Genomic DNA, 54281 nt, shown 5'->3' with positions numbered 1-54281 from the left:
GCTAAAAATGATGCTTTATTCGGAATACAAATTCGATGTAGTTTTAATTTTATTTCTTGCAATTTTGACTGTATTCATTGGAAAGTATTTTAGTTTTTTTATACTATTAATTTTAATGCCCATATTTTGTTTGTTTGTTGTTGTACAAAGCTAAATGTTTTTTAAAAATTAGCTAAAAATTTTTTTAAATGATGCTTTAAAAAAATTATATATATATATTTACCTAATTAAGTAATAAATTAGTGTTATAGAACATTTAAAACATTTTTTTATAACTGCAGGCATGCTTTGATTTTGTTATTTGCTAGTATTTATAGTAGCAATAAAGCATTTATATTTTGTGGTCTAAAAATTGCAATAATAAAAATCTGTAATCTCTTGCAGTTTTGTCCATTCTTTTTTTTTTTTTTTTTTTAATGTTGATAATGTGCATGATGAACTCTATAAAATTTGTTTTCTAATTGAATAATTCATACTTGTAAAAATATGCATTGTAAAGATATATATATATATATAATTTTAGCTAAGTTTTTGATAAAATATGGCTTATTCTCTGCTAAGAAAGTATGATAACCAAAAATCCACAAAGGAATCATCAAAATATTCAATATTTTCTATTTAATAAAAACTCATTTTTGTTTTGTTAAAATAAGATTTATATTGAATTAAAAATTATATGCATAAGCTGATTAATATTACATGATTTTAAAAAGTACTTTTTCAATACATATACTTCTTATTCTAATTTATTAATTTTTTTCATAAATGCTTAATCCATTTATTTATGCATACAGCAATTTAATTCTTTTAATGCTAAAAATCAGAATTTTGATTGAAAGTACCCAAACTAAATTTGAAAAGGTAATAGAATCAATTATTTCTAATTATACGATTGGTGTAATAATATTTTAAAAGAAAATTTGTATTAAAAATTCTAATATCGTGTATAAATTTGTTCTAAATGTTGAATTTTCTACTTTTATAATAATGTACAGAAGTTAAAACTTTTAAAGAAAATTTGGAATGTAAATTTTAATTTCAAAAAATAAAAATTATTTTTAATTTAATATAAAAATATTAGTGTATTCTAAATTAGTCAATAGAATTTTCAATTAAATTGTAAAATGTCATTTGTTAATTTTTGCATAATATTTAAGTCATATTTTATTCAACACTTACATTTTCTCAAGAAATTTTTCTTTTTCTTAGTTTTTGAAGCTTAATTTCTTCTCATTTTGATTTTCAATAATAATTCATGAAATAAAAATTATTTGCTTCACAAGCATTCATTATTGTAATATACAAATGTATATTAGTTAACCAAACCATTAACAAAATAAACATTTACACCACCTTAAAAAATGCTATACTAATATTGTTTTAACTGATTCAAATGAGTCGATAAATACCAAGTGATGAATAGTTCTGAGATATTGTGTAAAAAAAATTATAAAGGATGATGAAAATCCTTAAAACTTATATAGTTTATATACCTACTTTCTCTTTTAGAATTAAGGTTTTGACTAAATTATTAAAAAAGACAATTTCTATGAGGATAGAGAAAAAAAAATGTTTTGGGAAAATAATTTTTTTTGTTTTAAAGTAATGAATAATTACAATGGAATAATGAATTTTAACACTGTTTATGTTAAATTGAAAAAAAATAATTTACAATTTAGAATCAATATTAAAAATAATCATAATCTCTGAATCAAATTATCTGCAAATTCATTTGTTCAATAGGAATTTAATAACTTGGAGAATATGACTTTAGTCACTTGGAGACTTTAAATCAACTTCCATTGTCCCCATTACAAAAACGTAAAGAAAGGCTAATTTCCAAAAATAATTTAGTATTGATTCAATTCACCTTCAGTAAAAATTTTAAACTACTGACACAAGTAGGTTAAAACTGTCTGAGTGGTTTAACTTACATATATCAATTGGATCAATAAAAGAAAATAGATGGCAATCAACTGAAGACAGATTTTATTCATTACAGAAAAAAGGATGGACAGAGAATGAATAATATCAGAAGGATCACAAAATATGTTCTGATCATTGTTTTGATGAAGGAGTTTGTATGAAACCAGTATTTTAAAAATCAAAGTAGTTTTGTACATATTAAATGCAACTGAAAGGACTTCCTGGGCCATTGTATTCACAAAAGAAGAAAAAAGAAATCTTTTAGCATATGAAAGAGTAGTTGAACTTGGATATGTATCATATAATTGGGAACTTCTAAAGAGAAGACAGGAAAAAAAAAAAAAACTTAATGAACAAAGAGAAAGCACAATCATTTACAATTGGAATATATGATATAATATATTCTCAAGATATTGTATCAAAGCTGATAATCTATGCAACTCCTCTCAAAATGCAAATTCTACCTCTAAAACATGATTCTTATTAATGCTTAAACCACAGCCTGAAAATTGGAAGGAAAAAAACTGTAAACAGTATCTCTCACTTTTGTTTCCAATGTCATTTTAAATAAAAAAAATTAAAAATCTTTCTTTTTTATTTAGTTAAAATTATTTTTTTAAAAATCGTCTACCTCATTATTATTCATTGTAACTAAAAAGAATTTAAATTAAGTATGTTAAATGTATGATTTTTATTCTTTGTTTTTTTATTAATTTTTTAAAAATTTTATGAAATAAAAAAAATTATATGCTTCCCTCCCTTTCTCTCTTTTATCTTTATACTTTTTCTGCCTCTTTATAACATTAGCATATAAGATCATACAGTTTTTTTTTATATGAATACAATTAATTGAAAAATAAATAACCATTGTGGATATTTATCCTTAAAATTAGATACCTGAATGCCATCACTAATCAACTCGCACTAAAAGAAAATTTTACTTTTGAAGAAAAATAATTATTTTGCGAATAAAAGAAACCTTGGTTAATGCTTCAGAAGAAAATTTCATGATTTCCAAATGTATTTTTTGAAGTTTTAAATACTAAATCTGAATGATAAAATGGTATTTTAACAAAATTTCGAATATGGCTGTGTTAATTTAGCTCAGCATTTTTATTAAACAAATAAAATATCTTGAAGGGTACGAGAAATTGTGTTGTTTCAAGATGTCATAAGGAATTGTTTACCTCGTTTGTAGATTTTTCAGCTACTACTGCAAACATAATATTCCATTTTTTTCAAAGATTATTGTTATCAAATAATATTATTGATGTCATACTTTTTTTTTTATATAATCACTATATTGCATACAAACAAACGCGTAATGTTGAGTGACAGAAAAAACAAGTTTAAATTAATGACAAAAGAACAAATTCATCTTTACTTGATTAGTTAAATTTTGATAGTCTTGGGAATGAAATGAATTTTATTACAATAATCAAAATTATTGTAGAAATACATTCTAAAATATTTTTTAGTTAATTTATATTAAAAAGACAATTGTATGATAATGAAATTGATATCAATAAAAGGATTTTGATATTAAGTTTGGAAAATGGTGTTAGTATCATTTTTGTACAATAATATATTTGGGAATTATAAGAGGAAAACATCAACATTTTGTTTAGTTAAAATTATAACTGGAAATTTTGATGCATTGCATCAAAGCACACGCTTTCATCTTTTAAAGCATGTTTGATAGATTTTCAGTTTCTGGAGTCGGCAGACTGTCTTATAGTTCATTTTAAAGTATAGATAAATATATGAACAACTATATATTTCTTCAGTAAGATTGAAATTACAATTGCATATCTGTATATTGACCTAATGTTATTCTTTGATTTGATATCCACCGGAATGCAGCATCTTGTAAAATTTTTATTCATCTACTATTCTATTTAAAAGTGAAGGGTTTTTTTTATCAATTAATTTTAATAAACATTATTTTGATATTTTTCTCTTTTTTCTTCAGCATTTTAATCATCAAAATAAAATTGCTTAAATGTAGTTTCTCAAAGAAAGCTTATTTCCAGAAAAGTATTTCTTAGATAGCGCAGTAACCGATGCTTTTATGAGCATAAAGAAAGAAAAATAGATACTTATGACAGTTCTGTAATTGATTTTTCCACTTCCATCTACTTATCTATCTCTGCTGCTTTTGAAAAGCTACCCCAATTTGCTTACGGCAACAAAACCACCGGGTGGTGGTGGTAAGCAGATGCGCTCTTATCTAGTATCATATGTGCTAAAGTTGTAGGATTAACGGAATTTAACTACCTTTTAGAGAAAACTTGGTAAACAGTTAGAAAAGCTGTAGGGAATGCATATTTCTCATTCTTATAATGTGAGTGATTGATGGATAATGATTCTTTTTTATGGGATAATCAACACTTTTCCCACGAGAAACTTGATAATTACACTTTAACCCATGCCTGGAGATGGGAAAATTCATTGAACTCATGATCTAATTTCCTTCAAACAAATGCATCCATTTTATGAAGGCAAATGAATAAATTTTTATTGAATTAAAAAAAGACAAATTAAGGAATAATTAAACCTACAGTTATTTGTTTACACAAATGATATAACAAAGTATTTGACATTCGCATTGGTCTGTGAATATCCATTTTGAACGGATGATTTTTAAGTAAAGGTGATTAAACTGAATCCATTTTTCTCTTGTAGCATATAAATATTACAAACACTTGATAAAGAATATTGGAATCATTATTACGATTTATTTCTTATTTAATACTTTTTTTATCGATGTATTTTAGTCAGTTTTTGAGTTCGCTGTTTTGAGCTGCATTTTAATATAGTTAATGTTTTGATAGCAATAATGGACAAAACCATTTTTTATACAACCATGTCGAATGAGTTTTATTTCAATATATAGTATGTATAAATATATATATATATATATATATATATATATATATATATATATATATATATAGAGAGAGAGAGAGAGAGAGAGAGAGAGAGAGATTAATTAAAATTATAGTTGTAAATTTTGATAAATTGCCTAAAAGTACACATTTTTATCCTCTAAATCACGTTTGCTGAATGTTAAGCTTTGGGGCGGCAGTCTGTCTTGTAACTCATGTTAACATATAGATAAACACATTAATAATTATATTATTCTTCAGTAAGACTGAAATTACGAACGGGTATCAGCATCTTACTCTAACGTTATTCTGTTGATTTAATATTCATTAAAAAGGACCGAGAAGAGCTATTTGGAAGGCAGCATATAGCAAAATTTTTATTATTTTTATTAATCTGCTTAATGATGAAGATTTTTAACCAAAAAATTTTAATAACATGAGTTTTATATTTTCCCCTTTCTTGTTTGGTATTGTATTCATCAAAGAAAGAAATCTCTTAAAAGTAGCTTCTCAAATAAAGGCAATCGTTTGCAAAAATAAATTCAAGTTAAAATATCGATTTTTATTTATTATTTTTTTTTATTGGGCTCAATTTTTCATTCGGTTGATATGTCTAATTTTTCTGAAAAGGATGTTGCATTATTTACAAAAATTTTAACATGATTAAATTTATAGATTGGATGTTGTCTCTGAATTAAGTTAGAACATTTATAAGGCAAAAACATATTCAAGATTTCTGAAGGCTAGACCGTTCGACCGAAAGTTGGTTCGTAATTTGAATAATAAATGTTCACTAAGAAAAGTTTTTAAAATTGCAAATAGGTTTTTTTCTTCAAAAATTTATTGACGTTTTAACCCTTCCGTTTAGGAGCATACGCCGGAAAACAAACCTCATTCCTTCCTTCGGAGCGTATTGTTGCATAGAAATCATTCTTATGCCATTTTAAAATTCAAAATATTAATTATTCAGTGATATCAATTTTATTTCTGTGTAATTTCTTTTCATATTTTAATTAAATATTTTAAAGAATATTTTATAATAATACTTTCTAGTACCTTTGTTACAGGGTTGGTCTTAGAAAACGCGAGGCCCAATCTGAAACTATTTTCTATAATACTTATTTCTAGACAATTTTTACCAGTTATATAAAATAACTTTTGTAAAAAAAAAAAAAAAACCACTTTTTAAAAGATATTCTAATTAGTGAATTAAAAGTAGATTTAAAAAAATTTTAATTGATTTTTTTAAAATTTTTAAATCATTGTTACTATTCCCCTTTGGCAACTAGCTGGTTTGCCTAGAATTAACATTTGCTTTTCAATTAAATATTTTATGTAACTTTCTCTCTTAATAGATTTTCAAGCAAAATGTTTTTAAGCTTCAAATTTTTATAAACATATCACCGATACTATTATAGAAGCCTTTCCTTATTCTGATCGTTCTTCGATGCCTTTCTCTAATTTTCTATGAGCTCCCGTAAAATGAAAACTTGAAATTGAAGCCGTAATTGATAAAACTTTAATAAATACATTTTTTAAAAACCAAACACGTCTTTAAAAAATATATGAGTTCAGAATTAATATCTAATTTGTATTACAGAATATTTACATATTTTATGAATTAAATAAAAACATAATTTAATAATATTTTCTTTGGCCTCGTCATAAAATTTTATTTTTAATTTTGCTTTCTAAAAGATTTAAATGACGTAATATTTTATTTTATTTCAATTAAAAAAGTAATTCTGTAAACGATTATGAAGTCTAAATTTTATACGATCTTTCAGACCTAGGAATCCTATTCAGTAAAATAATCTTGACCATCTAACGTTTCCATCTTTGCGGCAAATCTGACCGAGTTATAAAGCCTTGAATATCCTTATTTTAGGACAATCAAAAATGTAATTATTTTAGATTGATCAATCTTGGGGAAACTCAGGGCACTGATTTTGTATCTTCGAGGCAGTCAATGGAGTTCCGCGTTTTTATAAAACAGTGACATTCAAATTGTCATAATTCACTCAGTTTTGGTCACAAAAGGGCGAACTTTTTTTTAATATAATATAACAAAATATATATAGAAAAATTATTAAAAGCATGCCCCATATTGAAGTCAACTCAACATGGGAAAATAAACCAAACCTTCATATCTTGGTCATATCAGTAGGAAAAGGCTAATTTGAGGTATTAGGAGCAACAATGTAAATGGTTTCAGTTTCTCTTCAGTAATAAAATACAATGTTGTAAAATAAACTTAAAAACTTTTAAAAAATAAAAAAAAAATTATATGGCAAAAATTTTTTCATCATTAAAAAGATAATGTTTTGAATTTTAAGATGCTGTACAAATTGTTTTTCTGCTATAATATTTTCAGAAATCATTGCAAAAACACCAAAATTTCACAAATTTTAATTAACTAAAAATTCAAAAAATCCCACCGAAATTTCAAATTTCCGCACTGAATATATGTGCAAAATTTGGTTGTTATAGATCAAACGATTTTCCCTGTACAGTACCAATACAAACACACACAAATTTATCTTTATAATTAGTGCAGATTATATGCATTATGTAATTTAAAAATAAATTGTTTTTTTTTTCTCATATTCAGTACCGGATGACACTACTCATGTGAAATTAAAAATTAAGTAAATTGACAAGTTAATTTCTAGCAAAATTAAGTATAATACATAGAGAATACAAACGTGTAGTGCAATTTTGAACTGTGTCACTTGAGAGGGTGAATAAAAATTCCATAACAAAACTTCATCTTTACAAACATGAAATGCATTATCTACTAATAATAAAGCGTATTATTAGTAGAGCGATCTCTACTAATAATAAAGATGAATATGTGTTTGCGCGTCTGTATATCTGGGTGTTGACGCTCTATTAATCAAACCGTAAGACATATAGGTATCAAACTTAGTACGCACTTACTATGTTGGACGGATAAAATGTGCACTTCGGAGCAATTTTTTAAAATTTCATATAGAATTTTAATTAATTAAAAATTAAGCAAGTTCTTGATGTTTTTTCCCCTCGATAAAATATTACAGTATAAATGTTATTTTTATATATTCAGAAAAAAAAATTTCCAATGATTGTAATTTTTTGCAGTATAAATATTTTTTTCATATTTAATCAATTTTCTAAAAATATTTTAGGCACATTTTCCAGCAAAAATCTTAAGAATTCTGAGCAAATATTAAGCGTATCAAGAATAATTATACAAAAGCATAAGAATTCTTGATGGACACCAAAGTTATTATTAAATTTGCCAAAAAAAATTTCAGTTTTCGTTTTATTGTGCAAATTATTATTCTGTCCTTTAAAAAAATTATGACTGGCAAAGCTGATCTCAGGAAAGTAAGCAATATAATTATCTAATTCTGCAAAAAAAAAAAAAAAAAAAAAAAAAAAAACCTGAAAAATTTACATTTAAAATATTTTTAATATGAAGAAAAATGCCAATTTTTGTTTTGCTCTAGGTTAGAAATTAGATTGTATTGTTAAAAGACTAAAAATATCAAAACGCATCCAAATGGTTAGTGGCGTTGGCAGAAAATAAGAAAAATGCATAGTAAAATGAATAGAATCATAGAAGTCTTCTAATATAATATTTATTATAGACTATCTATCAAAATTTGAAGCTTATTAATAATTTGCTTAAGAAGCTATTAAGACCCAGTTACGTAAAGTATTTAATTGAAAATTTTAGCGGCCATTAACGTTGGCTAGCCAGTTATTCGGTGACTAGTATTAAATAAAATGTTGCTATAGATATAACTCAGCAATAGAATGGAAATCACAAATAGAAATTAACGCTAAATAGAAAATGATTAAAACGTGTTTTTCACACTGATTAATAAACCAAACATACTCGTAAATTTATATATACTTTAAAACATATGCTTTAATTTTTAATTCATGAATGCACATAAGCTAGCTAACAAATGGACAAAAATTTGTATACTATTTGTAATAAGTAAATAGGTCACCATACTATTTATTTCAGTGACTTAACAAAGATTTATGAAAATTCTTTATTTGGTACAAAAAGAAAATTGAAATGCAAGAACATTGTCAAAAATAAATAATTTTTAGGACTTACATAAAAAATAATTGAAAATTCATAGATCATTATTGTCGTTTATTATTAGGGAGCAATTTTTCTTGTTTTTATTTCTTTTTGCGAACTTTTTATATAAATCTGAAATCCGGCTGATTTCAGATCCAATCGATATAACTGCCCAACAATTTAAGCGTCCTTGCTGAATTAATGATCGTAAGTTTTATAATTAATGATTTAATGATCGTATGTTTTATAATTAATGATTTAATGATCGTAATTAATTTCAAGTTGGAAAACTTTCTTTCTACAGATGCTAAAGAAACTGAAACTGTCAAGAGAATCCGTAAATGAATATATAAATTTGAAATGCGTTTTATCTGTTTATCACAAGCCAGAAATTCAAAATTTTCATGGTTTTATTTTTATTTTTAATTTTATTTTATTTCCAAAGGCATTTTTCAATTTCCTCACAAAGCATTCAACTATCATATTTTCATTCAAAAAAGAAATCGGAATGGGATTTTCCCCCCCTTCTGCAAATTATTTCACGAAAAAAACTATATTATTCCAAATGTTCCCATTAATGACATATGGATAAATGTGTCTTGTTAAAATGGTGATTAATAAATAAAAATGTTGATAGAATATCCATATCTACCATAATGGAAAAAAGTTTTAAAAATTAAACAAAAAAAAAAAAAAAAAAACTTATTTTTGTGAGCATTTGAGCTCGCAAAAGTTAAAATAAAATTCTTAAAAATAACCTTTCAGGATTACAGGAGAATTCGAATTAAGAACAAATATCTTGTTTTTGAATAAATTCAGAGCAGAATAATAATTTCATAAATTCACATTTCCTAGTTAAAAGGCTTTTATTTAAAAAATCCTTTATTCAAATTTTATAGAAAACATCACTTTTATAATGAACCAGAATCCAATGCATAAAATGCTAATTATTTTTTAAAGAAGAAATGCCTTGAAATTTTTATTTTCTGCTCATGAAAAGTTTCGCCACAGATCCATTAGTAGATAGCATGTTAAGTGGACTAGAAGTTAATAATTTCCGTTGCTAAAGAGTTTTAACTTTCCGAATTCTTCTAAATTGTAAATTCTAAAAAAAGATAGAAACAATGATAGACAAAAAACTGGTAACAATAATTGAAACAGAAAAAAAAAAAAAAAAAAAAAGGGAAAAAAAAGCTGATACAAAATTAGTAGTAACATTGAAAATGGCTTTGAGCTTTTTTTTTCAACAGTGAAATATATATTGTTGCAAAATACGTTTAAAATATATTTCAAAAAATTTATTAAATATTGTAAGAAAAATTGTATGATAAACAAATTTGGTATCATTAAAAGGATATATATATATATTTTAATTTTATAATGCTATAAAAACTATTTTTCTACTGTAAACTTTTAAAAAGTTATCCCGAATAAAACCCAATATTTCGCTTAATTTTTAATTAATTAAAAAAAATTTTATCACTCTGAAAAGCACATTTTTACCCACCAAACTAAATATTTGCCAAATTTGATTGATACATGTCAAAAAGGCTGGTTTGTAAAGTCAGCACATGTACAAACAGACAGAAGCTTTTTCCTTATGTTTAAATATCAAAATTTAGTCAAAATACCAATACATTTTCTCACTAAACATTCTTGCCACCAGGCTTATGCGTTTTTAGCAAAGACTAATCACTCCCTAGCCCCTTTTTTCAATGAGCTAAGAATGATTTATTGGACGTTTGACTCGTACGGAAATGTCTGGTCCCAATACCCTTCTCGTGCCCCCCCCCCCTTTTCCCCCTACTAAATAGACAAACTAGCTGTAAATTTTATGTTACGAACATACAATACCCTTCGTAAAAAGACTACTAGGATTCTTTTATGTTTGTTAAGGTCCATGGCAAGGCGGAAGAAAAATTAACCCTGTATGCAGGAAATATGAAAGAGACCTTATGAACGTCGCCCAATTGGAAGCAATCGACTAAAGACCGATCCTGCTTAATTCTTGGTCTTATACTCAAGAATGTGTTTGATATTGTCGATATTAAACACCATTTTTATTTACTTTATTGCTGTTGTAATTAAGGAAAAAGAACAATATAAAGATAGATTAAAATGAAACCTAAAATATTATTATACTACGATATTTCGAATTAAAGGTTCGAATCACCTTAATATTTATTTTTTGTATAATTTCTGTGATAAACTTGAAAAGAGAATATAAGTAGTCTATAGAAAATATAAGGATCTTTTTGATCTACCGTCAAAGACATTTATTTCCTTAATCTGTTCTCTCCTAGCAGATAACAAATGGTCAAGATCAATTACATGATGTTATTGATACCGGATAAGATTAATGTATTAATCACTGGAAGGAATAATAGGATTTAACTGAACAAAATTAAAACACAATGCCTGAAAATTTGCCATTGTAGGATGTCCCCTTTCCGAAAACTAAGAGAACTGCTCCACTTCGGGCTCCTTCATGGTTTTTTTCTATCATTTTTCCTGATAGGTTTTCCAATATCCTTCTATTGATAACAATAGTCATAACAATAGTTTTTGATGAATATTTAATTGAATTTTTTATTTCTTAAGATTTGAAGTCTGATTGGAAGAATTTACTTGATAAAATCAAATATCATAAATCCCATTATGGGTTTGAAGGGGTTTATGCATTCCAGCTTATTTTCATCAAATAATCTACAAACAAGTTCATTACATTTTCAGAGAATAAATGTAGATTATTCAAGGAATAGTAGTTGATTAGAAAAGATATGTAGAAATTTATAGAACAATTAAAGGTCCATGCTACACATTCAACATTAATATAACAATATAAGCGCATACCCGGCAGCTGAACATAAATGCTAAATAGAGAATCAGTCAATAAATATTAATTTTGGATTTTAAGAGGAGTCGGTGCATAACTAAACAGGTATTCCATGTATGACATGGCTAGAGCCGAAGAAGAAATATGAGCTCTAATGTTAGCTAACTATTTAAAAATTAACACCGCGTTCCCCAATGATATAAGTAGACGGTTTTGTTTCACATTGAAAACACATTTACATTATAAGGATGATTATTGCTAGATGTATACTTTGGAAACGAAATCGAAATAATTAGGGATGTACCAGCTGCTTTCGGTGACCAGCTGGTCTGTCCATCATTCATTTAGTATTACTTTAATTATGTCAATTAAAGTATTTGCAATAAATTTAATTTTAGTTAAATTAATGCATGAATTGCAAAAAATAACAAGTTACATATAATTGTAAATTATTATAAAAAATACTGTTTATGAGAATTTTTTTTAATACTTAATTTTAGTTTAATTCTTTTTTAATTCTTAGTTTTTTATGTGAATTACTGTTTTAAGCAAACTATAATATATAAATAATTAACATAACCTTCGAAAAGAATTATCTTGCAGTTGATAGAGGACTTATTTAATGATTGACCTAAGAAGTAAATATATTAAAACTAATAGAAAGTTAATTTTTAAAATTGCTTTTTATTAAATGATAGAAAAAAGCCATAAAAAGCTGGTCAAATAAAAAAATCAACTGTATTTTATTAGGAAAAAAAAAAAAAAAAAAAAAAAAAGATGATAATCCAGTTATATCTAATTTTTAATTTTATGTTAACCTAAAATAAATGAAATAAAATAAATAAAAAATAAATAATAAAAATGAAAATAATAAAGTAGATTTGAATCTTCATCCAAAATATTATAGAAATCCAAGATTGTAGATTTTAGCTGTTTAGTTTTATATTATCTTTAAAAAATTAAAATGACAATAATATGCGCATAAAATTGTATTGAATATCACTGCAATGTGCTCATATAGAAGTATAGTTTACTAAACCAATGAAAAATATTTTTGAAAAATACGTTTAAAAGTATTTTGAAAAATACTAAGATCAAAGAAGAAAAATATTGAATGGAATTAAAAAAAAAAAAAAAAAGATAACTGAAAAATTAATTTTTTTAAAATTTAAAATGTTTTTGGTCAATGATATATTTCGAAGTTATAAAGAAAATGCTGGAATTTTGTTAATTTTTTATTAAAATTTTAATTTAATTTTTGAAATAAGATTTCTTAATATTACTATTTAAGAAATAGCTAATTGCCAGCCAAATTTGGAAGCTCTAAGTCCAACAACCTGCCTCGAAAGATGCAATTTATTGATAGCATGCCAGCCTATAAATTTTATTATATTAAAAGTATGAATAATTTTATCTCATATTTTTTAACAAAGAAAAATCATTCAGCTTTGATTGAAAAATGAAAATGATTTGTCTTTCATTTACAATATTGCTGAAAATCAAAATTTAAAAATTTGTTAAAATAAAGAATATTATAAGATTTTATAATTAAAAAGATATATGTCTAAATATACTTTTATTTTAAAGATGAATTAAAATCTTTTTTTAATTTGGAAACATTTTCGAAAGTTATTGCAGAAAAACTTCAAATTTTTTCGCTGTTTTTAAATAATAAAAATTAAAAAATTGCTCTACCAAACATTACACTTTCCTACAAATTTATTCTTCTCTGCATACACACGCGCACGTTCTCCTTTATTAAAAAAAAAATTTGTATTTAGTAAAAAATTTATATATATATTATATGGAGAGTCCTTGCAGCCAAATGTTATTTCGAATCGCAATAACATAAAAGCATTTATTTATTCAAATTTCGCATGAAAATATTTCTATTATTATCGACTGTTGGAGACGTTTTCTTTCAAATGAAAAATAATTATACAATAATAAAATAAATAATAAATAGATACATTTATATTTTCAATAAGTTATTTAATAAATAATAATTTTTAACAAATGACTTAAAAAATTCTTAATAAATAAATACATTTTAATAATAATAAAGAATTTATTTACATCAAAATCAATTTAAAATAAAAAAATTATCAGATGAATTTCTGAAAGAGTGTAAAAGAAACGAGTGAAGTGTCAGAAAGAGTAAAAGAAACGAATCAGTTTGACGATTCCAAGTTTTGGCGGAATAAAATAAAAAACAAAATCGCGTAATAGGAAATGAAAAAGATTGGCATAATTCGCCACAAATGTGCTTATTTGCCAAATCTTATAACCCCTGTTATAGCTAATCCTGCAATTGGGATAGTTCTTGTTAGCGCCTATAGATGGCCGTAGACTGCTGGCGCCATCTACAGGCACTAATTGGAACCTAGCTTGATCCTCCAATACGTCCTCCGGTTAACTCTACCCCAGAATGTGTACTCTTTTCAATTGTTCCAATGGCGGCAAACTTTTGCATGATTGATTGATTGATTGCACAGTTGAACGAGGTCTATCGAACAGAACAGAAATTTCATTGTACGATTTACCATTATTATGAAGCTTTAAAATTTCTTTACTTTAACAATCCATTACGGGATTTCTAATTTCTTTTTGCATTAAAAATTCCACCGAAGTGCTTTTAATAATTCGCAAGATGATGTCAGTTAAGATAAAAATTAAACCAATCACAAAGCCCCTAAAAGAATTTGCATTTCTTTTACACTATGTTTTCATAATTGGTTTGAGTGTTATTATATGGTTATTTTATGTTATTTTTTGTTACTGTATTTTTGCTTATTAGTGGTCGTATATAGGACCGTATTATAGGACCAGACCACCCAACAAGATATACCAAAAAAAGTGAAACAATAATAGACTTTGCAATAGCCAGAAACGTAAACTACCTTTCTGAAATTAAATCCATAACAGAAATATCTGGTGACCACCTTCCAATCCATCTATACATTAATATTACAGAAATCAACAAGAAAGAAACTTATAAAATAAGCCACATCGGAAGCAATTTAGCAGGAATCAACTTTTTACTCTAACTTCTGGTAGCATGAGCCAAACTGGTTGTTAAAAAATGAATGTAAATGGCCTAAATTAGGTAAAAAAAATAATGAGATAAATATCAAAGAAGACGCAGACAAGAATTGAAAAAGAACGTTCTAATAAATTCAACAATAGGAAAAGTAAATCCATTGGATGATGATTTGATTAAAAGGTATTCTTCTTTCAGCAAATTAATTAGAGTAACTGCATGGTGTTCAAGAATCTTGCATAGTTGTAAATCAATTCTGCAAAACAGAAAGAAATAATTTAAATGTAACAGAATTACAAAATGCTACAAAATCTTTAATAAAAATTATACAAATGAGAGAATTTGAATTTGAAATAAATTATCTAAAAAAAAAATAAAGCTCTTCCAAAGAATAATCTCCTTCTGAATTTAAATGTATTCTTAGATAATGATGAGCTTTTAAGAGTAAGCGGAAGACTAAAATTTTCTGATCTTCTAGATTCACAAAAATTTTCCCTACTCTTACCTAAGAAACACCATTTCACAGATATACTGATAGAATACTGTCATAAAAAAGCACTCCACTCCGGTGTTCAAACTACTCTGTATTTAATTAGACAGCAATACTGGATACCAGATGGACAAGCCACAGTTAAAAGTGTAATTAAAAAATGCTTAACTTGTTTCAGAGTAAAAAATAAAACTATTCAACAGATGATGAGCGATTTACCAAGAGATCGGGTCATTCCATCCAGACATTTTGACAAGGTGGGAATCGATTTTGCAGGCCCAATCATAACGAAACCTAATTTGAAAAGATCTAGAGTAACCATCAAATCTTACATCGCCATATTTATATGTTTTAGCTCTAAGGCTACTCATCTAGAAGAAGTATCTGATTTAACAACTGAAGCCTTCTTGGCATGCTTTAAAAGATTCATCGCAAAGCGATCGAGACCTTCAGTAATTTGGAGTGACAATGCAACTAATTTTAAATTAGCACATGCTCTTCTGAACCCTCTATTTAAATTATGCAAATCCAATTCGATTCAAAGGTTCAGTGCCGAGGAAGGCATCAACTGGAATTTAATACCCCCAACTTTGGTGGTCTCTGGGAGGCAAATATAAAATCTATGAAAAAAAAAATCTTAGTGAAAGTCACCAAGATCAAAATTCTGAACTTTGAGGAACTTAGCACATTGGTTGTCGAAATTGAAGCGATATTGAATTCAAGACCCCATCAGTCCCCCTTGTCCGTCGATCCAACCGATCTACAACCTCTAACAACGGGGCATTTTTTGGTTAGGTCATCGTTACTATCTTTAACTGAACAAAATACTACTGTCAGTTTATCTTCCAGGTGGAGCCATGTCCAGGACCTTAAATCCAAGTTTTGGGACCGCTGGAGTCGGGAGTATCTGCAACAACTATAGCAGAGGCAGAAATGGAAGAATCCACAGTCCAACCTGAAATAAGGTGACCCAGTCATATTGAAGGACGACCACAAGCCATTATATTGGAAGTTGGCGAGAATAAAGAAAACAATACCTGGACCCGATGGACTTGTTCGAGTAGTTAAGGTACAAACCTCCAACGGATTATTCCAACGAGCCATGAACCGCATAATTCCCCTACCAATTCAGGATGTTAGACCGATGTTCAACGGGGGCGGGATGTTGCAGAGCCAGCGCAAGAACTTAAATCTTGATCTGGCAACAACTTTTTCCGCCAGAGTACTTTGGTTTTACTGCGCTAGAAAGATGTGACTACTTTTGCTCTCTGTGTGTGTACTTTTGTGATGTCTGTGCATGTTATGTTAGTATTGTACCTCTGCTTTAGATGTCTTCATCAGTAGTTGCTTTACGTGTAATAAATGAAAAAAAAAAAAAAGACAGATCAGGTCCCTTTTGTTTGATTACCCATGAATACTGTATACTGATAATACAGTATATTGTACTTCCGAAGTTTTAAATTCGAGCCATTGAGTTCCTGAGATGTTTGAATTGAAATTGGTATATTATAATATTGGAATCAAACGTTTTCTAAAATAGGGGCAATATCAATGTCAGACATACCATTAGACATTCCATGACAGGTTTGCTCTCCCTATATGATATAGATTTTGTTAGCATTAATAAAACAGTGAACAATTTAAAAAAGAAAATCATTTTGAGGTATCATATATTTACTATCAAGATAATAATATTGCTAAATAACAAACACTAAAGTAGCCATCTGCGCAGATATCAAGATACGAAAGAGTTTCTCTTCTGGATATTGCTGCTAAAACATTTAACGTTGAATCCCTTGTGCAAACTTGTTTCCCAATTAGAATAGCATTAAAAGAAATTGTCGAAGTAGCACCAAATGAATGGGAAAAGAAAATTTCTGTAAGGAAAACAATCCTTATAGTTCGAAATCATCATCAGCAACGATGTCAAGAAAATAAGCAAAACAGGTGTGTGATAAAATAAAGTCTTAAAATTATCTAGCGCTTTTTGTTGTTTTCTGAATGCTATTTTCGCATAGAATACTATACAGTATTCTATGCTATTTAAAGAAAAAAAAACTTACATAATGTAAATTTGATAATTAATTACTATCTAACTTTATACCTATAAGCAACAAAGTTATTTGAATGAACTTATTAAACATTTGTAGATTTAAATTCCAATTTTAACTACATAAATCTTTCCAATGAAAGGATTTCTTATTATTTTAGATTTTATTGTAAATTGGTAATTGTCTTATTAAATAAAGTTAAGAAAAATTAAATAAAGTTAAGATCAATAGCCTGTTAATGCATGCCTGTCTATTCCACTTTTCTTTATAATTTTTTCAAGCGTTGATATGGTTTTCAGTTACAATAAGAAATACGTTTAACTTTTAGTTTGTGGCTGTGGTAGAGGATAAATGGCTTTCAAATTTCCTAATGTTCACACACTACATTATTTTTGCTGTACTCCGGGCCACTGTACAATAAAAAAAAAAAATAATGGTTTTAAGACTTTTTGGATGAAATTGTTTATTACTTATTTTGGTATAAAACTGGAAGATCAAGACAAGCCTTGGCCCGTACAGAAAATTCGTGCCTGTTTGTTTAGAAGATTAAATTCACGGGCTTGATGGTAAAAGAATTTTTAAGCCGATGCGTAGGACAGAACCCCAAATTTCTATTAATGACTGTTTTGTATTCGTGCTTTAAAACATATCAATATTAATAACAAAAAGGACACGCATGATCCTTACTTTATGTGATATAGAACCTGCCCCTCATGGGCCACATGCACAGTTCTATATTCTATGGATATATTAGAAAATATGAACATTTCGACATACTATGCCCATATAGAAGTATTGATGATATATATGGCCTTAGAGATAATCTTAAAATTTTTGATCCATATAAATTAAATGATTCTGATAAAGAACTTAATTCGTCCTTAAAAATCGTTTCCAAAATAATGAAAAATTATTCTTCAAATCTTTAATTGAATAATCTTCTTTCAAATCTTTAATTTGGTTTCGGCCCAAGGAAGATAGTATATCTTTTTCCTTTCAAAAAAAAATGGTCTGTTTATTTCTGTGGAGTAGCAATGTATTCTCGGAGAAACATTCAAAACTAAACATAAATTTAATTGATTCACCAGAATTGATTGATTGAATTCAATTGATTTAATTGGCAATTTTATTGATTCACCAGAAAGAAGGCTGAAAGCATTATCATTCCATTGTGTTTTATTCATTATAACGTTAAATTCTATTTGCAGGCAAATTTTTCATTCGAATCCTTTGTTGTGATCTAACAATTGAAATAGATGCAGAATATATTCATTACATAAAATGTTTAAATTTTTTTTAATGACTTATATACTTTCAGCATTTTATAACAGGTACTTTCAATTAATGAAAATTTGTTATTTCCAAGAAAGAAGAATTCCTTGGTAAAGTGTCTGTCAGAATATTAGATCTGATGCTATTTTCGAGATAAAATGTGAAAATTTTATTTTAGAGCATTTTTATAAAAGAAATTAATTTACAGAAGTCATGCTTTTTGTACAAAAAAAAAAAAAAAATCATCTGACGCTTCCAAAAAAACTTAAAAACTTACAAATCGAATATTTAGAATAAATTTAATTTCAAAAAGCGAAGTACAGTGGAGAAATATATTTTTCACAAGTAAAGTGAAAGCAGTCTATTCCTTTTTATCTTATTTCGATGCATTACAAACTCTGCAATATATATATATATATATATATATATATATATGACAAAGAAGTTTATTTAATATATCTTTAAAAAATACATTTTTTTTTTAACATTGTGTTTTATTAAAATATGGCACAGATTATTAGAGATAAATCACTTGTAAACTCGTGTACATGACACTGCCAGCTTAAAATCCCTTTTGAATATTAAATAAATGCCCAAATCAGAAACCTTAAAATTTTTTGAATTACCACTTTTTCTAAAAATTTTTTAAACATAAATGTCTAGGGTTTACATGAGGGATTAAAGTATCTGATAGGTATCTCTTTATTGAAAAGAGTAGTGGTAATTACTCTTGGTTTTCATAACGAAAGTTTGATACAATGTAACATGGGACAGCGGGCTAGTAAAAGCAGTTGGCGCGCGTTGCATATGTGTCGTATATGCATCTATTTCTATCAAATTTTTCACGAAATCCATTGAGAGGAAATCTGCTTGTAAGGCAATACAAAAATAAGTATACATGATACGAACAATACAAACCGAACAGAGATGGATATGTAAAATTTGGTGCACAACTTTAGCATCTAAATTGTAGATAATCAAATTTGGATAATTACATTTGGATCCGGATGACGATATGGAGCAGCGAATAGATCTTTAAGAAGCCTGTTCTAATTCGTCGAAAAGATAATTGTAAATGGCATATTTGATAGTTAATGTCTAACTAATACTCTCCTAATTTTAACTTTTATTCTAAAAATTTTCATATTTCTAGACTAATTTTATATGCTTTTATTCCCTTCAGAGAAGAATATTTAAAGCTGTAACAATAATGACGTCAGGATAAGAAAGAAATGCAAGAGGTGTATATTCATATAATTTTTTTAGAGCTTTCTTTGAATATTTGCATATTTTGAAATGTTTCTTTCTTATAAACTGCCTCGTTTGTTTAAATATTTACAAATAAAGATTCAGCTTTAAGAATCACTTATGAGGTTTACTCTAAATATATTATTAAAGAGATTCAAAAAGGCAAAAATCATAAATTGTTATTTATTTTATGCCTGTGTAATCGTCAATTTTTCATCTATAGATATTGTTAGTAGCATATTTATTATAGTTTAAATTTTCAATGTAAACATTTTATACCATAGAATTTTAAAAGTCTGGAGTTCAAGAAATATTTTTATCAAGAATAAACGCCGAAACTTCAAAAAATTCTCTTTTCGACTCTAGGTGGCGCGCGATTTTGCGCCACCTTTGAATGCTTAGATATAATAGTATTGCTCAACACTATTAATAAATCAAAATATTAAAATATTCGATTTTTTACAACCAGAATATACCATTTCGCTAGAATATTAGGATGGAAACAAGTTTTTTTGAAAAATATTTATGTGTACGGCTCGAAACTGAATCACTAGTTCTTAATCTTCGATAACTAAACGTTCATCTAATAGACTACCCGCGTCTGCAAATTCGAGATGTTCTTTGTAGTGTTTAAATTATTTCAATCCTACTAACTTCATATAAAGTAAAATTTCTATTTTTTAATTGAAATATTATAACTTCTCTACACTTTACTCTAGTTTGTTTGAAAGAAATAAGGGCAAAACTAAAAATACACCAGTTTGAAATTCATTGTCTGTGAGTCAAAAGCTTATTTGCAAAGTAACAATGATTTCAATTTAGTTATCTAGGATTAATCTATTCATCTGTGTAATTCGCAGTGACATCTGATAGAAGTATTGACAAAGAAGTGAGTGGTCGAATATTTCCCATCGTCTGACATTGTTTAAAATATTCAATAGAGTATTAACTTCTATATTAAGAAGGATTTTTTTCCTGTATAATGAAGTTGATCATACATTCCGATTATAAAATGATCTGAAATTATATTATAGTTTAGGCATTTTAAAAGCAAATGCTGAGAATAAAATATGATGTTTGAATATACGTATGTATCACCAGTTTTGTACGTATTCTTAGTGATTGTCTTTTCTTTTTCTTTTTTTGTCTTATCAAATTAAAATTTGTCTTCGTAAATGAAAAATCTAGAAACTCTTTCAAGAGATAATATAAAAGCGATTAATGGAATCGAATTTTTACTGAATTAAACTCTGAAAATAAGAAAAGAAACAACTGATACCTTTGTCGAAAAATAAAGATGTAAATATAAAAATATCCATAGATTTTTTTTTATATAATAAAGATATTCCATGTAATGATAATGCAGTAAATTAAATTTTTGAAAAATATAATATAATCAAGTAAAGAAAAAATACATTTTTTGGATGAGGCATAGATGGATGACGAAACGATATTAGTTGAAGGGTAAATGTGGTAAATAATGTCAAACTAAATACAAAAAGCAAAAATGCCTCGAAATAGAAGAAAAAATAACAGCAGCTCTATACTCAACCCTTAACAACATTATTAAACAGACAATGGTGTTAAGTAATTGTTCAAGTTATGAAATTTAACAAAGTTTTAAATAAACTTCATAACACAATGTTAAACAATTTTGAATCATTTTGCTTTAGAAATCAAACAACAATCTTTGTACTTTTAAAAGCTGTTTGTGCTCCCTTTAAAATTCTTAAATATGATACAACATATATTCTGTTTTCCCAAAAGGGCTGAAGCATTTTTTTGAAAAAAATCTAATTCACATAGAGGAAGAAATAGAAAAATAAACATAATTACCGAAACAATTATAGCACTGAAGAACTAAGTTCCATTTATGCCAGTACCATTCATTAAAGAAATAAGTTGAAAAGTATTTAGAATCTAGAAGAATAAAAAGAATTCTAAAGAGAAATTTACAGAAAATACTTTGAAAATAGATCTGTCATGGTTTTGGATATTAAAAAGGATTATTTAGCAATATGAATTTCATCAGTTATTTAACTATGCAGAAACAATACAATAATATTGTTCCTCATACTCATCAAAACTTCTTCATGCAATAGTATTATTATGTCCAAAAATAAAATAATATTTGTCCTAAGAAATCACATTTTTTGCTGAATCTTTACACATATTTTATATCTTTTAATAAGCAACTTTATTTGAAACATTGAATTGAAATACTAATTTATATTATGCTGCATATATACGGTTTTGCAGAAAATTATGCTGCCTCAAAATTAATCATAATATTGTGTAATTTAAAATAATTTGTATGAAGAAAAGAAATTTTATGAATGAAATTTTGAAAAAAAAAGGAAAGACCTTTTTTAAAACCAATTAAGTCGCAAATATAGTTTTCAAAATAAATTTCTCCATCGAAAAGAATTATTACACTTACTAGAAAAAAAATACTTATAAAATTACTGATTGTAGCTAGGAAGGGTATGGATGTTACGTAATGCTTACACAAGATTACACGACAAAATATAAACAAAGTAAGGGTGGAAGATAATAATGACAAACCCATTCTGATTGGCGATGCTGTTCCATCTTTTCAAAGATAATTTTCAGTATTTCCTCGGGAAAAGTCTCTATAATGAGATAAAAATATTTTTTACACACATTTAAAATTTCATAATCTTTTCCTCTCCTTAAATAAATTTGGCTTTTTTTGTATGAAAATTTTCCTTGTTTGAAATATTCTTTGCATATTATTCTGCAGTAACCTTGTCTAAAATTATGTGGAAATAAATCGCCAATACTATTCAAAAGATATTATAACCTTTATCATTGGAAATTCCTCCAAAATAAATTATGCGAATGACGATGTTCGTCAAATCCAAAGGTCTCTTCTTGTATTGGATGGTCTCCAAACCTTTAACCAGGAGGCTTTGTTGATTCATGTGTTTTCAATGATACTTTTCAAGGAAACAAAAAACTTAAATTTGAATGTAGATAAAAAGCTGTAAAATTTTGAGATAAAAAGAAAATACATTTTGAAATTAAAGATGACTCAAGACAAAAATTTGATATTATTTCTGCTACAGGAAGCTTTGTGAGAATGGACATTGTCTACAGAACAGATGAGTCTTGCTTTCATAAAGTTACAAAAAGAGTATTCTGAAACTTTTGTATTTAGACAACATAAGTCCCTATTTTATTAACACAAGGTATCGAACATCGCCATGGTGTTGACTGAAATTCTATATGCCAGATAATAACGCGAAATCATCGTCACAATATTTTAGGACATTTTGTACTTAGTGTTGCAAATCCTGGAACAATCTGCCGTCATAGTAAATTCAATATTAGAAGGAAAGACAATTCCTTAACAGAAAACTATTGAACCCCTAAAGGTTCTTGTCTCTATTGTAAGATTATATATAATTTTTGCTTCAATTTGGTCAACTGATTTCAAATTAATTCCAGCCAAATGCATTAGAATATTAGAAATGCATTTTTTAGATACCCTAACGTTTTAAAAGTGTGTGGCATTGAATATTCTCCAGTGAGTCAAAGGTTTGCCATCTTATTATATACGATATTGATTTTGCTAATAAGGTGTGCAAAAAAGAGTCTACTTTTAGCTATATATACAAACTCAACAATGGCGCAGTCATTTGAGGTAACAAGATACAATGGTGTCTATAACTGCGGGTGAATATATTGTAGCTTCAACAGCAGTGAAATTAATATTGAGGTTTCGCTATCTCTTTCAAAACGCGAGAGAAAGTGAAACGAGTGAAGAGGAATTTATTCTCTACTTTCCGAATATAATATGCATGAAACAAATAAATTAGAAGGTATTATTGAGGTGGAAACATTTAATTGATTATATTATTGCAGAGATTTTGACAAAGATATTGGCGTGCAAAAATCTTTTCAAAATTGTAGTTAAGAATTGGCTCTTTTACAAAATTATTTATATATTTCATATGTCCGATACATATACATGCTTTATATTTATATCTTAATCTTTTTATATCCGGCAGTTTTATTCTTTATAAAATTTTAAATTTAGAAAGGGTATGAAGAAATCGATGTTTCTGCATTTTGTTTCTGACAACAGCTTACATAACACTTGAAATAAAACGTCGTTAACTGAACTTCAGGCATAATCTAAAATATACTAATACATAGTATGATGGTCTCAATCATGCTTCTAGAGAGACATTTTGCTCGTAGTTTGTAACATGTGCTATAATGGAAATTGCATTGTTTATCAGTTTATATTTTGTGAACAGACTCTGCTATGTAAGAAGTAGTCAACAAATTTAAAATGGGAAGAAAATGGCATATACTAATTAAAAATAATATTACAAATAGGCAATGATTATCTTTAACTGAATGATTTATTGAAATAATAAATGAAAAAGTATTTAATCAGGTGGCAAAGAAAAAAATATTTAACTTATCCAATAAAAATTATCAATATAAAATGAACGAAATAATTCTACTTGCATATAGGTTGGATATTATTTCTCCTTTATTCCATTTTCCCATTATTTTTAATTTTTTTAAAAAACTCTTAGTGCAATTCGCTGTTGAGTTAGTTTTTTTTTATAACGTATAATTTTGGCCTATCATCTAATATTTTCATACAATGAATGCATGTCTATCTAATATTTGATTAAGATAACTTTTGAAGTAATCAATAGGGGAATATTACGATTTGTCTATGCGATAGGGCTCTTAATTTAGGAGCTAATAGGTGGTGAGTACAGATATTTTATCTCCTACTTTATAATTTAACACAGAAAAAAAAATGGTTGAATTTGAAAAAAAAAATAATATGAAATTTTTATTGTCAGTCACTCTACTTAACTGCAATCCCTTCAGATTGTGTAAGAAAATTTAGCACCTATAAAAATTTCCTAACAAGTTTTCGTTAAACTCGTTCATTATATTTTGTAGTTATTAGTAAGAAATTTCATATCAGGTTTTGAATAATAAATTTTGAAAACTGATTCTATGAGTCATTCTACTGCGTATTCAATTCTTTCTACAAGGCGAAAGCATGTTAGCCATTTGCGGTTCATTGATTTTATTAGAATACTGGTAAATGAGTTGAAAATTCACTTAAGATTATTAATAGGTTAAAATGGAATTTAACAAAAATTAGAAAAAACCCATTTAATAATGTCAATAAAATATATCCAGTTTCAAGTGACTGTAGACCTGATGAACTGAAATGCGATGTTCGGTGATACTAGACATCGGACCGATAAGGTTTAAGAAATGCATATAAAACCTACACAAATAGGCAGACATCAGTAATCACTTCGAAGCAAGTAATTTCTAATGTTCGAACTCAATTGTGTTATTATGGTCTTGGGATTATTATCGTACAAAGAATATTTACTGGCTTTTATAGTTAGTAACATAAGTATTGCACTCCTGAAAATGCTTTTCGTGTCAAGTTAAAAATACTGTTACGATATTTCAGGGTTCGTTTGGATAGTGGGAGTTATATGGTGCGGAGAACACTCAATCAGCTGGCGGCAGTAGAAAATGAAACAACGACGTTTATTTACACGAAGACACACAGAACAGCACAAAGACGACAACTATATACAGCACAGAAGACGATTATCTTCAGCCGAGACGTGCAGCATACAACAGCATACACAGCAGCATACAACAAGACTCTACTGCAGACAGTAGCGCACAGCTTAGTTCAGCACTAGCTTGACTCCGTCGCTGCTCTGCTAATCCCTGGAAGACCAGTTCTTCACCGTCGATTCCGACTACTCTTCTCTGTCGCTTTCAACTACGACTATGATCTGGTTCACGACGACCCCGGCAGCTGCAGGCTGCTCCTTTTATAGGTCTCAGGAGGCGGGGATAGAAGCCTCTCAACCAATCAGGACGTTCGAGGCGTATCTCGGTTTCTACTGGACGGATCGGGAAAATTCTCGATGTTTCGGGTATAATCTATTTTGGCCCCAAAGTCGCCAAATTCGTCGCCAAGTCGCTAAATGGTCGCCAAGCTCTGGAACCTCCGACGCGACACCGGACTCCGTCCAATACAGATGACTGTAAAACATTCTTTAAGATGGTGGAACCAACTATGCTGGGAAGCAGCATTACAGATTCGTAACAATATACTTAGCTTTCAGCCCACTAAAAGATTGACTTATTTAAGACGACTTAATATATGCATTTCCATTTCAGTTATTGAATATAAAATGACTATATAAAGTATTACAAAATGATATTTAGACACAATATCCAATTTTTTGACAATGTGAGGCAAGGCTAAAAGTGATAAATACTTAAAGAGTGTAAAGCGAGTATTTTGGTAAATCACAAGACACCTTTTCGATCGGACCGTAAGAAAGTCCCGCAAACGAATACTTTGCACTTTCTTTTGAGATAGAGGACTGCATTGTTCCAAAATTGTATAGCATAGTTCATTTTAGACTTCCATGTTAAAAAACAGTATATCAATATTTTTTACACATCATTTATCCCTTATAAGCTAAAAATGTCCTGTGACTTTAGAATAAAAATTACATTTAAAATTTCAAAGTAAAAGCAGATATTTAATAATGTCTCCAAAATTTTAAATAAAATTAATTTTTCAATAATACTGATGTTTCCTTTCTGAGTGTGGGTTTTTAAATATAATGTTCTACCGAATAATTTTAATTCAGTGCCACTTAGGCAGATTTATGAAGAAAAAAGTCAAATATTTCAAGAAATAAAAGGTCCAATTAGTTGAATTCTCTTCAATTTTATTCCAAGTGTTTCAACATCCCAAAAGTTGAGTCAGCTTTTTTGAGTAAAACATTTCTTTGGGCACAAATTTACTACCTACGAGTAAATGTTGAACCATTGTACTAAACGCATAGCATTTTAATACATAAATTATTTAATATGAGGATAAAACACCACCCATCCTTATTAAAATAGATTAAGTATTAAGATTCTACAGAAGTAACAATTTACTACAAGTAACACAGAAATAATCCTTATCAATGCATCTGCTGTATATAATTTCTGATTAGATAAAAGACAAAAATTTAATGCAGTCAGTAAATAGGCCTTTACAAAGTTTAGAATTGCACTAGTAATAATCCATAGCATAATAAAATCATTCATAAGAAGGATTTAATTTCATATATGATTAAGCTTATGGATAATTTATCTGCTTAAATATAATTGAAGATCAGACAAGATTTAATAACAGCATATTTCGAAATTTGAATCGATTTCTCAAACAACGCCAGATATCTCATTTTTCCTTCAAGCTTAACATTATTTAATTGGCTATTATTTCTGTTACACGCACACACACATTTAAACAGACAAGATGGAAATATATTCTTTATATTACACAGATAATTAGAAATTAAATAAGGCGTTTAGGCTCGTTCTTTAAAAAAAAATAAGCTCCTTAACTGCCTAATTTTTTACACATATTCTGCAGTACACGTTGCTTCAATTACAGAAGGAAAAATATGTATGCGAGCACAAAATGCACAACCATATTGTTACAATATTGTAATGGTATTGTGTGGCATTCCAAAATTCAAATAGAATCGTGGAAATATCTTAAAATATCTTCACTAATATAAATAGTTCATGCTTTCGGCGACAACGATATAAGTTTTGTTGCGCAATTAATATTTTTCATTTTTTTAAATTACGGTAAAAAACATTTCTGAGAAAATGTGAAGTTGACACACTGCGGATAGCCGATGGCCATTATCCACTTATCGGCCAAAATATAAACTATTATTTTCCTCCTAAATTAAAACCACACACTCAAGAGAGTATGTTTAAAATATTTTGTTACGATTTGATCTATATTTTATAAATGGGAAGATCGTCAACACCTTCTGCATAATTTAGATTACCCTGTAAATATAAAATACAAAACACATCTTCAAACAACACATAGATAAAAATGACTACATTGTATGATACAAAAATATTATTTGCAGAAAAAAAATCTCATATGCGCGTACATCATTAAGAAATGAATTTGGAATTTTGCAATGCATTGAATTTTTAGCATCCTTTAAAGAAATCAAAACTTACTTGTCACTTTCAGATTTCGACAAGGAATACCACCGTTAAACTCATTTCCATCAAACTTCCACTGAATACTACTATAGCTAATGACCGTAATAATTTGTAATCTGGATGCTGAAAAAAATAACCATTTAAATCAAATTGTAAGATGAATGCATTATTAATTTGCAGGGTAAACTTCGTTATAAGCTATGTATAATAAAATAAATTCTTATTTATATAATTTCAACAAAAAATATCAGTGAAATCCATGAGTATGACCCATGATTTTTCGTTGGATTATATATTCAACGAAAGAGACTTAAAAATATTCATTCAAATAATACTAAAAGGTGGATTCTTTTATCTTAATTATTGTCTACTTTTCTGTTTTCAATTTATAATTCATTATTAGAAATCCAATGGTAACTAAAAATTAGTATTTTTACCACTTCACTACCATGTGGCGTTTTTACATGCTAATAATTATAGCTATATGTGATCTTGCTTCTGAAAGAAAAATAACATTTTAGATAAGCACTGGGGAAGAAAAATGGAAATTTTTGTTTTTATCATTCATTACTAATTAGCAAGCAACCTGTGTTATACGGTATGTAATAAAATAAATTCTCTTTTGCATAACGAACAAAAATATCTATCGACCTCCTTAAAGATAGATAGCTTTAATTCTTTGGATAATAAATTCATCAAAAGAGGTTGTAAAATGGATCATTAAAATAGTAGTAAAAATAAATCTTTTATATTAAATATTTTCCACTTGTCTATTTTTAATTTATAATACTTTAAAAGAAATGCCATAGAATCTTGAAATTCGTATATTTTACATATTCACTACCAGGTGGCGCTGCAGTGCAGAATCAGGTCTCTCCTATATGAATTGATTAACTGTTCGATGAATTCACATTATATTTAAATAGTGTATTTTTATTCAGTACAAACATGTGTTAAAAATTCAGTACTTTAGCAAGTCAAGAAGTAAATGAAAAATCGATAGCAAAATTCAATATATATAAATAAGAAAAACGAGTTACATAAAAGTGTTTGAAGTGAACTCAAGCTATGCACTCACATCCTACCGCTAACAACTTATGAAGCTTACATTAAAAGAAAACACGGTTTAAGAACAAAGAATATATTCAAATATGACTGGAATTTCCCACGTTATAGTATTAGATAATATTTTAACTTCATCTATTGAAATATAGCCCATTTTCCAAGTAAGTGATATGAAAGACAAATAGAAGAGCATAAATAAGCCTTCTATCATTAAGTATTTAATTATAAAATAAATTACTTCTAATTTTTCTTTTTCATGTTCCCTAAAATTTATCTCAAATAAAACGACTTTTACTAAATTTATGATGAATGTTTGCTTATATGGAACTGCCATCTTCGTTGAAAAAATATGAAACTCAAAATCAATAAAAACCCATGTAAGTTTTTTCCTTTTTATTATTATTATTATTATTCAGACTATTATGATGCAGTTCCCGATATACACTGGAAAGTCAAAAAGATCTTGCAGTTCAAAGTTAATTTAACCATATATATATCTATCGCATTGCGAAACCACCGAATTCATGAGAGGTTTGAATTGCAACGAATATGATAAAATATTGGACTCAAACGTTTTCTGAAATAGGAACAGTCGCAGTGTCAGACAGACTATACATTAGACATTTTCCCATGAATGGATGGTAATATAATATGACACCTAATCAGTTTGCTCTCAATATAAAATAAGGGTTTTGGTAGCAATTATAAAATTTTGATGAAATTAAATTGGAGAATCATTTTGTGGCACCATATATTTACAATCTATTGAATAAAATTGTTAATTAAAGATCAATAAAATAGATAATATCAATCTTCATAGATGTCCAGATACGAAAGTATTCCTGTTGTAGATACTACTGGCAAAGCATTTAAAGTTGGTTTCCTTATGTTACTTTGTTTTCCCAGGTAGAATAGCATTAAAATAAATGAATGTAGAAATAGCATCAACTGTATAGGAAACGAGATTTTCTGTAAGGAAAACTATCTCTATAGTTCAAAATCGCCATGACAACGAAGTCAGAAAAATAATGAACACAGGCAGATGAAGAAATAGTCTTAAAATTAATTCATACTTTCAGCAGTTTTCTGAATGATAATTACTGTAAACGTAAAAAATTCCATTTAGTAAATTTGCATCCCAAATTACTGTCTATCTTTATACCTAAGAGCAATATAAATTATTTAAATGATATTATTAAACATTTTTGGATTTTAAATACTATATAGGAAATTTTTTTCCAAATAACACCTTTTTTTTAAATTTTGTTGTATATTGGCAAACTATCCGCAATAAGTAAGCACAGCAAGAAATCTAGGAACTAAAGTTAGGAACAACAGCCTGTTAATGCATGTCTGTTTACTTCAATTTCCTTTATCATTTTCTCAAACGTTTATATGATTTTCAGTTACAATAATAAATGTTTTTAATTTTTAGTTTGTGGCAGCGATTGAGATAAATGACTTTAAAATATCCTAATGTTTACTCATGAGATTGCTTTTGCTATATTCCTGGCCACTATATAATAAAAAAAGAAGGAAGCGTTTTAGGATTTCAGGATGAAATTGTTTATTGCATATTTTGGTATAAGAGCAAGACAAGCCTTAGCTAATACAGAATACTTGTGTCTATTTGTATAGAAGAAATTAATTAACTGGCTTGAATATATAAGATGTGGAATACCAATAGCTTTGAAAGAACCTTAAATATCTACTGATGGATGCTATTTTTGTACGCTCAATTTAAAGGATTTCAACATTAATTTAAAAAAAAGGAAACGTATGATCTTAACTTTATGTGATATAGCGCCTGTCCGTAATAGGCATCGTGTTTAATTCCATATCCTGTGGATATATTATAATATGTATCAAGATTTTGACACACAATGCCCACATGAGAATAATAATGATATATATGGCAAATGAGATCTTAAACATTTTACCAGATCTAAATTAAATGGTTTGACGGAGACTCTCTTCGTCCCTAAGAATCGTTTCCAGACAAATGAAAAATTATAAGCTCCTGGCAAATCTTTTATTTGGTTTTGGCATTAGGAAGAGCGAGTATCCTTTTTCTACCCAGACAATGACTCCTTAATTTCAGTGAAGTCCATATCTTCACTACAATTTCAAAATTCAATACAAATATGGAAAACGGAAATTTTATTGATTCACGAGAGAATAGTCTGAAAGCAATATCATTGCAAAATGTTTTATTCGTTATATTACTACATTATGTCATTACATAAATTTTCGTTTCGGATCATTTGTTGTGATATAGTAATTAAAATAGATGGAAGATATATTCATTAGTTAAGACGCTTAAATGATATGATTTATTCTCTTTTAGCATTTTTATAACAAGTAACAATTTAGAAGGAAGGATTCCTTGGTAAAGACCCGATCAGAATATCAGATCTGAAGTTATTTTCGAAATAACATGTGAAAACTTTATTGTTTAGAGCATTTTTTGAAAGAAATTAATTCACTGAAGTCGTACTTTCTGAACAAAAGAAAAATTTCCATCAAACGCTTCCAAAAAAAAAACAAAAAAACTGCAAAACTTGCAAATCGAATCTTCAGAATAAATTTTATTTTAAAAAGCGAAGAATAGTAGAGAAAAATAATTTTCAAAAGTAAAGTGAAAGCCTTCTACTGCTTGTTTACCTTATTCCGTTACATTACAAGCTCCAGGAAAAAATTTATTACAAAGAATTTTACTTCATATATCTTGAAAAAAAATTTTTTTTTTTCATTTTTCAATTTTATTAAAATATTGTATGTTTATTAGACATAAATCACTTATAAACCCGTGTACGTGACACCGCAAGCTTAAAATCTCTTTTGAATACTGAATAAAAGTCAAAATCAGAACACTTACAAATTTTAAGATTACCACTTTTTCTAAAAATTTCTTATTTATAAATGTCTAAAGTTTGAGGGATTAAAGTATCTGATAGGTATCTCTTTATTGAAAAGAGTAATGTTAATTACTCTTGGTTTTAATAACAAAAGTTTTATATTATGCAACATGGTAAATTTTTAATATAAAACTTTTTATACCATTCGATTTTAAAAGACTAGAGTTGTAGAAGTATTTTGAATAAATGAAGAAACTTGTTTTTGAAAATTCTCCTTTCGACACCAGGTGGCGCACGATCTTATGCCAGCTTCGAATGCTTAGATTTTATAGCAAAGCTGAAAAGTATTAACAAATCAAAATATTAAAACATTCTGCCTTTTCCAAACAAAAACGTACAGTTTTACTAAATTATTAGGATGGAAAAAAGTTTTTCTTTAATATTTATATGCAAGATCCGAAACTAAATCATTAGTTTTTATGATGGAAGCAATGTTCCTACCTTCGATAACTCACGTCTAATAGACTAAACACTTCTGCAAATTTGAAATATTCCTGTTGCGCTCATAAATTTTTTCAATCACATTAACTTCATACAAAGTAAAATTTCAATTTTTTACTTGAAATAATATAACTTCTTATACTTAACTTTAATTTGTTTGAAAGAAATAAAGGAAAAATAAAAATGCACCAACTTGTAATTTATAGACTGAGTCGAATGCTCAGTTGCAAAGTAACACCGACTTAATTTTAGTTATCTAAGATAAATCTATTGGTCACACCTGTGTAATGGATGTACTAAAAAGGAACGTGCGTATGCGCATATTTCACATCGTATGGCATATTTCTAAATAGGCAATGGAATATTTACTTTCAAATTAAGAAGGATTTAGATTTTCCGTATAATGGAGTTAAACATACATTCCGGTTGTAAAATGATCTGAAATCATTACATGGTTCCATCATTTTGAAAGCAAGTGATGAGAAAATTTGATGTCTGAATATATACGTATAGCCTGTTGATACGTATGCTCGGTGATTGCCTTTTTTCTATTTTGTCTTATCAAATTGTAATTTGTCTTCGTATATGAAAATGCTAAAGATTGCTTCAAGAAAAAATATAAAAAAACGTAGGCAAAAAATTTAAGAATTTTTTTTATATATAATGATGATATTCCATGTAAAAGAAAATGCGGTTAATTAAATTTTTGAAAAAAATCAAGTAGAGAAAGACATTTTTTCGATGATGCACAGTTGGATGAAGGAACGATATTAGTATAAGTGTAAATGTGGTAACGAATGTCAAACTAAATGCAAAAAGAAAAAATGCTGCGAAATCGAAGAAAAATTATATCAGCCCTATAACCAAATCTAATACCCTGTTTAATCAGAAAATAGTGTTAAGTAATTGTTCAAGTTATGAAATTCAACAGCGTTTTAAATAAATTTCATAAATTAATGTTAAATAATTTTCAATTATTTTGCTTTAGAAATCAAACAAGTATATTCAACATTTTAAAAGCTGTTTATGCTCCATTTAAAATGCTAAAATAAATACGACACAGGATATATTTTGTTTTCACTAAAGGGCTAAAGCAATCATTTTCAAAAATGCTAATTCACTTAAAAGAAACAGAAAAATAAACATTATTATCGAAATTATTATTGCACAAAAGTACTAAGTTCCATTTATGATACTACCATGAGATGACTATTATTATAGAAATATGTTGGAAAGAATTAAAAATCTAGAAGAATAAAAAGAATTCTAAAGAGAAATTCACAGAAAATGCTTATCGAAATAGATCTATCACGGTTTTGAATATTAAAAAGGATTATTTACTAATATGAATTTCACCAGTTACTTAAACATGCAAACGATAAAATAAATCTTCCTTATACAACATTATTTTTAGGACAAATATTGTTTTATTTTTGGAAATAAGAAATCACATTTATTTTTATTTATTTTGCAGAATCATTACACGTACTTTAGATATTTTCAAAGCAACATCATTTAAAACATTGAATTTATATACAAATTCATATTATATTGCAGATATATGTTGCTGTAGGAATTTTATGCTGCCTCATAATTAATCATGATATATTGTTATCTAAAATATTTTCTATGAAATAAGTTTCATGGGAGAAATTATTTTCAGAAAAAGGAAAGAGCTATTTAAGTTGCAATTAAGTCGTAAGCATTTTTTTTTTTAATAAATTGCTTCAACCAAAAGCATTTTTACATTTACAATAAAAAAAAAATACATATAAATTTAATTATTACAGCTCGGAAGGGTATGAAAGTTACGTGTTGCCTACACAAGACTACACGACTGAATATAAACAAAGTAACAATAGAAGACATTAACGACAGACCTATTCTCAGTGGCGATATCTATTCCATCTTTCCAAATTTCAGCGTTTCCTCGAGAAAAGTCACTATATTGAATGAAAAGAATTTATATGCATATTTAAATTTTTTTATCTTTTTCTCTTCTTAATGGTAAATTTGCTTTCTTTCCTAAGAATATTTTCAATGTTTGAAAAACTTCTTTGTATATTGTTATACAATAGCAATCTTGACAATAGTTATTTAGAAATAAACAGCCAGTACGATTCAAAAGATATTAAAACCTATCACTTGGAAATTCCTCCCAGTTAAATTATATTAATGACCTAGTGAATCAAAGACAAAAGTTTCTACTTGGAGTGGATCCTCTCTGAACCTTTAACCAGTTTTGCATTTGATGGAAGTTTATTGCCTCATGTGATTTCAATGACAATTTCCAAGGAAAGAGTATTCGAATGTGATAAATCTCTAATATTTTATGACGAAAATAAAATAAAAAATGAAATTATAGATGACGCAAGACAAATATTCCTATAAATGGCAAATACAACCTCTAAAAATAATTGTTTTCGCAAGATAAATATCAATCAGAATAATAAATACCCTCTTGGAGTAATAAAAGAAAGTTGAAACTTGAAAGAACTTTTCCACTTAGATAATCTAGAGGCCCAAGAAACTAAATATATAAAAAGAACTGTTATAAAGCTGAACTACATATTCTGAGATATTTCCTAGGATTTACGAAAGTGTGAAATTAAATTATTTATTGGATAACTTCTTAATTAGCACTAATGTCTCCTTTATGAAGAAGTAAAATATAAAATTGAATTCATTCCAGTCTTATTCTAAAGGTTTTAATTTCGTAAACGTTTTAAAGCATTTTTAAGTAAAATATTTATTTGCATTCATATTTAGTAGCTGCGAATAAATATTGAATCTTAATTTTGAACTCAAAACATTTTAATGCACAAATAATTTATTTTGTGGCCGAAACACTGCCCATCCTTATTAGAATAGATTTAGTGTTGAGAAGATACAAAGGAAACACTATTTACTACCAGTGACACAAAAGTAACCATTATTAATGCATCTGCCATATACAATTTCTTGTTAGAAAAAATGCAAAAATTTAAAGCTGTCAGTAAATAGTCTTAAAACATGTGCACTAGCGATAATCCACAGCATAGTAGAATTATTCATAAGAAGGATTTAATTTCATATATGATTAAGCGTAGGGGTAGTTTATCTGCTTAAATGTAATTCTGGTTCAGAGGAGATTTAATAACAGCAAGTTCCAAACGAAATTGGGATCGATTTCTCAAATAACGCTAGATATATCTGCTTTCCATCATGTCTAACTTTATAATTTGGCTAATATTTCTGCTACACGCACATGAATATTTAGACAGTCATGTTGCAAATATATTCATTATATTATACAAATTAATCCAAATTAACTAAGGTGTTTAGTCACCTTCTGCCAAATAATAAACGCTGGTTCACTACAGAATTTTGTATACATATTCTTCCCACTACACGATTTCGATTTCAGAAGAAAGTTCCGGAGAGGACAAAATGGACAACAATATTGTTTCAATATTGTAATGGTAACGCACTGTATATAGAATATAAAACAGAATCGTAGAGTTATCCTACAGTAGATATAGTTCATATTTCCGAGGACAAGGACAAGTACTGAATTTCTATAATTTTTATTTTTATAAAGTTTCTTCAAAGAATATTCTTTTAGTAGAAAAATGTGAAGTTACTTAATTGCATGTGTATTATTATTGTGCAATTGCAGTTTTATTAATGAATTGCATGTGCAAGTTTTTCAGGACTCTCACTGCCAGTTGATTTAAATTCCTACACAAATTAAACTGTTTTCAAAAAATATAATGTAACAAGCACAGTCATTCCATGGGATAGTTTTAGAATGAAGGTGTCAGTCAGAACAAGTCAGTTGTCAGAAGAATTTATTTGTTGAAATGCTTTGAGCGCGGCAGGTACAAAGTTATTTTTCTGTAAAAGTTTCACGAGTAAATTCGGTCTAAGAACAATTAGTGTCATATTCACTAAAATCTTTGTCTATGAGAAAACGTTGCCTCTATTTTTTATACAGGGAAAAGAAGTCAAATACTTTTTTGTTTCAGTAAATTACTTACAGGTCACAGCCATGATCCTAGTATCGAACAAAATATTACCTACTTTTTCCTCCGAAATCCATACAACACACTCAGAAAAATATAAGTGAGGTATTTTATTGGGATCTAGCCTACATTTTTTGTATGGGGAGAGACTGAACACTTATTTAACTTACATCACCCTGTAAACATAAAATACAAAGCATATCTTCAAACAAACACAGAAATAAAATTGACTCCATTACATGTTATTCCAACCTTATTTGCTGAAAAATGTTATCATTTACATGTGCATTAAAAACAAGTGAATTTAGAAATTGGAATATATTGAGTATTTAATATTCGTTTAAGAAATAAGTACTTACATATCACTTTCAGTTTCAGTGAAGGAATACCACTCTTAAACTGAGTTCCATGAAACTTTCTCAGAGTACTTCTACAGCTAACGACTGTAGTTTTATGTTGTCTTGCTGCTGAAAGAAATAACCTTTGAAATCATAGAAGGAAAGGTAAAATGCCTTTTCTTCTTCACTTTAATTACCAGGATAGTCTTGTTATACGGTATATAATAAAATAAATTCTTATTTATATAACATGAACAAAAAATATCAGTCAAACAACTAAATATGCCCCTTGTTTTATTTCGCTGGATAATAATTTCATCGAAATAGACTTAAAAATATTCATTCAAGTAAAAAGGTAGATTCTTTTATCTTTAATATTTTCTATTATTCTGTTTTCGATTTACAATTTATTAATAGAAAAGACATGGAAACTCAAAATTTCTATTTTTAAATTCATTACCAGGTGGCGCTGATGGGCACCAATGACAGTAGCTATATATAATCTAGCTGCTGAAAGAAAAATATTATTTTAAATCAGCATTGGGAAAAAAATATTCCAATGTTTATTTTTTCAATTATTACTAATTAGCAAACAACGCTTGTTATAATTTATGTAATGAAATAAATTTTTATTTGCAGAATTTGAACAAAAAAAAAAAAAATACCTATCGACCTACAAAATATTACGATTGTTTCAATTCGTTAGATAATAATTTCGACGAAAGAGGGTGTTAAATTATTCATTAAAACACTATTCCAAAGTAGATTCTTTTATATCAATTACTTTCTACTTTTCTGTTTTTAATCTATAATTCAGTAAAAGAAATGCCACGGAATCTTATAATTAGTACTTTTTTTCCTTCAAATTCACTGCCATATGGCGCTGACTGTGCAGAATCAAAACTCAGTTATATGAATTAATTGTTAGATGAATTCTCAAAACATTAAAATAGTATATTTTTATTCAGAACACACATGTGTTAAAAATTCAGTATTTTAGCACATAGAGAAGTTAATTAAAAATCGATAGAGAAATTCAATATATATAAATAAGAAACACTAGTTACATAAATACATTTGAAATGAACTCAAACTATACATGAACATTCAAGAGCTAACTACTAATTAAGCTTACGTTAAAACAAAACAAGCTTCGCAAACAAAGTATATATTCAAATATGACTGGGATTTCCAAATTCAACCATCATAGCACTAGATAATATTTTAACTTCATCTATCAAATTTTTTTGTCCATCATCTTCCAACTAAGCGATATTAAAGACAAAAAGAAGTACATAAATAAAATTTATGTCATTGGCTATTTAATAATGTTAAATTACAACTTATTTTTCGTTTTTACGTTCCCTAAAAATGCATGTCAGATAAAAAGATTTTCATTACACTTCTGATAAAAATTTCATTATATGAAACTAATCTTCGTTGAAAGAAAGAAAAATGTAAGTTTAAAATCAATAGAGACCCATGCAAGTTTTTCTCCTATTTTTTTTTAGTCAGATTATATTGTAATATGTGCAGTTCCCGAGATACACTGTAAAGTTAAAAAGGTCTTGCAGTTAAAAATTTCTTTTTTCTAACAATTCTAATATTTCTCGAGACCATACATTGCATTGCCGAAATTTTGGATTCGAACCACTGAATTCACAAGATGTCTGAACTGAAATGGAAATGATATAATATTATATTCAAACGTATTCTGAAATAGCCACAATGAGACTGACTACACATTAAACGCTTTCTCTTGAATGGATGGTAATGTAATATACTACCTGATGAGTTCGCTCTCCCTATAAAAGAGGGTTTATGTTAGCTTTAATAAAATTTTGATAAATTTAAATTGGAGAATCAATCTGCGGTATCCTATATTTTTAATCAATTTAGAAAAACTGCTAAGTAAGGAAAAATAAAGTAGAAGTAACAATCATCATACATATCAAGTACGAAAGTGTTCCTCTTGTACATATGACTGAGAAAACATTTACCATTGGATTCCTTCTGTTATCTCTTTTCTCAAACAGAATAGCATGAAAATATGCGATTGCCGTATTAGCCTCAACTGTATAAGAAACGGGAATTTCTTTAAGGAAAACAAAATCTATAGCTCAGAATCATCGTAGCAACGAAGACAGGAAAATTAATAACAAAAGTCGCTGTTGAAATAAAGTCTTAAAATTAATTCACACTATTTGTGACACTATATTTAATTAGCTATTATTTCTGTTACAAGCACACACACATTTAAATAGACAAGATGGAAATATTTTCTTTATATTACATAGATTAATAGAAATTAAATAAGGTGTTTAGGCTCGATCTCTCAAAATAAATAAGCTCTTTAACTGCCAAATATTTTACACATATTCCTCGGAGTACGCTGCTTCAATTACAAAAAGAAAAAAATCCATGCTAGCACAAAATACACAACAATATTGTAATGCCATTGTGTTGCATTCCAAATATCAAATAGAATCTTGGAAATATCGTAAAATATCTTAGCTAAAAAGAAACAGTTCATGCTTTGGACGACAACGAGATAAGTTACGTCGCACAATTAGTATATTTCAATTTTGTAAATTACGGTTGAAAATATTTGTGAGAAAATGTGAAGTTGACACACTGCACATAGCCGATGGCCCTTATCCACTTATCGGCTAAAATATAAGCTATTATTTTCCTCCTAAATTCGAACCACACACTGCAGAGAGTATGTTTAAAATATTTTGTTGCGAGCTAACCTATATTTTATAAATGGGAAGATCCTTTACACCTTCTTCATAATTTATATTACCCTGTAAATATAAAATACAAAACACATCTTCAAACAACACAAAAATAAAAATGACTACATTGTATGACACTCCAATATAATTTGCAGAAAAAAAAATATCATACGTGTACATCATTAAGAAATGAATTTGGAAATTTGCAATGCATTGAATTTTTAACATCCTCTAACCAAATGAGTACTTGTCGTTCTCAGATTTCGAGAAGTAATACCACTGTTAAACTCATTTCCATCAAACTTCCACTGAATACTATTATATCTAATGACCATAACTGTATGTAATCTGGCTGCTTAAAAAATTTATCTTTTAATTTAACAATTTTAAGGTAAAATGCCTTTTCTTGTTCACTTTAATTAGCAGGCTAATCTTGTTATACAGTATATAATAAAATAAATTCTTATTTATATAATTTCAAAAAAAAAAATCAGTCAAACCAATGAATATGACGCTTGTTATTTCGTTGGATTATATATTCAACGAAAGAGACTTAAAAATATTCATTCAAATAATACTAAAACGTGGATTCTTTTATCATAATTATTATCTACTTTTCTGTTTTCAATTTATAATTCATTATTAGAAAACCTATGGTAAATAAAAATTAGTATTTTTTCCACTTCACTACCATGTGGCATTTTTGGATGCTCATAATTATAGATATATGTGATCTTGCTTCTGAAAGAAAAATAACATTTTAGATAAGCACTGGGGAAGAAAAAATGATTTTTTTTTGTTTTTATCATTCATTACTAATTAGCAAACAACCTGTGTTATATGGTATGTAATAAAATAAATTCTCATTTGCATAACGAACAAAAATATCTATCGACCTCCTTAAATGTAGATAGCTTTAATTCTTTGGATAATAAATTCATCGAAAGAGGCTGTAAAATGGATCATCAAAATAGTATTAAAAATAAATTCTTTTATATTAAATACTTTCCACTTATCTATTTTTAATTTATAATACTTTAAAAGAAATGCCATAAAATCTTGAAATTCGTATATTTTACATATTCACTACCAGGTGGCGCTGCAGTGCAGAATCATTTCTCACCTGTATGAATTGATTAACTGTTCGATGAATTTTCATTATATTTAAATAGTGTATTTTTATTCAGTACAAACATGTGTTAAAAATTCAGTATTTTAGCAAGTCAAGAAGTAAATGAAGAATCGATAGCAAAATTCAATATATATAAAAAGAAAAACGAGTTACATAAAAGTGTTTGAAGTGAACTCAAGCTATGCATTAACATCCTACCGCTAACAACTTATGAAGCTTACATTAAAAGAAAACACGGTTTATGAACAAAGAATATATTCAAATATTACTGTAATTTCCCACGTTATAATATTAGATAATATTGAAACCTCATCTATTGAAATATAGCCCATTTTCTAAGTAAGTGATATGAAAGACAAATAGAAGAGCATAAATAAGCCTTCTATCAATAAAAATTTAATTATAAAATAAAATACTTCTAATTTTTCTTTTTCATGTTCCCTAAAAATTTATCTCAGATAAAACGGCTTTTATTAAATTTATGATGAATGTTTCCTTATATGGAACTGCCATCTTCGTTGAAAAAATATGAAACTTAAAATCAATAAAAACCCATGTAAGTTTTTTCCTTTTTATTATTATTATTATTATTCAGACTATTATGATGCAGTTCCCGATATACACTGGAAAGTCAAAAACATCTTGCAGTTCAAAGTTAATTTAACCATAAATATATATCGCATTGCGAAACCACCGAATTCATCAGAGGTTTGAATTGCAACGGATATGATAAAATATTTGACTCAAAAGTTTCCTGACATAGGAACAGTCTCAGTGTCAGACAGACTACACATTAGACATTTTTCCTTGAATGGATGGTAATATAATATGACACCTAATCACTTTGCTCTCCCTATAAAATAAAGGTTTTGGTAGCATTTATAAAATTTTGATGAAATTAAATTGGAGAATCATTTTGTGGCACCACATATTTACAATCACTTTAATAAAATTGTTAATTAAAGAACAATAAAATAGATAATATCAATCTTCATAGATGTCCAGATACGAAAGTATTACTGTTGTAGATACTACAGGCAAAGCATTTAAAGTTGGTTTCCTTATGTTACTTGGTTTTCCAGGTAGAATACATTAAAATAAATGAAAGTAGATATAGAATCAACTGTATGGGAAATGAGATTTTCTGTAAGGAAAACAATCTCTATAGTTCAAAATCGCCATGACAACGAAGTCAGGTAAATAAGGCTATTTCTTCATCTGCCCGTGTTCTTTAAAAGTAATTCATACTTTTAGTAGTTTTCTGAATGATAATTACTGTAAATGTAATAAATTCCATTTAGTAAATTTGCATCCCTAATTACTGTAGAACGTTATACCTAAGAGCAATATAAAAGTTACTTAAATAATTTTATTAAACATGCATAGATTTTAAATACTATATTTAAAATTTTTCCAAATAACATTTTTTTTTATTGGCAAACTATATATATTGTATATTGGCAAACTATACGTAACAAGTAAGCACAGCAAGAAATCTAGGAACAAAAGTTAGGAACAATAGCCTGTTAATGCATGTCTGTTTACTTCAATTTCCTTTATCATTTTCTCAAGCGTTTATATGATTTTCAGTTACAATAATAATTTTTTTTTAATTTTTAGTTTGTGGCTACGATTGAGATAAATGACTAACATATCCTAATGTTAACTCATCAGATTGTTTTTGCTATATTCCTGGCCACTATATAATAAAAAAGAAGAAGGAAGCGTTTTAGGATTTCAGGGTGAAATTGCTTATTGCATATTTTTGTATAAGAGCAAGACAAGCCTTAGCGAGTACAGAATACTTGTGTCTATTTGTATAGAAGAAATTAATTAACTGGCTTGAATATACAAGATGTGGAATACCGATAGCTTGGAAAGAACCTTAAATATCTACTGATGGATGCTATTTTTGTACGCTCAATTTAAAAGATTTCAGTATTAATTTAAAAAAAAGGAAACGTATGATCTTAACTTTATGTGATATAGCGCCTGTCCTATCATAGGCATCGTGTTTAATTCCCTCCACTCGTTAATTTCAGTGAAGTCCATATCTTCACTACAATTTCAAAATTCAATACAAATCTGGAAAACGGAAATTTTATTGAATCACGAGAAAATAGTCTGAAAGCAATATCATTGCAATATGTTTTATTCGTTATATTACTACATTATGTCATTACATAAATTTTTCATAAGGATCCTTTGTTGTGATATAGTAATTAAAATGGATGGAAGATATATTCATTAGTTAAGACGCTTAAATGATACGATTTATTCTCTTTTAGCATTTTTTAAACAAGCAACAATTTAGAAGGAAGGATTCCTTGGTAAAGACCCTATCTGAATATCAGATCTGAAGCTATTTTCGAGATAACATGTGAAAACTTTATTTTTTAGAGCATTTTATGAAAGAAATTAATTCCCTGAAGTCGTACATTCTGAACAAAACAAAAATTTCCATCTAACGCTTCCAAAAAACTGCAAAACTTGCAAATCGAATCTTTAGAATAAATTTTATTTTAAAAAGCGAAGTATAGTACAGAAAAATAATTTTCAAAAGTAAAGTGAAAGCATTCTACTGCTTTTTTTTAATCTTATTCCGTTGCATTACAAGTTCCAGAAAAAAATGTATTACAACGAATTTTATTTGAGATATCTTTAAAAAAATACATTTTTTTTCATTTTTCAATTTTATTAAAATATTGTATGTTTATTAGACATAAATCATTTATAAACCCGTGTACTTGACATCTCAAGCTTAAAATCACCTTTGAATACTGAAGAAAAGTCAAAATAAGAACACTTATAAATTTTAATATTACTACTTTTTCTAAAAATTTCTTGAACATAAATGTCTAAGGTTTACCTGAAGGATTAAAGTATTCATTCCGTCTCCAGCCATGGAAGGAGACTTACGCAGCGAGAGCAGATGCTCAAGCAATGCGTCAATGATTAGCAATGTATCAATGTATAGCAATACCACCGACTATAATAGAGAGACAGCCTCTATATTCTATAAACATTGTATGTTATCTGATCGCACAAAACGAAAATTAGAAAGATTCATCATTGAAGTTGAAAAAGTAGTAAAACAGTCTGGACACTACGCTTCTGCAGAAGCACGAAGAGTAGGAAATAAAAACTTGGATTTGCTCCGACAAAAACGGGATGCCGAATCAAAAGCTTTGGAAAAACTAGACCCCTGCACACTCCTACACTGCACCATTCACCCCGACCATAAACAAAACATCTGCCAGCGGATACAAAGACACACTGAAAGCAAAAAAATATCTACAGGAAACTATTGAATCCTTCGACATGACCCTACAACAGATGCCTGAGGACAACCAGGATCATACAAAGCAATACCTAGATGACCTCAACAAGCAGAAGGAACTTAAATTACAATTGGAATATATAGAGGAAGAGCTTGAAGTTTTAAATCCCTGCCCAGTAAATAACTGCAATTTACACACAATTACAGATGAAAATAATATTATGGAAATAGAACAACCCTTCCAGACGGCAGACAAAAAACATACGGCAAAAAGAAGGAGATCAATAGAAAGCACTGCAATAGAAACAACCAATAAATTTCAAATTTTTGAAAACGAAGCCCAGCAGCCAAAGACAGAATCTCCCCCTATACATCTAAAATTGACAGATGACTACAACTTAATTTTACAAGAAATATGTAGGAAATATCCAGACACTGAAAATCAACTTTCCAACGGATACATCAAAATACTAACTGCCTCTGAGAAGGACAGACTTGGTGTCATAGAAATCCTCAACAATAAGAAAAAAGAATACATCTTATCAGAAGACCCCTCCAATAGACCCATCAAAATAATCATCAAGGGACTGACAGGAAATAAAGACAAGGAGGAAATCAAAAAAGAATTAGAAGAGCTTAATTACAACATTGGACGCATCTCGCAATTAAGAAATTTCAGAACCCAGACCTTCCATCCCATCTTCTTAGTTGAAATCAAGAAAACTGGAAACTACAAAGATATCTACAATCTTAGAAATCTATCATACATGAGAATTAAGATCGAGTCCTACCGGAAACCACCCAAAGCCCCGATGTGTTTCAGATGCTCAGGCTTCTTCCATAGCTCACGAAATTGCTGATGTAAGCCGCGCTGCATTAAATGTAATGGAGAGCACACTACAGCAGAATGCAACATTAAGGAAAAAATCCCTGAACCGACATGCATTAACTGCAAAGAAAAAGGACACCTGGCTTCGTGGAAGGGGTGCCCTGCTTACCCGTCCACAACACCAGCTATTAGACCCAGAAAATCATATGCTGAGACACTCAGAAAAGGAGCTCAGGAAGGAAATCCCAGCCCTAATTCAGAAATAGTGAGAAGAAATCAAGACCCTCAACCCATCCCTACACCTCGAAAACAGAACGCGGAGCCTATTTTGATAGTAAATGAAGAATTCCCCTCCCTCCAAGAAACCATGGAATTACTAAGAGAACTTAGAGATATATTCAAAGAATTCCCCAAATTAATGGAAGCAGCCAAACTCGCAAGAAAAACTAATAGTAAAGAAGAGAAAAAGATGATTATCCTCAACGCCCTGATCGATTAAGTCCCTCCAAAAGTTAAGACATTCCTCTGCAATAACCCTACATCCTGATTGGACGCCCACGAACAATAGCTTATCCCACACTGAACCCAGCAAACCTTCCTGCATCACCTTCTCCCACTCCCCTGACAACTACCTTCCTATTGGTTGGGACTTCACACCCTCTCTCCCACACCTGCTAGGCGACGATTTCTTCGGAGGACTCTGCTCATTCCACTCTTCTCTCTAGACCCATGCTGACGACACCTCGACCAGTTCTAAAATGCAGCTCACCATCTACACTCAAAGTTAAGGGCTTTCTATGACGCCAGACTTTGTATTAACAAGGATCATGGAGATAGCCTTGCTACTCAAGGCGAGTGCTCCGGATAACTCTACCATTCTTAGAAGATTAAAGTATCTGAGAGGTATCTCTTTATTGAAAAGAGTAATGTTAATTACTCTTGGTTTTAATAACAAAAGTTTCATATTATGTAACATGGTAAATTTTTAATATAAAACTTTTTATACCATTCGATTTTAAAAGACTAGAGCTGCAGAAAAATTATGAATAAATGAAGAAATTTTTTTTTGAAAATTCTCCATTCGACACCAGGTGTCGCGCGATCTTATGCCAGCTTCGTATGTTTATATTTTATAGCAAAGCTGAAAAGTATTAACAAATCAAAATATTAAAACATTCTGCCTTTTCCAAACAAAAACGTACCATTTTACTAAATTATTAGGATGGAAAAAAGTTTTTCTTTAATATTTATATGCAAGATCCGAAACTAAATCATTAGTTTTTATGATGGAAGCAATGTTCCTACCTTCGATAACTCACGTCTAATAGACTAAACACTTCTGCAAATTCTAGATGCTATTGATTCACTCTTTTCAACCATATTAACTTCATAAAAATTAAAATTTCAATTTTTTCATTGAAATATTATAATTTCTTACAATTAGCTTAGATTTGTTTGAAAGAAATAAAGGAAAAATAAAAATGCACCAAATTGTAATTTATAGAATGAGTCGAATACTTAGTTGCAAAGTAACACTGATTTATTTTTAGTTACCTAAGATTAATCTATTGGTCACTCCTGTGTAATTGATGTACTGAAAAAGAACGCGCGTCTGCGCATATTTTCCATCGTCTAGCACTGTTCAAATTAATGAATAGAGTATTAAATTTTAAATAAAGAAGGATTTTTTTTCTAGATGTAGAAGTTGATCATAATCATTCGGCTGTAAAATGATCTGAAATCATTATATAGTCTTGTCATTTTGAAAGCAAGTGTTAAGAATAAAATTGAATATCTAAATATATATCATCTATTGATACGTAGTTTCAGTGATTGTCTTTTTCTTTTTTGTCTTACCAAATTCTAATTTGTCTTCGTATGTGAAAATGCTATAATATAAAAAAGGTAAACAAAAACAATTCATAGATCTTTTTTACGTAATGAAGATATTCCAGATAATAATGCTAATTCACGTAACAGAAATAGAAAAATAAACACAATTATCAAAACAATTATAGCACAGAAGTACTAAGTTCCATTAATGATAGTACCATGAGAAACCAATTATTAGAGAAATACGTTGAAAAATATTTAATATCTAGAAGAATAAAAATAATTCTAAAGAGAAATTTACAAAAAATGCTAATCGAAATAGATCTATCAGGCTTTTGAATATTAAAAACGATTATTTACTAATATGAATTTCATCAGTAACTTAACTACGCAGACGATTAACTAAATCTTCCTTATATAGTATTTTTAGGTCCAAAAATAAAATAATATTTGTCCTATGAAATCACATTTTTTTAAATTTCCTTTGCAGTACCATTACACGTGCTTTAGATATTTTAGGAGGAGCTTCATTTAAAACATTGAATTTACATACAAATTCATAGTATATTTCAGATATTTGTTGCTGTTGGAATTTTATGCTGTCTCATAATTAATCATAATATATTGTTATCTACAAAAATTTCAACGAATAAAATAAGTTTTATGGAAGAAATAATTTTGAGAAAATGGAAAGAGCTATTTCAGATACAATTAAGTTACAAGCATTTTTTTAATACATTCCGTCAACCAAAATCAGTTTTACATTTACCAGAAAAAAATATATATAAATTTATGATTGTAGTTAGGATGGATATGAATGTTACGTATTGCCTACACAAGACTACACGACATAATAGAAACAAAGTAACGGTAGAAGACATTAATGAGAGACCTATTCTCACTGGTGATGCTATTCCATTTTTCCAAAGAGAAATTTCAGCGTCTCCTGGAGAAAAGTCTCTATAATGAATGAAAAGAATTTATATACATATTTAAATTGTCTTTTTTTCCCTTAAAGTGAAATTTGCTTTCTTTCCTAAGAGGATTTTCAACTTTTGCAAAAACTTCTTTGTATACTATTATACAGTAGCAATCTTGTCAAAAGTTATTTAGAAATAAACAGACAATACAATTCAAAAGATATTATAACTTTTCTCACTTAAAATTTCCTCCAAGTTATATTATGTCAATAACGTAGTGTGCCAAAATCCAAAAGTCTCTACTTGGAGTGGATATTCTCTGAACTTTTAACCAGTTTTGTATTATAAGGAAGTTTCGTTGCTTCATATGGTTTCAATGACAATTTCCAAGGAAACAAAATTCGAATGTGATAAAGCTCTAATATTTTATGACGAAAAGAAAACAAAAATTGAAATTATAGACGACGCAAGACAAATATTCCTGTAAATGGCAAAAGAAACCTCTAAAAATAATTCTATTTGCAAGATAAATATCAGTCAGAATTATAAATACCCTCTTAGAGTATTAAAAGAACGCTGAAACTTGAAAGAACGTGGACCACTTAGATACTCTAGAGGCCCTAGAAGCTAAGTATATAAAAACATAAACTGCTATAAACGTGAACTATATATTCTGAGATATTTCCTACGAATTACAAAGTGAGAAATTGAATTACTTATTGGATAATTCTTACTTCTTAATTAGCACTAATGTTTGCTTTATGAATGCTTGTCTTTTAAATATATCCTACAGAATAAGATCCATTTAGGCAGATTTATGAAGAAATAAAAGATAAAATTGAATTTATTCAGTCTTATTCTAAATGTTTTAACTTTGTAACAATTTTTAAAGCATTTTTTAATAAAATATTTAGTTGCATTCATATTTACTAGCTAAAAATAAATATTGAACCTTTATATTAAAAGCATAACATTTTAATGCACAATTAATTCATTTTGAGGTTAAAAACTGCTCATCCTTATCAGAACAAATAAAGTGTCGAGAAGCTACAAAAGAAACACTATTCTCTACCAGTAATACCAAACTAACCTTTATGAACACATCTGTCAAATAAAATTTCTTATTAGATAAAATGCAAAATTTTAATGCTGTCAGTAAACAGTCTTAAAACATGTGCACTAGCTATAATCAGCAGCATAATAGAATCATTCATAAGAAGGGTTTAATTTCATATATGATTAAGAGTATGGGTAGTTTATCTGCTTAAATGTAATAGTAGTTCAGAGGAGATTTAATAACAGAAAGTTCCAAACGAAATTGGGGTCGATTTCTCTAATAACTCCAGATATATCTGTTTTCCATAATATCTAACTTTATTATTTGACTAATATTTCTGCTACATGCACATGAACATTTAAACAGTCACGTTTCATATATATTCATTATATTACACAAATTAATCCAACTTAACTAAGGTGTTTAGTCACCTTCTGCCAAATAATAAACGCTGGTTCATTACAGAATTTTGTATACATATTCTTCCCAGTCCATTATTTCGATTGAAGAAGAAGAAAGTTCCTGAGAGGACAAAATGGACAACAATATTGTAATGGTAACGCACGGTATATACAATATAAAACAGAATCGTGGAGTTATCCTACAGTAGAAATAGTTCATATTTCCGAAGACAAGGACAAGTACAGAATTTCTGTAATTTTTATTTTTTATTTTTTTAAAGTTTCTTCAAAGAATATTCTTTTAGTAGAAAAATGTGAAGTTACTTAACTGCATGTGTATTATTGTTGTGCAATTGCAGTTGTTTATTAATGAATTGCATATGCAGTTTTTTCAGGACTCAATCCCAGTTGATTTAACTTCCTACACAAATTAAACTGCTTGCAAAAGATATAATGTAACACGCACAGTCATTCCCCGGGATAGTTTTAGAATGAAGGTGTCAGTCACACACAGAAGAATTTATTTGTTGAAATGTTTTGAGCGCGGCAGGTACAAAGTTATTTTCCTGTAAAAGTTTCACGAGTAAATTCGGTCCAAGAACAATTAGTGTCAAATTCACTAAAATGTTTGTCTACGAGAAAACGTTGCCTCTATTTCTTATACAGGAAAAAGAAGTCCAAATACTTTTTAATTTCAATAAATTACTTGCAGATCACAGCCATGATCCTCTTATCGACCAGTATATTACCTACTTTTTCCTCCGAAATCCATACAACACACTCAGAAGAATATATGTGAGATATTTTATTGGGATCTAGCCTACATTTTTTGTATGGGGAGTGACTGAACACTTATTTAACTTACATCACCCTGTAAATATAAAATACAAAACGCATCTTCAAACAAACACAGAAATAAAAATGACTACATTACATGTTATTCCAACCTTATTTGCTGAAAAATGGTATCATTTACATGTGCATTAGAAACAAGTGAATTTAGAAATTTGTAATACATTGAATATTTAATATTCGTTTAAGAAATAAGTACTTACATATCACTTTCAGTTTCAGTAAAGGAATAACACTCTTAAAATGAGTTCCATCAAACTTTCTCAGATTACTTCTACAGCTAACGACTGTAGCTTTATGTGGTCTTGCTGCTGAAAGAAATAACCTTTTAAATCAGAAAAGGAAAGGTAAAATGCCTTTTCTTCTTCACTTTAATTAGCAGGCTAGTCTTGTTATACGGTATATAATAAAGTAAATTCTTATTTATATAACATGAACAAAATATATCAGTCAAACAACTAAATATGCCCCTTGTTTTATTTCGCTGGATAATAATTTCATCGAGATAGACTTAAAAATATTCATTCAAGTAAGAAGGTAGATTTTATATTTATTATTTTCTATTATTGTGTTTTCGATTTACAATTTATTAATAGAAAAGACATGGAAACTCAAAATTACTATTTTTAAATTCATTACCAGGTGGCGCTGATGGGCGCCAATGACAGTAACTATATGCAATCTAGCTGCTGAAAGAAAAATAACATTTTAAATCAGCATTGGGAAAAAAATATTCCAATGTTTATTTTTTCAATTATTACTAATTAGCAAACAACGCTTGTTATAATTTATGTAATGAAATAAATTTTTATTTGCAGAATTTGAACAAAAAAAAAAAAAAAATACCTATCGACCTACAAAATATTACGATTGTTTCAATTCGTTAGATAATAATTTCGACGAAAGAGGGTGTTAAATTATTCATTAAAACACTATTCCAAAGTAGATTCTTTTATATCAATTACTTTCTACTTTTCTGTTTTTAATCTATAATTCATTAACAGAAATGCCACGGAATCTTATAATTAGTTTTTTTTTCAAATTCACTGCCAGATGGCGCTGACTGTGCAGAATCAAAACTCAGTTATATGAATTAATTGTTAGATGAATTCTCAATACATTAAAATAGTATATTTTTATTCAGAACACGCATGTGTTAAATATTCAGTATTTTAGCACATAGAGAAGTAAATTAAAAATCGATAGCAAAATTCAATATATATATAGATAAGAAACACTAGTTACATAAATGTATTTGAAATGAACTCAAACTATACATGAACATTCAAGAGATAACTGCTAATTTAGCTTACGTTAAAACAAAACAAGCTTCACAAACAAAGTATATATTCAAATATGACTGGAATTTCCAAGTTCTACCATCATAGCATTAGATAATATTTTAACTTCATCTATCAAATTTTTTTGTCCATCACCTTCCAACTAAGCGATATTAAAGACAAAAAGAAATACATATATAAATTTTATGTCATTGACTATTTAATAATCTTAAATTACAACTTATTTTTCGTTTTTATGTTCCCTAAAAATGCATGTCAGATAAAACGATTTTCATTACACTTCTGATAAAAATTTCATTATATGAAACTAATCTTCCCTGAATGAAAGAAAAATGAAACTTTAAAATTCATAAAAAGCCATTTAAGTTTTTTCCTTTTTTTTACTCCTATTTTTTTTTAAATTTATTTATCAATGTCATATGATGCCCCACATACACTGGAAAGTTAAAAATGTCTTGCAGTTCAAAGTTAAATTTTCCAAACAATATTAACACTTCTGGAGACATATATATATATATATATATATATTTATCACATAACGGAAATTTTTGAATTCAAACCATCGAATTCATGAGTGGTTTGTGTTGCAATGGATATGATAAAATACTGGACTTGAACATTTTCTGAAATAGGTACAGTCGCTGTGTGAGACAGACTAAACATTAAACGTTTTCTCTAAAGTCGATGGTAATGTAATATAATACTTGATCAGTTTGCTCTCACTATCATAGAGGGGTTTTGTTTGTTTTAATAAAATTTTGATTCATTTAAATTGGAGAATAAATCTGCGGTAAAATATATTTACAATTAATTTAATAAAATTCTTAAGTAAGGGACAATAAAGTAGAAATTGCAATCATCATACATATCAAGGTACGAAAGTGTTCCTCTTGTCAATATTACGGCGAAAATAATTAACGTTGAATTCCTTGTGTTACCTGGTTTCCCAAACAGAATAGCATGAAAATAAATGATTGTCGAAATAGCATCAACTGTATAACAGTATTTTCTATAAGGGGAAAAAAACTCTGCAGCTCAGAATCATCATAGCAAAGAAGTCAGGAAAATAAATCACAAGTCGGTGTTGAAATAAAGTCTTAAAATTAATTCAAACTATTTATGACAATGTATTTAATTGGATATTAATTTTGTTACAAGCACACTCACATTTAAACAGACAAGATGGAAATGTATTCTTTATATTATGCAGATTAATAGAAATTAAATAAGGTGTTGAGGCTCCTTCTCCCCCCCCCCCCAAAAAAAAGCTTTTTAACAACAAAATTGTGTGCACATATTCTTCGGAGTACACTGCTTCGATTTCAGACTTAAATAAAAATGCATCCGAACACAAAATGCTCAACAATATTGTTACAGTATTGTAATGGTATTGTACAGCATTCAAAATATCAAATAGAATCACGGAAATATCCCACAATAGCTTGACTAATAGTTCATGCTTTAGACGACAACGATATCAGTTATATCACACAATTAACATATTTCACTTTTTAAAATTACGGTAAAAAAAAAAAAAAAAAAAAAAAAAAACATTTGTGAGAAAATGTGAAATTGACACAAGGCACATAGCCGATGGCCCTCATCCACTTATCGGAATAAATATAAACTATTATTTTCCTCCTAAATTCAAACCACACACTTAAGAGAGCATGTTTAAAATAATTTGTTGTGATTTAATCTATATTTTATAAATGGGGAGAGCTTCAGCACCTTCTGCATAATTTAGATTTAAATGTAAATATAAAATACAAAATATATCTTCAAAAAACACATTAATAAAAATGACTACATTGTATGATACAAATTATTATTTGCAGAACAAAAATATCATTTACGTTTACATCATAAAGAAGTGTATTTGGAAATTTCCAATGCATTCAATATTTAACACCCTTTAAAGAGATGAGTAAGCACTTACTTGTCGCTTTCCGATTTCGAGAATGAATACCAATTTTAAAGCGATTTCCATCAAACTTCCACTGAATACTACTATAGCTAATGGCCATAACTGTATGTAATGTAGATGCTGAAAAAAATTTAATTTTTAAATCAGTAATGGTAAGGTAAAATGCATTTTCTTGTTCACTTTAATTAGTAGACTAATCTTGTTATACGGTATATAATAAAATAAATTCATATTTATATAACTTGAACAAAGAATATCAGTCAGACCCATGAATATGTCCAGTGTTTTATATCGTTGGATTACATATTCAACGAAAGAGACTTTTAAAAATATTCACTCAAATAATGCTAAAAGGTAGATTATTTTAGTTTAATTATTTTCTACTTTTCTGTTTTCAACTTATATTTCATTATTAGAAAACCCATGGCAACTCAAAATTATTATTTTTTCATATTCACTACCAAGTGGCTCTATTGAACGCTAATGACCATAGCTATATGGTCATTGGATGCTAATACTTATAGCTATATGTGATGTTGCTTCTGAAAGAAAAATAACATTTTAAGTAAGAGTTGGGGAAGAAAAAAATCAAATGTTTTTTTTCATTCGTTACTAATTAGTAAACAAACCTTGTTATACGGTATGTAATAAAATAAATTCTTATTTGCATAGCTTGAAAAAAAATATCTATCGACCTCCTTAAATGTAGATTGCTTTAATTCTTTGGATAATAAATAAAACAAAAGAGGCTGCTACATTGATCATTATAATAGCATTAAAAATAAATACTTTTATATTAATTATTTTCTACTTTTCTATATTTAATTTATAATACTTTAAAAGAAATGCCAAAGCATCTTGAAATTTGTGTATTTTACATGTTAACTATCAGGTGGCGCTGTAGTGCAGAATCAACTCTCACTTATATGAATTGATTAACTGTTCGATGAATTCTCAATATATATATATAAATAGTGTACTTTTATTCAGTACAAAGATGTGTTAAAAATTCAGTACTTTAGAACGTCAAGAAGTGAATGAAAAATCGATAGCAAAATTCAATATTTATAAATAAGAAACACGAGTTACTTAAAATTGTTTGAAATGAACACAAGCTATGCTCGAATATCCTACAGCTAGCTACTTGTCAACTTACTACTTAATTACTTATAAAAAAACAAGCTTTACCAACAAATCATATTCAAATATGACTTTCATTTCTAAATTCGCGGATTATAGCACTAGATAGTATTTTAACCTCATCTACAAAAATGTAGTCCAATATTTTCCAAGCAATTGGTATGAAAAACAAGTAGAGGCCCATAAACAAAATTTCTTTC

General features: G+C 28.1%; 1 protein-coding gene across 1 annotated transcript; it reads right to left on the bottom strand.

Annotated features, from left to right (window-relative positions):
• Positions 1-14959: 14959 nt before the first annotated feature.
• LOC129959236 (uncharacterized) lies at positions 14960-43864 on the bottom strand. Its single transcript, XM_056072059.1, has 5 exons — positions 43840-43864; positions 36693-36800; positions 27921-28028; positions 22398-22465; positions 14960-15027 (listed from the first exon to the last, which is right to left on the bottom strand). Exons 1-5 carry the CDS (start codon positions 43862-43864, stop codon positions 15022-15024), a joined length of 315 nt encoding a protein of 104 aa, XP_055928034.1. The 3' UTR covers positions 14960-15021.
• Positions 43865-54281: the final 10417 nt, after the last annotated feature.

The sequence above is a fragment of the Argiope bruennichi genome, chromosome X1 (assembly GCF_947563725.1).
Source record: "Argiope bruennichi chromosome X1, qqArgBrue1.1, whole genome shotgun sequence".
Taxonomy (NCBI): domain Eukaryota; kingdom Metazoa; phylum Arthropoda; class Arachnida; order Araneae; family Araneidae; genus Argiope; species Argiope bruennichi.
This window is presented reverse-complemented; position numbering and strand designations above follow the sequence as displayed.

What these genes read in the sequence shown, in the direction of transcription:
- LOC129959236 (XM_056072059.1), bottom strand. Translation starts at nt 43,864, where the DNA reads ATGTCGAAGGATTCAATAGTTTCCT. An exon ending in ACTGAAACTGAAAGTGATAT is followed by an intron (nt 28,029 to 36,692) that starts GTAAGTACTTAT and finishes TATTTTTTTCAG; the next exon opens with CATCCAGATTACAAATTATT. An exon ending in TCGAAATCTGAAAGTGACAA is followed by an intron (nt 22,466 to 27,920) that starts GTAAGTTTTGAT and finishes ATCTCATTATAG; the next exon opens with AGACTTTTCCCGAGGAAATA.